General features: G+C 44.3%; 2 protein-coding genes across 5 annotated transcripts in view; one reads left to right on the forward strand and one right to left on the reverse strand.

Annotated features, from left to right (window-relative positions):
- Positions 1-20,068: 20,068 nt before the first annotated feature.
- Positions 20,069-34,553, forward strand: LOC141570609 (dehydrogenase/reductase SDR family member 2, mitochondrial-like). Of its 2 annotated transcripts, XM_074328029.1 has the most exons (9): positions 20,072-20,300; positions 24,746-24,935; positions 26,381-26,558; positions 27,072-27,173; positions 30,053-30,123; positions 31,122-31,173; positions 31,440-31,574; positions 31,824-31,879; positions 32,146-34,553. In XM_074328029.1, the coding sequence occupies exons 2-9, from the start codon at positions 24,787-24,789 to the stop codon at positions 32,255-32,257; spliced, it is 855 nt and encodes a 284-aa protein (XP_074184130.1). In that variant the 5' UTR covers positions 20,072-20,300; positions 24,746-24,786; the 3' UTR covers positions 32,258-34,553. The 2 variants fall into 2 exon arrangements, with proteins under 2 accessions (XP_074184129.1, XP_074184130.1); XM_074328028.1 differs by lacking the exons at positions 31,824-31,879; positions 32,146-34,553 and having other exon boundaries at positions 20,069-20,300; positions 24,728-24,935; positions 31,440-31,794.
- Positions 34,554-67,185: 32,632 nt separating this feature from the next.
- The window catches only part of LOC109458300 (dehydrogenase/reductase SDR family member 2, mitochondrial), a 79,115-nt gene continuing 74,452 nt past the window's right edge, over positions 67,186-71,848 (reverse strand). Inside the window, exons 6-10 of one of the 3 annotated variants that reach the window (XM_074328037.1) lie at positions 69,615-69,685; positions 68,567-68,618; positions 68,164-68,298; positions 67,860-67,915; positions 67,186-67,593 (exon numbers count right to left, since the gene is read on the reverse strand). In XM_074328037.1, the coding sequence (XP_074184138.1) occupies positions 67,482-67,593; positions 67,860-67,915; positions 68,164-68,298; positions 68,567-68,618; positions 69,615-69,685 (426 nt within the window). In that variant the 3' untranslated portion in view covers positions 67,186-67,481. The remainder of the gene's footprint in view (positions 67,594-67,859; positions 67,916-68,163; positions 68,299-68,566; positions 68,619-69,614; positions 69,686-71,848) is intronic. The other 2 variants (XM_074328038.1, XM_074328039.1) reach the window with 2 other exon arrangements.

Consider the following 71,848-nt stretch of genomic DNA (forward strand, 5'->3'; position numbering starts at 1 on the left):
TGGGAATAATCTTATATCACTTTAAGTCACAAATAACACCCTTAGTTTAGAAGTTAAAAGTTTCTAGTTTATCTTTCTGGGCACGAAGAAACCAAATATATGTACATCTTAGAGACAGTTATGGAAATCATATAAGTATCAGACACCAGGGTACTCCAAGGAATCACCATTAATCCCAATAGGTGTGACAGTGTTGCTATGGCATTCAAGAAAATGTCCCTGTTCTCTGAAAAGGCAGTCTGAAATATCCAAAAAAGTAAATGCCAGGTCTCTGCAGTTTATCCCAAAACATCTTAGGACATAAAAGATGAAGCAAACTTATAAACATTAACAATCCCTAAATCTAGGTGATAGATATCTTCTTATATGCTCAAAACCCCTCAAAATTAAAAACAGCAACAACAACAACAAACAAAAACAACAAATTGTCCAACCAAGATAATAATCAACACTTTACCCTTGATTCATAGTTTAGACTTCTCCTTCCTCTCCTCTTCCTCCCCCTCTTCCTCTGATTTCCGTTTCTTTGACTTCTGCCCCCTACCCTGCCCCAGCCCTGGTCTGGTGGTGACAACACACCAATAGTCAGAGCCTCTTCATTCTCCATGTGGGCCTCTCTTGGGAATAACTTAAAATGGCTCCAGCCTGGCTTGCTCGCTGCTGAGTCACAAACACTTGTTCCATGGAAAACCCTCAACCCTCCAACAAATCCTGGAAATGCAGGCTTCTGTCCTGTAGCCACAGACAGCTTCAGCTTTCTCAGGCCTGAGTTAGGCAGGAGTCAACGATCCTCCCTGCAACTGCAGAGAACACACACCAAGCTCCCCCATGTGCCCCGGAAGCCCCCCTCTCAATATTTATGGTTCATGTTGGAAAGTAACTTCCTGTTCTCTCCCTGGAGATGGGGGAGTGAGAAAATTATAAGCATTCCCCAAAGAAAGCTCGTAAATATCTCCTTGATAATATACTTCCCCCACCATTATACTAAATATGTCAATGTTATTAGACACTAACTTTCCATTCATTTAGAGTCTTGTGCATATTTACATGGTAGGTGTTACTTCATTAACTCCATTTGTTTATAATTGTGCTAGAAGAATGTTATTTTATTACATCTTGCTACAGTGGCTTAAAACAACATACGTTAATTATCTCACACAGTTTCTGAAGGTGAGGAATCCAGGACTGGCATCATTGGGTTGTTCTGCCTCAGGGTATTCCATGAGGTTGCAGTCAAGATGTTGGCCAGGATTCTGGTCAAGATGGCACAGTAGTAAATGTTGTGCTTGTCTCCTCTCATGACCACACCAAAATTGCAACTAAATTACAGAAGAGCCATCACTGAGAATCACATGAAGTCTAGCTGAACTGAAGCCTTACAACTATGGACATATAGAAGAAGCCACGTCGAGACTGGTAGGAAGGGCAGAGACAGAGAACTGGCTGGTCTTACACCATGTGAAACCACAAAAAATTGGGAGGGATATGTCAGCTGTCAGGTCCCCCTAAGGAGTGAAAGTTCCCAGCCCCAGACCAAACACCCCAGCCACGGGTTCCAATGCCAGGGAGAAAAGTCTCCATGACTTCTGGCTGTAAAATCCAGTGGAGATTGTGAATGAGTAAGACAAGGTTGGCTGCAGTCTCAGGTGCACCTCTTAAAGGGCTCACACATGGACTTACTTGGTGATGGACTTGCTTACACCGAGTTCTAGTGCTGGGGCAGCAGCTTGAAAGGAACCAGGGACATACAGGGAGGAACTGAGTTGTTTGCTTCAGGGAGTTGGCTGGAGAGGCTGCATTTTCCACCCCTGGACAAAGGAACTGACAGAAGCCATTGTTTTTTTGTTAAACCCTCTTACTTCCCAGCATGCAGACACAGGCAGCTGCCATATCTGAATCTCCATCAACCTGGCTAACACCCTTTGCTTGCCCGGGCCTGGTGATTCCCTGAGACCTCACCCCACCCAACTTTAGTGCACACCCAAGCCAGTTCCAGGCTTTTCTGTACAAATGGCCCATCTTAGCTCATGCTGCAGACTTTCCTAAACGCTCTCAAAAGTTCACAAAATCCAAACAAGAAACATCTGGCTTTGGCATGCTGAGTAGCCCTACCATCGCACTGGCCACAGCTGGCTTTTGTTCACTGCTGGGCCTCTCAAGGCACCTCCAATCCCAGCACAGGTGGCAGCCATTGTGGATTTCTTTGTGGCTCATGCCAAGTAGCCCCAGGCAAGACACAGGCTGCAGCAGAACTTGGCCTGCAGCATGGCCCCTCCCAGGAGGTCCTGGGGCTGGCATGCTCAGTGGCCAGTTTTGGACCGAGCCAGTGTATTACCTGGCTGCCTCCAAGGATGATACACCCAAAGGGCAGACTGGGCAGGCACCAAATCACTGCTAAAGCAAATCCTGCTCTGTAGGATCAGCTCCTGCACAACAACTCCTCCACTGTAGTCACAACCAGTCCTCACAATCAATCAGCCCAAGGGCCAATCTCTTTTATTGACATGCAAACAGCAAGCAAGGCTCAACTACAACAGGAGGGCACACACAACACATATAAGGGACACACCTGGAGCACTAGCACAGGTGACCAGGGAGACTGTGCCACTGGGCCCCACAAAACACCTACTACATAAGGCTACTCTACTGAGACCAGGAGGCATAGCAGCCCTACCTAATACATAGAAGCAAACACAGGGAGCTGGCCAAAATGGGGAGACAAAGAAACATGTCCCACATAAAAGAACAGAAGAAAGCTCCAGAAAATGAACTGAACAAAATGGACATAAGCAATCTAACAGACGCAGAGTTTCAAACAATGGTTACAAGGATGCTCAGTGATCTCAGGGAGAACTTCAACAAAGAGATAGGAAGCATAAAAATGTAGATAGAAAACATAAGAAAAGAACCAGCCAGAAATAAAGAATACAATAGCTGAAATGAAGAATGCATTAGAGGGCATCAACAGTAGATCAGATGAAACAGAGGACTAAAGAGCGATTTAGAAGATAAGGTAGCAGAAAACACCCAATCAGAACAGTAAATAGAACGATGAATCCAAAAAATGAGGACAATTTAAGGGGCCTCTGGTACAATAAGCGTACCAACATTCACATCATAGGGGTACCAGAAGGAGAAGAGAGAGAACAGGAGTTGAAAACCTATTTGAAGAAATAATGACTGAAAACTTTCCTAACCTGGCAAAGGAAATAGACATACAAGCCCAGAAAGCACAGAGACAAAGTTCACATCCTAACTGCTGAGCTAAATCGTCTCCCACGCTGCTAGAGATGGACTTTAATCAGTGCTTGTCATTTTCTTTACAGACCATTATCATTCTTCCTCGGCAATCCCTTTCAAGTTGCTACACTCTCTATTCAGAAAAGGAAGTGTGATCTGAATTGACTCACTCATTTTACGCATCATTCACATTTACTGCCCTGACCTCTACTAACACTGGGCTTGTTACTGTTAACTTGTTCCTGCAGGTCCTGGGGATGGCGTGGTTTCTAAAGGGGGTCATTCCCTGGGAGGTCACGGTTGAAGCCAAAATAATAAATGAGCTTTCTATTATCAAACTTTCTGAGACACTTTGTTTAAGGCATGTCTCTTCAAATAACATTTAGCTGTATTTTTTTTTTTTAAAAGCTGATCTGAGACACCCCATGTTCAAATAGGTGGGTTTAGTTTGTTTGCACTTTTTTTTTTTTTTTTTTTTTTTTTTGCAATTCCTGATGTATTTGGGCTTATTTCTTCTTTAGCCAGGTTTTCTCTCCCATTTCTGTTTTCCTTTTCACCTTTCATGACTTTGTTGGATTAATGAAATTTTCCTGGTTCTTTTGTTGGTCAGGAGTAATACATTCTATTTCTACATCTGTTTTTGTGGCTAAGTGAAACATTAAAAAAAATTAAAGTATAGGTGACATACAATATTATGTTAGTTTCAGATGTACAACATAGTGATTCTACACTTATATACCTTACAATGTGATCACCACGATATTTCTAATGATTATTTGTCACTGTACAATGTTATTACAATATTATTGACTTTATTCCCTGTGCTGTACATTACATCTGTGTCACTTATTTGTTTTATACCTGTAAGTTTGTTCCTCTTATTTCCCTGGTGAAACCTTTTTTAACATGCATACCTAACTATATTTTTCTATAAAAGTCAAAAATTGATTAAAATGGTGAGCTTTCTCTCCACTAAAGACATAGAATGCCTTAATTTCCTTTTGCAATACTCCCCCTAACTTCTACATTATAATTGTCTAGTGTTTTAATTCCCCTATGCTCTTAACCTCTCAATAGTTACGATTTACCATCAATAAAGGATTAGATCTGCCAACATGTTTTATCACTCTCTTGGCCCAATACTGCTTATTGCATCCCAGTCTTCCTTTCTAGTTCAGTTTCTCTTTTGGTGAAGTAATATTTTTGAAGTTCTTTCAAATCATTCTTTGTCTTTGATGTTCTATAATTGCACTCTGATGTCTCCAGCCAAGGTGAGGATTTGTCTTTAATTATGTTGCTTTATATTTGGTGTATTCCTGAAATTGAAATATAGTTTCAATTCTGGAAACTCTCAGTCATTATTTTGCAACAAGGCAATGTCACTGAGGTGGGGAAAAGATTACATAAGATGGTGAAAGACAGATCTCTAAGAAGGTGACGTGGGAGCTGAGATCTAAGTGATGAGAAAGAGCCAGCCCTGGTGAGAAGAGCATTGTAGGCAGAAGGAAGAGAAATTCAAGGGCTTGGTGGAATTCAGGCATTGAAGGTAGGCCCTTGAGACTAGATTAGATCAGGGAGGGAGGCAGACGCCAGCTTGTAAGGGTTCCTGGGCTCTTCAAAGAAGTTTCAGTTGAGAGACAAAGGAGTTCAGAAGATGAAGGAACTTGTGACAGAGATACCTAGCTAAATTCACTGATTGTTTTGTAGGCTCCAAGCAATACCATCTGCCTTGCAATTAGATGTGGTCATGAGACTGAGTTCTAAACAACGGAATGAGAGCAGAAGTGATGTGTGCTATTTCTAGTCCTGTCCTGTAGGACACCCCCACAAGTTCTCCTTCATGTTCTTTTTTTCCCTTCTGGTTGACTGGGATGGACATAACCATAACAATTGTGAAAGTCACATATCGAAGGTGGCAGAGTTGCTATCAGTTTGGGTACCAAAGTGACTTTAGGAAGCAGAACTCCCACACCCATCCTCAACCCCACGTCTTGACCTGGAACTGCCCTCGAGTGTTAAATGTGAAATGAATATCATGTCTCCAAACAACGGAATGTTTTTTTACTGCAGCACAGCTTAACTGATGCCACCAAGGGAATCTTTGCAAGGAAACCCAAAGTCCTGAGGGTCACATAAGGACAGGATAGAATGTCCAGGGTAATATTAAATTATAGAGACTAATAATGTCAGAAATGGAATGGCTTGCTGAGGGACGATTGCTATTTAACAGATGAAGCAATCATGGCCCAGATAAATTAGCTGCTCTTCCCAAAGACATTCAATGGCAAAGACCAGGTTATAAACCAGAACTCCCAATTTCTAGTCCAGGGTTCTTTCCTTGGGACTGTAGGAAGGGAGGTGGGGACACTTGGAGGACAAGTCTCCACTTAGGTTCGTTGGCCACCTGAGGACTATGCTTTTCATTGGTGTCTTTAGGACACCTCAACAAGAATTTTAATTAGCTGCCCCTTTAATGCTTTACACAAATTTGTTCTCCCTTCCTGTGGCTGAGTATACTTCAATCTTGGAAACAACGCTTTGGGCTTTGTATCAGTTTACAGTCTCAGCAGGAAATGGGTAACAACTCATACTGGGTAATTATAATAGTCCTTTTATTATACTCCCCTCAAATGTATGGTCGGTTTATGTAACCAACTAGGATGGTGCAGTGCCCTGGGGCCTGTAAATGGGAACAATTGTTACCTCTAAATCTAAAGGGGTAAAATCTAAAGGGTTTCCCATTGGTGCTGTAACAAATAACCACAACTCTAGTGGCTTAAAACAACACAGATTTATTATCTTATGGCTCCAGGTGGTCAAAAGTCTGAAATGGATCTCACTGGACCAAAATCAAGGTGCCAGCAGTGCCACATTCTTTTCTGGAGGCTCTAGGAGAGAATAGTTTCTTTGCATTTTGTAACCTCTAAAAGCGGCCTGCGTTTTTGGCCCATGGCCCTCTTGCAGCTTCAAAGTCAGCAGTGGCTTGTCAACTCTTTACAATGATGCCATTTCTCCACTTCTGACTCTTCTGCTTCCCTCTTCCATACTTAAAGGACACTTGTGATTACATTGATGAGGTAACCTGGAAAATCCAGGATAGTCGTCTTATTTTAAAGTCAGATGATTAGTAACCCCAATCCCATCTGCAATCTTAATTCTCCCCTTGCCATATAACCAACCTAACATATGCCCAGGTTCTGGGAATGTGGACATGGCATCCTTGAGAACCATTATCCTGCCTACCACAAAAGGGCAAAGACATGGAACAGTTACTGGAACCCAGAGGAGGTACTATGTTTCCCCAAAAATAAGACCTAACTGGAAAATAAACCCTAGCATGATTTTTCAGGATGACATCCCTGAACATAAGCCCTAATGCGTCTTTTGGAGCACAACTTAATATAAGACCTGGTCTTATTTTCAGAGAAACACGGTAGCTGTACAACATCATCTGACAGAGCTGTGAACTTTGGTAGAGAACTGAGTTCCTCAAATCAGGAGTGGTAGAAATCATCTGGCCACTTTTCAACTAGGCCACAGTGGATCAGAAAGCAAAGGAAGTACTTATTGTACTGACTGGATACAAACCTGACTAGCGTGAGGATCTACGGTTACTTCTATTATGTATAAGAAGGCAGTAAAGAGAATTTCCAGAACACTCTTTAAGGTGTCTCTTAGTACTTTGAGATGTCTCTTAGTACTTATATGTCCTGTAACAACCATGGGAATTACAGCAACTGCAGCCCATGAGGGGCAGGGAAATTAGGGCACCTGAAGTTCTGGGTTACTCTACCAGTAATCAACCTGGACCAGCCTAAATGCAGTCAGGAGACAGGGGAAATTTAGAATGGTTAGTGGAACAGAGAGAGGATGACTTGGGACCAGCTGTAACAGAGAGGACTCTTGTTTCTGACCCTCATACCTGAATTCTTCCAGGAGGTTATAGTGGGCCACCACTTAAAAGACTTTGGTTGATTAGACCTGCTTCTAGGGAAAGGAGTTAGAACATTTTGTACTCATTAAAAATGGAGTCCCTGCAATATAATTCGGGAGTCAAAATAATGGGAGATAACGTGTGGGTCGAAGAGGTATGAGAAGTGTGTTATATTTCATTGAAATCTATGTTCATGCTCAGATTTCCTCGGCACTCCCAGCCTTCTGTACTCTGCTGACACTAGCGGGGGTAACCATCACTTTCTCTGGGAACAGTAGTTCCTTCACCTTGACTACCACCATGCAGTTGGGCTGAACATCCATGAACCCAGAGTTTCTGGCTCCTCCCAATGCTTCCAGACTCAAAGGAACAGCCACACAGCCACACAGATTCTAACTGCAGAAAGGGCCACGTGACAACACCTGGAGGTGTTGGGGAGTTAACTTTCTGTGGACCGAAACTTCACTAATGAAAAATAAGAGATGGCAGTGAGATTGGCTGATAAATTCCCCTTTCTCCTCCTTCCTGTGGCCTACTCCAAAGTACCATTTCTTATTTTTAAGAAGTGATATCATTATATATCTAACAACTTAGAGATTGTACCCTCAAAAGAACATGAGCTAAGAGATAAACCAATACTTCACACACACACACAAATATATCAAAAAGTATAACAAAAGTTGGATATTTTTAGTATCAGCAGTAGAAGACTTGTTTTTCCTGTGCCTATTCCATAATTATTAGATCGATTTGTTGTTATATGGTCTGGTAGAGGATGAGGTTAACCTATTTTCTCACGTGGCTTTATTTATTTATTTATTTACTTATTTATTCATTCATTCATTCATTCAAAGATCATTGACATTCAATATTATTTAATATTAGCTTCAGATGTACAGAATAGTGGTTAGACATTTATATAACTTACAAAATGATCCCCCTGATTAGTCTAGTACCCACATGACACTATTCCATCATTTCTTTTTGAAGACTGTTTGGAGAAAAACCATATGCCAGTCAGACATGCTTGCTGAGTAACCTGCTGTGATCTTTGAGGCTTATCATGAAGTGTCAGCCAGAATGACAACATACAATTGCACATTTCCTTCTGCCTTCCTTTGCTTCACTTTTCCTTTTCTCATGCTTGCTGCCCTCTGTTTGTACTTCCCAAGTGTGATGGTTAATTTTATGTGTCAACTTAGCTGGGTATGGTGCCCAGATATGTGATCAAACATTATTCTGGATGTGTCTGTGAGGCTATTCTTTGGACTGAGATTAACATTTAAGTCAGTGGACATCAAAACAGTGGATTTGATCAGTAGACTATTTTCCATAATGTGGGCGAGCTTCATCCAACCAGTTGAAGGCCTGAATAGAGCAAATGGCCAATCCTCCAGCAAGAGAGAATTCTGCAGCAAATAGGCTTCAGATCTGAAATGCATCATCAACTCTTCCTAGGGCCTCCAGCCTGTTGGCCCACCCTACAGATTTTGGGCTTCTCAGCACCATAATTGCATGATCCATTTTCTTAAAATAAATCATTTTCTATATAAACACATATCCTATTGGTTGTGTTTCTCTGCAGAAACACAACTTCGACTAATACATCAAGTCAGGCATCAGCTCTGCCATCCTTTCTTTAATCTCCATTTTAGAGGGAGTTAATCTGACCAAAACTAGGTCCCTCCCTTTTACAGACCTGAGGTCTCATCTCCAACCGCATGTGGATATTAAAACCCCAGGTTCTAGACCATAAGGGCTTATCTCCAGGTCCACATTCCACTGAGTGCCCTAGTTGCATCTTCCTTACAAGGCTGGCTTTGGGTTCCCTATTTTTTTGTGGAACTTGAGAATTTCCTATTATTTATTATATATTTATTTTTTTATAATAAAACTTTATTTTATTAATTTCTTTTATTTCCTTACTCAACTATTTATTTTTAATATTCTTATACATTAAATATTCTTATACATTATTCAGTATTTCTATGTATTTGTAGCAGAAGGGTAACCCATCAGTGTACAATATGTTGACTAGAATTCCTTATGTAATTTGTATGTTGTCCTTATACACATAATATTGTTTGCGTGTGAGGTCCATGATTTCCATTATATGGGTATTTCATTTTCCTGACCATTGATTCCACTAGTGTTGCATATTTAGATTGATTTTCATTTTCACTATTATAAATTATTTTATGGTGAATATATTTGTGGACAAATCTTCTTAAGTATTTAGTATTATGTCCTTCCTAGGGATTTAGTATTATTTTCCCTAGTATAGATTCTAAAAAGTAGAATCACTGCATCAAACAATATAAACATCTTAAAGTCTAAATCATCCTCATCAATTATGTCTCCATGCGACTTCACTCCAGACATGATGATTGAAATTTGCCATCAATTTGTGTCTTACAACTTTGATCTGTTCCCTAAGGTGAGTTCTTTAGATAGATACTCTCATTCATTAAAGATTACTTTTTACTGGTTTAAGTCTCAGAGGGCAGGTGTCGGGGAAGAAATTTTCCTCTACCCCTATAGGTTCTTCTGGCTGGTCTAAAAATTAAATTGACAGGTCACAGATTACAGAAGAAAATCCAATTTAATTTCATACATATGGGGATTCTATAAGAATATGGGGTCCCCAAGGACAAATCGGGCAGTTGAGGCTTATATGCTATCTGGAGCTAAGGAAAAGAAGGTAGTGTTTGGAACTCACAGGGGCGGAAGGCAGTTCACATGGAGATGGAGAAGCACATGTTTGGTAAACCAATGTTTGCTGGCCATGCAGAGACAATGTGACACAGAGTGGACTCTGATCTCTAGGCCCTGCCAGTCTCCCCCACCACTAGCCCATATTCTTTGTAAATATCTCTGGTGATAGCTCTATTCTGGAACAGGCCCTTTATCTACACTCATTTGGGCAGTTAAGGGAGAGATAACAAGAAAAACTTTCTTAGTCTTCTGTTTCTTAAAAAAAATCAGTCTAAATTAATCCTTATGCCAAAGAGACACATTTTGGGGTGGAAAATTTTGGTCCCCTACACAAGCATCTGAAAGTTTTATCTTTCAGGATATAAGGACACAGTCATGTTAATGAACAAATATCTCACGGACTCTTCACATAGCTACTGATTTGGATTACATCTAATGCCATGGTAAGTGTGTGAGGATTTAACTCCAGTTTACTGGAAAACACACATTGCAGCAGTGGTTAAGAGTCTGAGTTCTAGGGTTGGACATAGCTGGATACAAATCGTAGCTCTACTGATTACTAGCTTTATCACTTTGGCAAATTATTTACCCTCTCTGAGCTTTAGATTTTTCATCTGTCAAAGGGGAATAAAAATAATACCTGATTGAAAAGGCTGCCATGAGAATTAAATGAGATAACATACCCCAAACCCTGGGTACACACAAAATAAGGCACACAATAAGTCCTCACAGAGGTAATTGTTTTTAATAAGCAGACTTCAGATTCCGACAGCTCTTCCCTGTAGTTCCTATATCCTGACAGCAGACAGTGGCCTTAAAGGGCGTGGCCCACCCCAGAGCACAGTTTGTCAATCCCTCTTTTCTGCTTCTAAATCACTTTATAGAGGAACTAAGTGTACCATAATTACCTTTTTTATTCTGTTTTCATTCTACTCTTTTAACATTTGTTTAATTAAAAAAAATAAAACATTTTAGGTGCCAGTAAGTACCTTTTTTCAATTTTTAATAATTGTGATATAATGTACATAACATAAAATTGACCATTGTAACCATTTGCTGTGTACAATTCAATGGTAATGAACACACTCATAATGTGCAACCATCAGCACCAACCATCTCCATAGCTTTCTTCATCTTGTAAAACTGAAAGTCTATATATACACTCCATTCAGAAACTCTCCATTTCTCCCTCTCTTCAGCCCCTGACAATCTCAGTTCTACTTGCTGTCTCTATGAATCTGACTACTCTAGGCACCTTGTATAAGCAGAATCACACGGTATTTGTCTTTTTGTGACTGGTTTGTTTTACTTAGCATAATGTAATCCAGATTCATCCATGTCGTAGCATGCATCAGAATTTCCTTCTTTTTCAGGCTGAATAACATTCCATTATATGTATATACTGCATTTAGCTTCTCCATGTACACAAAAACCCCTTTGAAAACACTTCTATTGTCCATACCTTCTCCCTTGAGTTAACCATGCTCATGAATTATATACATAACATGGAAGCATATACAGTATTAAAACTCCCATGTTATGTATATATTTCAGGTTTTATTTACCCATTTTCCTTTGATCTCCAGAATTTGAGCTCAGTAAATTATTTTTTTAACTTTTATTTATTCAGGTGTGATTTTCCAGGACCCATCAGCTCCAAGTCAAGTAGTTGTTTTCAATCTAGTTATGGAGGGCACAGCTCACAGTGGCCCATGTGGGGATCGAAACGGCAACCTTGTTTTTAAGAGCACCGTGCTCTAATCAACTGAGCTAACCAGCCACCCCAAGCCCAATAACTTTGATAGCATTCTGATGCTTTCAAAAACATGAAAAATATTTTGTCTAATTCTTCTAGTTCTTAGAGGAACAGTTGGTCTTCGTTTGGTTCACAGCTTTATTCTGTAAGCCAAATACACAAGAATATGCACCATAGAATTTTTTATAATACCAAGCCACAGAAATAAGTCAATAAATTTTCTGAGCGAGAAAGAGAAAATCAAATACATTCTCTGACTTTAATTAATCATAATTAGAAATAGAAATAAAAATAACTAACTTTATTAAACACTTAATAAGTGCCTGGCATAAATCTAGATGCTTTAAACATATTAAGACATTAAATTTCATTTAATCAGCACAATAATCCTGAGATGTCAGGATACTATTATTAACTATACTAATGAGGAATCCGAGGTGAAATAAGTTGCTCAAGTTCTCACAGGGTGTCATAGGTACCACAAGGATTCAAAACAGAAAACGGAGTATCAGTCTGATTCCGTGGTACTTAATCACCGCATTACACTATTTTATTGAAGGTATAATTAGAAAAATGAATAAATACTTTCAAATTAAAAGTGCAAGGCAGATAATTAAAAATATGTTTTTAAAAAAGTACAAGACAGAATAAGTGAATTGGAAGACAATACAGAAAATTCTGTAACAGAGAGGCAAAAAAGAAAAGAAAGGAAAAGAAAAAAGAAAAAAAGTATCGAAGGGCTCAAAATATGTTTACTGGAAAAATAAGATTAAATTACTGAAGTGAGAGGTAAGATGTAGGAAGCAAGAAATGATGGTAATTGTTGAGTTTTATAAAATATTTGGTAAATGTAATTTTGAATTGACACTAAATTCCTTGTTAATACATTTTGTGTGTTATTTTGAAAATGAAATAAAATCTCCAAACAAGTGGTATCCAAAATGAAGTGCAGGTACCCCAGAGGGTTAGTGAATGATCTCTTCATGTTCAGTAAAAAAAATTACAATTTTATTCTTTGTTTATATATATATTATATAATTTATATAATATGTTGATAAGTGATGTGTATCTATAATTAATAAATAAATGAATACACATATATTTCAGGTGGGTGCTCAAAGATTATTAATTGGGTATTTGAAATTTTTGGAGACCAACATTGTAGACAAAATAACACAAAAGATTGAGTTGGGAGTTATTCAATGGGAAATATAACAAAAGTATGCTTTTTTTGTAAAAGAATGAAAATAATGAAAAAATAGATTTTTATAAGAAAATTTTACCTGAAACTAAAAAAAAAAAGAAAGGAAGAAAGAAAGAAAGAAAGAAAGAAAGAAAGAAAGAAAGAAAGAAAGAAAGAAATATTTAAAAATGTAACAATGTTAAAAAAAAAAGTTTTATGGCTAAAAGTTATACATAGGTTAAAACTTAAGCGTGCCTGCTAAATTAATATATATCCATAGCTTCTGTAAAAGCAGAGGTTTTTGAGTAATGTTCTGACATTAGTTAAGAAATGAGAAAACAAAGGGTAAGAATAAGGAAGAAGGATGGTGTATAGTGGGTTCAATGATAGCCACCAAAACAATATGTCCACATACTAATCCCTGGAATCTGTGAATGTGACTTTATTTAGGAAAAAAAAAAGGTCTTTGCACATGTAGTTAAGTTATGAATCTCTAGGTGAGATCATCTTGGATTATCTGGGTGGGCCCTAAATCCAGTGACAAGTTTCAAGAGACACACAGTGAGAGGAGATGATGGTCATATGAAGACAGAGGCAGAAACTGGAGTAATGCAGCTACAAATCTAGAAATGCCAAATGCCACCAGAAGCTGCATGAGGCAAGGAACGCATTCTGCCATAGAGCTTCCAGAGGGAACCGACCCTACAAACACCTCATTTCAGACTTCTGGACTCCAGAATTTTAATCCTTTTAAATTGGGATTTTTTTTACAGCCCAGGAATAGTATGATCTATCATGATGAATATTCCGTGTGCTCTTGTTGAGTGGAGTATTCTATATCAGTTTGGTCAAGTTGTTCAGCTCTTCTATATCCTCACTCATTTTGTTCACTTCCTCGATCAATTGCTGAGAAAGAAGTGCTGAAATCATCAACTATAAGTGTAGATTATTCTATTTCTCCTTTTAATTCCTTCAGTTTTTCTTTATCTATTTTGAAGCTTTGTTTTTAGATGCATGCACATTTAGGATAGTTACATCTTCTTAATAATTTGATCTCTTTTTCATTCTGGAATGTTTCTCTTTATCCCTGGCATCTTCTTTGTTCTGAAGTCAACTTCTTGATACTAAAATAGCTCTTGCAGTTTTCTTTTCATTAATGTTTACATGATATCTCTTTTTTCCATCTTTTTGCCTTGAAACTATTTATCTCTTTGTATCAAAGTGAGTTTCTTGTAGAAACATATTAATTGGGCCATTTTTTGTATCTGATCTGACAGTCTCTGCTTTTTAATTTGGGGTTCTCTCTGCCACCCGTCTTTTTCATTAGCACTTGGTGGAGACTCATGAAAAAGAGCTTGTAAGTTCATACTTCCCTATGTATGGCTTTCCATTGTTCTAAGCCAGTGGTCCTCAGTCAGGGCCAATTTGCTCCCCAAGGGACATTTGATAATGTCTGGAGACATTTTTGGTTATCACAACTGGGTGCTACTGGCATCTAGTAGGGAGAAGCCAGGAATGCTGCTAAATGTTCTACAATGTGCGGAACAGCCTTTCACAACAAATAATTATCTTGCCCCAAATCTTAATAGACCAAAGATCTGTTCCAAACTTCATGCTATCCCATATTTGGCCTTAAAAAAATTCATTAAAATTTTAGCTGCTTCTTCCTACCCACTTTTATAGTTGCCACCTCTTTCTCCCCTGTTTTGACAAAAGTGAAACAGTTTATGTGTCCCATCTGTCTTCCAAAGGTCTTAAAGGCTTCAGAATTCAGTTCACATGGTTGCTTCAGCTCTCTGATGGAGTCAAGAAAATTTACGATTTGGTAGATTATCTATATTTTCCATCACTATGTAAGTGGGAGTGATATTCCCTTGTGGTCTTACATATCCTAAGTGGAAGCTAAACCTCCATCTCATTTTTAAGTAATCAATTGTAAACCAGGATTAGGACAATTATAGACCAATCTCAATGATAAACATAGATGCAATAATTATAAAGTTGTCGTAGTAGTATACGAGTATATACAAAATAAATAATGGTTCTGTAGAGTTTATCCCAAGGATACAAGGATAGTCACCAACAGAAAATGTATCACTATAATCCAGTGATAAAATAGATCAAAAGAATAATCTATATGATCATCTCAATAGAAGCAACATTTTCTTCTAAGGAATTTAAAATCTTAAAAACTCTTAGCAAACTAGAACTAGGAGGAAATTTTAATTCAATATAGAGTCCTATCCAACACCTGTGCATTTAAGATGAATCTTAATTATATTCCCATTGAAGTCAGGAGTAAGACAAAGAACTATTCAACTATTCAGCCTTATACTGGAGCTTCCAATCAATGTAATAAGATCAGAGAAGCTGGTAAGATATAAGAACTCATAAGGAGAGAAAAACTCAACAATTTGCCAATGCATAGTTTATGCCAGGATACTAGAACTAACAATTCAGCAGTTTGCTTCCCACTACAACAAGATCAACATGTGAAAATATAATGTTGCCGTACAACATAGTAACCAGTTAAAAATGTTAGAGGAGAAAAATGGAGAGGATGAGATGAGTATAAATGACCTTTTTGAAGAGCTGTTCTGTAGAGGGTAGACAGAACATGAGACAGTAGTTGAAGGGGACATGTATTAAGAGAGGTTTTTAAGGTAGGAGATAAACAGAGTGTACACTGAGAGAAGTGATCAGTAGAGAACAACATCTTTGAGGAGGTGAGAAGGAATGGGGCCCAGAGCAAAAGTGGAAGTGTTGGCTTTGCCTGGGAGCACTAACAGGTTCACCCTTGTAACAGAAGGAAAGGCTGAGAGCTGGGAACATATACGGGGTTGGTAATATTTTTCAGATTGCTTCTATATTCTCAGGGCAAACAGAGGCAAGGTCATCAGTGAAACGTGAGTAAGTTGGAGGTGTTGGGAACTTGAGGAAAGGGGAGAAGTTATGAAATAATGATCTATAAGAATATGAGCGAGTGGATTAACCAGGGAAGTGAAGTGGGATTGAAGGACGTCACTAACCTGATAAGGTTAGTAGCCATGAATTTAAAGAAAGACCCTTTACCATTGTTGGCCCATAAGAGACTATCACTCTCAAGTGTACGGACTTCAACTTTTTCTCCCACATGAATCACTTGCTGATGTGCTATTGGGAAGTGAATAGAAAGTTACAGTTATTCAGTGTCAACGTTTTTCCAGAAAAGTTCAAGAGAGGAGCAAGGGAATAATTATACATACAGAGAAGTGGCTGTAAGATAAAGGGTGGATTCTGAGCCCGATAAGGTAGGCAGTGAGAACCCGGAAGCCTAAGGGATATAAAAATTGGCAGGTCAATGGATAGTAGGTTCCATTAGGGCTGAAGAATGATCCAAGTCAGGCTATTGGAGGGAGTGTGCTGAAAGAGAAGCAGCGAAAGAGAGGGGTGCCAGTCATCAAGACAATGGAGGAAACGTTGTTGTTTGTCAGGCAAGGTCTCAGGCACGATGCTGGGAGTGGGTGGGTTGGAGGAGGGGGAAGGAGCATCAGTGGGAGTGAGGGGATCAGGAACTAAGAAGACCACCCTTGTGGATATTGAAATCCCTAATAATTAAGACAGGGCTAATACTGAGAATAGAGGTAAAGAACCAGGTGCTAAAATCTTCAGAAATAAGGAGTGATGACCTAGAGGTCAGATGACTACCAATAGTGGAAGTAGAGCAAGTGGTCTACCAAAACGGGTTAGCTTTTGGAAGATGCAAATAACTCCTAAACATCAGTAAGAAACAGACAGACCACCCAATAAACACCAGACAGAGCGTGAACAGGCAATTTACAGAAGAGGAACCCTGAATGGCCATCAAGCATGTAAAGAGAACCAACCTCACTGGCAATTAAGAAAATGCAGAATAAAACCAGATGCTTTTCACATGTATCAGAACGTCAAAAGTGGAAATGTCTGAGAGCACAAGCATTAGGAATGCTGTAAAGGAACACGAGCTCTCATGCGAGTGTAAATTGGTACAAGAACTTTGGAAAACAAGTGTGGCAATATATAGCATAGATATATTGGGTGTGCTCTTTGATCCAACTCCCCCCTTCCACTACAAACTCTAGGGAAAAGCTCACACATACATGGTGCAAGGAGATGTGCACGAGGGTATTTATGGCAGCATTATATGTAATAGATTAACAAACAGCCTAAATGTCTATCAACAGGAAACAGATAAGTAAATTGTACATATTCATCCAATGCTCTGTTCTATGTGGCGAAAGTGAATGGACTAGAGAAGCAGGGGTTGTGGTTCAACTTCAAAAACATAAAATTGACGAAAATGAGTAAGTTGCAGAATGACAGGTACAGTGTAGTAATACCTTTTTTTCGTAAAGCTGAAAAACAAGCAAAACAATATATTTTACTTATGAAGGCATACATAGTAAAAATGTAAAAACATGAACCAAAAGGATGCAGACAACTTTAGGACAATGGCCACCTGTGGGGAGGGTGGAGAGAGAGGAACAGGATCCTGGAGAAGCACAAAAGGGGGTTTCTTTTGATTTTTAATGTTTTCATTTTTTAAAACAACTTGACGCAAGCAGGAAAAATGTTAATCTTTGCGAAATATGGTGTTGGCTATATTACGCTATTCTTTCTTGTTTATTTGAAATATTTCACAATTGAAAAAGTCCCTGGCATATATAAGATGACAACACTTTCAGGAATCAGATAGACACATTTTTAAACTTCATGTAATTCCATTGCTCATGGCCAGTCTGTCAATTTGTAAACATTTCCGGAGCACCCCAAAACTGCGTAACAATGCTCTCGGTGTCAGGACACCTGTAGAGAATAAGCAGAATATCCAAACAGATGTGAGTAATATGAGCATGTCACTCAAAGAAAGCATAACAATGCTCTCGGTGTCAGGACACCTGTAGAGATTAAGCAGAATTTCCAAACAGATGTGAGAAATATGAACATGCCATTCAAAGAAACATAATTCATCGTGACAAACATTCATCAAAGTAGCCACAGATGGTATGGGTGGCTTGACCTACAATGGGTGGAATTTAACAAAAGCTACTGAAATATTTCCCTATGGCCCATAGCTTTTCAGTACTTCAACCAGTGACTCTGCTTTTTCCTAGGATCTCTCTAAGGAGATACATGCCTGTCCCTTTTCTGTGTGACATATAAACATTTATTTAACAAAGAGATACTGATGGATTCCCAAGTGTCAGGCAATGTGCACACACCCAACCCATGTAGTGTGCCCTCCCTTCTCACTCTTACTGCTGTCATCACCCCCTCTGTCTGCATTGTCCCTGGGAACGTGAAGAGCCATGATTGTTTTTTATCAGGACGTTGGACAGGTTTGGAGGCAGGATGTTGCTTTATGAGAGATTATTCAGGGACACTACAGGTGACTCTAAGGATGCCACATTTATCTTTGATGCTTTCATGATTCAAAAAAGGGCTTGGGAGTGTGGTGGGCAGGGAACAGGGTGGATTGAGGGGCGTGTCCCGAAAGACAAGAGGAAATAGGATGAAGCTCTTATATAGCAGAATACTCAGGTGATCAACTTCACAACTGTTGCAGCCCTAGGCTTCTGTTCAAGGATCAGAGAAAAGCACAGAGTCCATTGGTTCCAGGTAGGTGTCTATTTCCTTGAGGGGTCCCCCTGGGAACAGAGGGCTCTAGAGACTGGAGGGGCCAGAATCCTTTAGGAGACACATACTTCTTCTCAGCACAATCTCTACTCTTCAAGTCTCCACATTGATTCTGGGGGTGCCTCGTTGTCCGTGAACTACACTGCTCACAGTATGCACAAGGAGAGTTAAAATCAGAATTCAAGTCCTTAGTGGGGAAGTGTTAATTAACCTTCTTTTTACTTTTGTGCCCAGAAGTATCAGGTGAAATCCCTTTCCCTGCTGTGATAGCAAGTACTCACCACTCACCAGAGGCACCATTGGGCCAACGGGTCCATCCTCAGAGACGCAGGCCAGGAGGGCTCCTGCAGGGCCAGGCAGGGGGGGGGGGGGCGGAGGAGAGGGCTCCATCTGAGCCCTCCTATGAATCGCTCTGATGCAGAAATGTGTCCAGAAGTTTCCACCGTGAAATTGGAAATACTATTTTGGAAATTTTAGGAACAGCCCGATTTTCACACAAGTTAACTAACATCTATAAGTGTGCAGATAATTTAAAGGTGTGAAAATATTTATAACAGATTTTACTATTCAAAACTTTAATAATCATTGCCAAATTCTACCTTCAAAATGTAAAAACATGAACCAAAAGGATGCAGACAACTTTAGGACAATGGCCACCTGTGGGGAGGGTGGAGAGAGAGGAACAGGATCCTGGAGAAGCACAAAAGGGGGTTTCTTTTGATTTTTAATGTTTTCATTTTTTAAAACAACTTGACGCAAGCAGGAAAAATGTTAATCTTTGCGAAATATGGTGTTGGCTATATTACGCTATTCTTTCTTGTTTATTTGAAATATTTCACAATTGAAAAAGTCCCTGGCATATATAAGATGACAACACTTTCAGGAATCAGATAGACACATTTTTAAACTTCATGTAATTCCATTGCTCATGGCCAGTCTGTCAATTTGTAAACATTTCCGGAGCACCCCAAAACTGCGTAACAATGCTCTCGGTGTCAGGACACCTGTAGAGAATAAGCAGAATATCCAAACAGATGTGAGTAATATGAGCATGTCACTCAAAGAAAGCATAACAATGCTCTCGGTGTCAGGACACCTGTAGAGATTAAGCAGAATTTCCAAACAGATGTGAGAAATATGAACATGCCATTCAAAGAAACATAATTCATCGTGACAAACATTCATCAAAGTAGCCACAGATGGTATGGGTGGCTTGACCTACAATGGGTGGAATTTAACAAAAGCTACTGAAATATTTCCCTATGGCCCATAGCTTTTCAGTACTTCAACCAGTGACTCTGCTTTTTCCTAGGATCTCTCTAAGGAGATACATGCCTGTCCCTTTTCTGTGTGACATATAAACATTTATTTAACAAAGAGATACTGATGGATTCCCAAGTGTCAGGCAATGTGCACACACCCAACCCATGTAGTGTGCCCTCCCTTCTCACTCTTACTGCTGTCATCACCCCCTCTGTCTGCATTGTCCCTGGGAACGTGAAGAGCCATGATTGTTTTTTATCAGGACGTTGGACAGGTTTGGAGGCAGGATGTTGCTTTATGAGAGATTATTCAGGGACACTACAGGTGACTCTAAGGATGCCACATTTATCTTTGATGCTTTCATGATTCAAAAAAGGGCTTGGGAGTGTGGTGGGCAGGGAACAGGGTGGATTGAGGGGCGTGTCCCGAAAGACAAGAGGAAATAGGATGAAGCTCTTATATAGCAGAATACTCAGGTGATCAACTTCACAACTGTTGCAGCCCTAGGCTTCTGTTCAAGGATCAGAGAAAAGCACAGAGTCCATTGGTTCCAGGTAGGTGTCTATTTCCTTGAGGGGTCCCCCTGGGAACAGAGAGCTCTAGAGATTGGAGGGGCCAGAATCCTCTAGGAGACACATACTTCTTCTCAGCACAATCTCTACTCTTCAAGTCTTCACATTGGTTCTGGGGGTGCTCAGTGGTCTGTGACATACACTGCTCACAGTATGCACAAGGAGAGTTAAAATTGGGACTCCAGTCCTTAGTGGGGAGGAGTGTTAATTAACCTTCTTCTTACTTTTGTGCCCAGAACTATCAGGTGAAATCCCTTTCCCTGCTGTGATAGCAGGTATTCACCACTCATCAGAGGCATCATTGGGCCAACGGGTCCATCCTCAGAGACCCAGGCCAGGAGGGCTCCTGCAGGGCCTGGCACCGGGGGGGGGAGGAGAGGGCTCCATCTGAGCCCTCCTATGAATCGCTCTGATGCAGAAATGTGTCCAGAAGTTTCCACCGTGAAATTGGAAATACTATTTTGGAAATTTTAGGAACAGCCCGATTTTCACACAAGTTAACTAACATCTATAAGTGTGCAGATAATTTAAAGGTGTGAAAATATTTATAACAGATTTTACTATTCAAAACTTTAATAATCATTGCCAAATTCTACCTTCAAAATTTAAAAAACAGTCTCTCAAAATCCGCTAAGGTATGTAGGATTAATTTAAAAAATTAACTTTTTATTGAGGGATAATTTTAGAGTTACTGAAAGGTTGCAACGATAGTACACAGAGTTCCTGTATCCCCTTCACACAGCTTCCGCTAATGTTAACGTCTTGTATGAAATGATGGCACATTCATCAAATCTAAGAAATTAACACTGGCACCATGTGACAACTAACCTACCTACTTTATTCATATCTCACCAATTTTTGTCCTCACTAATGTCCTTTCCCTGTTCAGAATCCAATCCGGGATACCTCACTGTATTTAATCCTCATGTCTCCTTAGTCTCCTCCTATCCGTCATAGTTTCTGTCTTGTTTTCATGACCTTAACAGTTTCGAAGAGTATTGGTCTTGATGTTGTGGAATGAACCTTAATTTGGAATTGTCTGATGTTTTCCTCATATTTAGACTGAGATGATGAGTTTGGGAGAAGAACAGCACAGAAGTGAAATGCCTTCTTATCATATCAGGGAGTACATGATAACACCATGGCCTATGTGGGGATGTTAACATTGATCATGGTTAGGGAAGTGTCTGCTGGGTTTCTCCACTGTGAATTCTTGTTGTTCCCTTTCTAAGCTCTTGATTCTTTGGAATCAAGACTCTGAGTCCAGCCCACACTCAAGGTGGGGTAGGAAGGATTAACCTCCTCCTCTTGAGAGGAAAAACATCTACACACGAGTCTGTTTTGGACTATGTCTTTGAAAACTAAGATTTCAATCAACTCTATGACAGGCATAGTCCAAGAGTGGGAATGTGAAATGTTGTATCACATGACTGTGTGCGGATGAAGGCCAGCTGCTCCTTGCAGCATCGTTCTCCCTGGGAGGGAGAGACACAACATTTTCTGGACCAAAAATGGGAACACGTATTTTGTTTTATGGTCAGTCTCAGAATATCAGGGATGGAGTATGAAACCATACATATAGTTGTTTTTTTACCTCCTCTTGCCGTGAAGCCGACTTTCTGATGTTATTACCACACTGTAGAAGCACAGTCTATTTCGCTTGTATCGCTAGAGGCTCTTTGAATGTGAATCTGAGTCTCAGGATATCCTTTCTATTCTCTATTTCCTGGGATTCTTTCTGCTGGTCTGAAATCCTTGGCACACATTTTCTGTTGAAAGGAAGGTTGAGGAGGATTAACAGGTAATAATGTAAACTGTTAAGAAATATTATTGAGGTTTCTTCTTATATTCGTTTGCTAAGGCTGCCATAACAAAATACCATAGACCAGGTGGCTTAAACAACAGAAGTTTAATTCTCACCACTCTGGAACTCCAAGGTCAAGGTGTTGGCAGGTTTGGACTCTCTGAAGGTCTCTCTCCTTGGCTTGTAGATGTCCACCTTCCTACTGTGTCCTCACATGGCCTTCTCTTTGTTTGCACCCATCACTGGCATCTGACTACTTTGTGTGTCCCAATGTTCTCTTTATGAGAATGACAGTCAGACTGGATTAAGGCCTATTCCAACAGGTTTATTTGAAATTATTCATGTCCTTAAAGGTCCTATCTCCAATGACAATCACTCTCAGAGGTTGTAGACGTTAGGACCTCAACATATGAATCCGTGCGCAGGCGGACACAATTCAGGGCATAACACTCCTTGAGATCAACAAGATTGAACTTGCTTTGAAACCCAAAGATTCAGGTGGTAAATCATGGTTGTTTCAAGCTTTCATGTTGAGTGTAGACGTGAACTTCTCTATTTTCAGAGCTCTATGATTTTCTTCCCTGGGAAGCATTACGTTAGCGTGTGCAGGGGCTCAATAGTGGTAGAAAGACTGGGGTAGACCACTCAGAAAGTGGAATAAGAATTAAGAGAAAAATACGAACATGGGGGCCGGCCCGGTGGCTCAGGTGGTTAGACCTCCATGCTCCTAATTCCGAAGGCTGCTGGTTCGATTCCCACATGGGCCAGTGGGCTCTCAACCACAGGGTTGCCAGTTCAATTACTCGAGTCCCGCAAGGGATGGTGGGCAGTGCCCCCTGCAACTAAGATTGAACACAGCACCTTGACCTGAGCTGCCGCTGAGCTCCCGAATGGCTTAGTTGGTTGGAGTGCATCCTCACAAAGTTGCCGGTTCGACTTTCGCAAGGGATGGTGGGCTCTGCCCGCTGCAACTAGCAACAGGCAACTGGACCTGGAGCTGAGCTGCGCCCTCCACAACTAAGATTGAAAGGACAACAACTTGAAGCTGAACAGCACCTTCTACAACTAAGATTGAAAGGACAACAACTTGACTTGGAAAAAAGTCCTGGAAGTACACACTGTTCATCAATAAAGTCCTGTTCCCCTTCCCCAATAAAATCTTAAAAAAACAAACAAACAAAAAACCCCAAACAACCCCCCCAAAAAAAGGACATGAGAGCCCCAGTGATCAGGTATTATAGTCATTAGGTCTAGAATGAAGTTTATTTTCCCCTAAGTGTGATCATCATGGATTTATGTAAAGATTATCAATGTGCAAAAAGCTCCACGAGCTTCTTTTTGTCCATAAGAGAAAGTCCAAAATCCCATGGCCTTACCACACATCCCAACTTACCAACGTCCTCTGCTCTCTCTCTCTCTCTGCTGGTCACCTCCGTGTTCCACAGGATCAGTCCTCACCCAATGATTGACAGGAGTAGGAGGTATGCCCTTATGAGGGTACAAACTCTTCTGGTTTGCCTACGACTGAGCACTTTCCTGGAATATCGGTCTTTCAGTGTCAAAACTTGCAGTCCTGGGAAACAGGGATTCTTGGTCACTCTGAGCCCAGTGTCCTTGCCATTTGACTGGGATAACTCTGAAACTCAAATTATTGCTCACAATTCCTCAGCAGGATTGACCTCAGGTTTCTGTAGAGATAACCCACTTGATAATGTACCTTTTATAAGTTATCTTCCCTTCTGTCCCACCCCTCCCACACCCCTAACATTGCTTCCCAGGACCATCTCCAAAGAAACTGTTTTTTGAGTGTACTTCTGAAGTAGCCAACCTAAGACAGTTATTGTTCCTTGATCTGATAGACGAGGGGCCTTGAAATAAAAGACATGGGTTGAGAGAAAGTTGTTGCATATAAGAGGTGCTGCTGATACAGTTACAATGACACAGCTGCTGTGGGATCGTTGCACAGGTGGGCCTGGACAGTATGGCCTGGGGGGCAGGAGGGGTGAGGATAGAGACCCTATGAAAGTTTTGGAACAAAGGGGGTAATGACTGGACATTTATCTACTGTTGGATGAGTCATTTTTGCTTAGGGAAAGCAACTTGCATGTCAGAAATGCTGACAAGTTTAGTATCTCTGATGAAGGGGCAACGGCTGTTGCTTCAGGTGGGGAGCTTCAGAGGAGGGCACAGGGGGTGGCAGCAGATCAGGGAGGTGACAAGAGCTTGGGGCCAGGGTGGTTGCAACAGGCTGGGGAAAGGTGAGAAGAAAGTTCAATGTTGTTCCTTTGTGGAAGAATGGATTTGTGGAGGGAAGTACAAAGGTGACCCTCAGAATAATACAGTGATATTTCTTGTTTGGGGATGTGGGGGTGAGTCAGGCAAGTATCACTCAGGCATCTAGCAGGGGCCCAGCAACGTTGCATCCATGTCTGCTGTGGCGGTGTGGTTCACGGTGACGGGGAAGCCCACAGGGACTAGCTCATGCTAAGGATATGAGTAGCTCTATACTGTATATGTCTGAAGGCTAGCGGGACATCTATCAGAGACTTCAGTGGAACCCTCCCATAAAGGAGGCATGGAGACCCAGACCCTAACATGTTTCAAGATGTGATTGTCTTCCCAGGTTCTTCCCCAGCTCTGGGTCCAGGAGGAAAGAGATCAGACATGACTGCCACTCTCAGGGCTGCGTCGTGGGCATTTAGAGGTCTTCATTGCTCCTCGGTCCCTCTCTCAGCCAGAATGAGCAGCCAAAGAGCAGATGGGCGCTGTGCCCTGGCTGAGAAAGTGGCTGTGACCACTGGGTCCACAAAAGGGTGAGTGAATGGGAGTCCCTGCTGGCTCATGATGAGGAGATGTTAGTGTCCCCATCCCAGAGCAGGGGATGCCATTCTCACACATCCCTGCCTGACACCCCCACCTCATTACACAGCTCTGGCATTTACAAAGAACTCCACATCCTAGAATCGCTCTCTAACACACCTGGTGTCTAAGTTCCAAGAATGATGTTGTTGGAAAACCAGGTGCTTCTGAATTGGTCGGGTAGTGTTTGATCTAGTCTCTGCACTAACTGGCTGGGTAACACCAAGCTATTTAACTTTATCACAAATTATTATTAAAATACAGCTAACATACAATATTATATTAGTTTCAGGTATATACCGTAGTTATTCAACATTAAGCTATTTAACTTGTTACCGTCATCGGTACAGCCCTCTTTCCCATCTGTCATGGGCACTCGGCCATCAGTCTTTTAAGGTTCTGGTCTAATAGGGAGGAGAAGCCTGAGACCTATTTGTGTCTCAGACTCAGGGCTCTCGTTGACTGCAGAGTGCCAGTGGCACAAGGACATGTCTTGAGACCAGCTCAGAGAGCTTTCATTGATGAACCTCTCCTGATCACATCTCTGCCTATGTCCCTTTAATTCCACTGATCCTCTAACTACCACAGTGGCCACGATCTGTAATGAGTGTTTACCGCTGGCTGGAGGAGGGGTGAATTCTGGGGTCCATTGCTTCCGGGGCTCTGTCTTCCTTTTGACCTTTCATGATCTCTAAGATCATTGATTTACACCCCTGTATTGTAGAACTGGTTAATCACTCCAGACTTCTGAGAGCCCCATGATGTTTGAAAACTTTGTGTGTATTCCATTATCAAGCCTTCATAGCAAATGAATACATTAAAAGTTCCAAGCTGCCCAGATAGTCTATACAAGAGGGGAACTACGCCTTCTGTCCTTTATCACAGGGGCTCAACCTGCCCCAGTCAAGAGTGCCTCAGACCTCCTTACGCAAGGAGAGGGAGAGGGGGGCTGTACACGTTCTCTGGCATAACAGTTTTAAAGGACAGAGAAGAGGAAAGCTGTTAGGCTTAGGGAAAGTGCAATTTATACCAGAGGTTTTGGCTAGAACAATGGGAGAAAACGTTGGGCAGTGAACAAGTCTCCAAATTTAGGCTGTGTGCCCAGCAAGTTTACAAATGTTCTGACAGAACATTACTTTTTAAAAACTCCCTTTATCTAAATTGATGTGAAGCCTTCTTGTCTGTAACATATTATTATTCTACTTGTAGTTGTGAGGATTCAATGGGGTAGTCTTGTGAAGGCCTGATGTATAGTAAGCGTTCAATAGTCCTCTTTCCCACTCCAAGGATTTGGAGGCAGCTCTTGGGCCACACTATGGAACTCACTTTGTGTTTCATGATCAAGGTCCTGGGAGGGGGCTGGGAATGGCAGAGCCGTCACAGCTCTGTCTGCCCACAGGATCGGCTTCGCCATCGCCAGGCGTCTGGCCCAGGACGGGGCCCACGTGGTGGTCAGCAGCCGGAAGCAGCAGAACGTGGACCGGGCTGTGGCAGCACTGCAGGGGGAGGGGCTGAGTGTGACGGGCACCGTGTGCCACGTGGAGAAAGTTGACGACCGGAGGCGGCTGGTGGCCACGGTGAGGGGTCAAGGGGTGCAAGGACACAGGCAGGAGGACACACAGAACCTTTTCCTCACCACTCAGCCCTACAGGAGCAGGGACCGGGATGGGGGTCCAGAAGCCCTAGAACACATCCTGAGACCATGACTGTTCACCGTATCCCTGAGCAGACACTGGTCTCTGGAAAGTGGCCAGTTGATGAGAGGACCCTCACCCCTACACCCCCTCACCACACATCCTGAGAGAACTATGGTTGAGGAGGGGTCTAAAGGAATTTCCGCATCCCAAGTTCCCAGAGGGATTCCTAGAGAAGACCTTCCTCCCCTGAGGCCCTCAGCACTGAGAGCCTGCCCGTGACCTATCCAGGGCACTTACCTTCACCAAGAGTTTGGTTCTCACAGGAGCCTTGTGACTGACCATTCTTGGTGGAGACACTAACCAGCAAGCTCTGCCTCAGTGGCCGTGCACCTGGGCTCTCTCCTCAGACCGTCTCCACGCTCACCTGGCCCTTCATGTCTCCCGTCCCCCCAGGCCCTGGAGCACAGTGGAGGTGTGGACTTCCTGGTGTGCAATGCTGCTGTCAACCCCCTGGTGGGGAGCACCATGGGGACCAGTGAGCAAGTGTGGGACAAGGTGAGGGGCTGCTGGGAGCTGGCGGGAGCTGATGTGCTGGCTCTGCATGGGCTCCAGCAGGGCCTGCCCCCACCGAGCCTCTCCTCCCCCCTCCCCATGTTATTGTCAACACACGCACTGTGCCCTGATGCTCCTTTCTGGCTTGTGTGTTTTTAAGGCTAGTTCCTCACTCTTTCTGCGTTCTTTTCTCTTCCCATTCTTTTCGCATTTATTCAGCAAATATTGAGGGCTTGCTGTGTGCCAGGCACTATTCCAGGCTGTGGGAGCAGAACTGTGGGAGTAAGTCTCTGCTCTTGGCAGGACTCAAGAATCGTAAGGTCTCTGCTCTCTGTCAACAGTTTATGTTCTTATCTCCATTGACGGGGTCATATGTTGGTGGTGGTGCTCGATTGTGGTGATCCGTATGTGCCGCTAAAATTCTCTGCCTTTCATAGACAAGGGTTTCTCACTGTCCCTCCAATGAACCTGCTGCACCCATCAGGCCTGCACCCACCCATCAGCTTTCTGTGGGCTCGGAGGTTCCAACTCGTTATGAGTCCACTTAGCCATCCTCCCAGCTGGTGTTCAAAGGTCCAGGAGAGACTTTGTAAAAGGCTTTGAGGTCCATCTCGGGCTTCATTACTCTCCTATGTCTCCTCTTCTGTTCACTCCTGTGTTTTGTTCCCTTACCCTACTTATGGGCAAGATGGATGGATGGAGTCACGTACTTCCTGTCATTGTCAGCGTTCCCTTGTGCCCCAAGCACTGGGCCAGAGCATTTCCTTCTGCCCTCCCTAGTTCTCCTTGCTCTGCTCAGATGTCTGTAGGCAGCCCCTCCTGCTATCTGCCCTTGGCTGGGTCCCCTTCCCACCCTACTCAGGAATGACCTGAAATCGGAGCTTGCTGCAGCTGCTGCCAGCAGACTCCAGATTCTCTTGCTTCCTTAATGTCTCTGACGGATCATTGGCGATTAGGTAGCTGGGATTTCATTGCTGACAGTCTCCCAACCCCCCTGATTCATTTTCCCTCTTAGTGTCTCTGGTCGTGGGATCCTGACTCTTTTTTTGTCAGAGCTGTTTGAAATCTTCCCTCCTGAAGCTGGGCGCACTTGCCGACAGCCAGCCTTACTTTCTCTGCTGCTCACCTATCCTCCAAGGACGTGCTATTCCACATGCAGTTCTGCACCACTAGACAGAAATCATCCTCTAATTACATCTGCCACCATCTTGGAGGTGAAATACACAGCCAAATCAAGTTCAGAATTTACTCGATGCTCTGCTTTTACCTGAACCTAATTTTCGGTATGTGTCCTGTGAGGGGAATTCCCTCTCACTCATCTTATCCTTGGGCCATCTTAGCACCTCTTCAGGGAGACCCCATTCTCCCCAGCAGGATGGGATCTCTCATCTACCGCCCCAACATGTCTCCTCCCTCCCTTCTCCATGATTCCAGCATGCACCTGACTCAGGCTCACGGTCCCTGCCCAGGACTTGGTGGCACTGAGCTGATCTTCCTTCTTTGCTAACATAGGGCACGTCTCCTGAACAAAGGACAGATTCTCCATTTCTCCTTGGCTCACATTTGGCTCCTGAGTCTAGGAGGGGCCTTGTCACAGCCTATCGTCCGGGGAACCAACACTCATGGAGCTTAGGGTAGGCATCTCATGGGCTAGCAGGCTCTGTCTGAGCAGAGTGATCAGGAAACCCTTAGCCTAAGCTCAATTTCTTCTTATTGGGGACCGCATGAATCCAAGCCACTTCTAGCATTCCTGGGGGTCATCTCAACACTGGTTCCCTGCCAACAGATGGGCCTCAGCAGAACTCAATTGAAGCACTTCCCTGCCCACATCTAAGGGGATGAGTGGTGTGGGATGAGCAGTGGGGAAAACAGTGGACAGTTACAGACTGTAACTTTAGTGACTCATTCTTTAGAGACGCAGAACACAGCTGACCTCACTAAACACAGCGCCCCACAGGAGGGATCCCTGGTCGACTTTATTCCTGACTGGCATTTGGTCCAAGCCCTGAGCTCAGCGTCTGCATCTTTTATTGTCTTTCCTCCATACTTCTCCCCTGTCCCCAGACACACCGGGCAGAGTTGCCGGACAGAAGGTCGGGGACCCTGATGTCGGAGCCCAGGTCCAGGTTTTAGTCACAGAGAGGATCAGCGTGGGCACTTCACTACCAGAATGGCAGTTGTCTGTTGTGTCTCCCTCTTCGTGTTGGCCCCAGGAAACCTCAGAGCCAAGTTTGCAATAACCTGGCGTGTGGGTTGGCCCTGACAGCATGTGTTCTTGTGAACATAGAATAGAATAATACTCAGTCCTTACCACGTGCTGTGAACTGTGGGCACCAACCACACTCTAGTTTTTTCTACAATTATTTTCCCTAGTCTCCATGCTTCACACATAATGCCTTCTGATTTGCTTTATGCTCTTGCATTCTGAGTATGCCTTACATTCTGTGGGGACAAGGCGAGAGCATCAACAATAAAAACAGAGAAACAAAGACAACTCTTCCAAAAATCTCCCTTGCTCTCAGCACCTAGTACTTTCCCTCCTTATGTTCTTCAATCTTTTTCCAGTGTCTTCTGCTTATATAACTGTTTCTATTGGCACGACCAGTTTTTTTCTAAACGCCTGAACAAATGCTTCCTTCGCCCCAGTCCCGAACAGTTCACATATTCAGGGCTGTGCTCCCAGGCCTGTCCCTTAACCTGCCTGCCTATTAAACAATGAGAAGTCAGAAACACCTCTTGCCCAGGTCAGAAGGGGGATTATTAGTCTGTCCGATCTGCACACATCAGGATTTGCTGCTCAAATTGAAGGACTTTAGGTGTCATATGAAAACAAAGCTGGGCTGACGGTGTCTGTCTCCACCCTCCACCTGCTCTGATTTCAGATCCTGAGTGTCAACGTGAAGGCCCCAGCCTTGCTGCTGAGCCAGCTGCTGCCCCACATGGAGAAGAGAGGGTAGGCTACAGGGCAGGGTGGGGACTGGTGGGAGTTGGGGAGACTGAGGCACAAGAATTGACTCTGGAGAGCTTGGGGTACAGCCGGGAGTGGGCGTGGACAGCACAGGTCTTTCTGAAATCTCCACGTCCCTCCTCCCTCTGCCCCGCCTCACCCCACATTCAGCTATAGTTTCTCATTCTAGTGGCTGCGGGTGAGGTTCCAGGGGTCAAGGCACGTTCTCCTTGGCCTTGAAATCACCACGCTTAGGAAGAGGCTGTGCTTTAGCTCCCTGACCTCGTGGGCTGTTCATCCACACCCTCACCTACTTTGGTTGAGGAGCTGGACAATCCCTTTTCACCAATTACAACCTATGACAGGGTTTGCCCCATTTCTGCCCATAGGGAGGGAGAAGCCACCCCAGGCCCTCCTCATTCCTTGCTTCTTGGTCTCTAGGGACTCTGCCTCTGGTCCAGATCCTGCATATCTGACCACCCTTTACACATGTTCCCAGGGGTCTCATGACAGGAACTTGGGCTACCACCTCCCTTGGGACACTCTGCTCCTCTGACCCCTTCACACAGGCATACCCCGTAGGAAGTAGCTGAGGACTGTCTGGAGAGAAGAGAAAGTTGCGATCGTTTCCTGTCTCCTCCTGCCCCATCTGCTCTCAGATGTGGCCCGTTGATAAGCATTCCCCTTGGGCCATGTTGCCTCTTCACCAAGCCCACTCAGCTCCTTTCCCCACACCTGGCTTGGCTATTGTTCCCCAATGGAGAAGCAGAAGAATACAGTGGTTCTGAGCTTGGACATGGGGTCAGAGAGATAGGGTTCGAATTCCAGCTCTGCCACTCATTGGCTGGGTTACTAAACCTCTCTGAGTCTCGGTGTCTTTAGCTGAAATGGGAATAACAGTAGGACTGTGAGGATTGCATTATTCAGCGACTGCATTATAGCCCTTCAATCAATGCTGACTCATGAGCTTCCTCTCTCCTTTTGTGTTGTCTGTGTCCTCTCAGGAGGGGTGCTGTCATCCTGGTCTCTTCCGTTTCAGCTTATATACCACATGTGGTGAGTGCTTGCTCCGTGTGTCCTGGTTGGGAAAGGGTGTGGTGGTTCCCCAAGCCTGGGGCAGACCCCCTCTTAGTCCTGCTGTCCTGGGCAGAACTGGTGCCCATGTGGGTGTGGGTCACTCACACCAGCTTCTGTTCTCAGACCAGGCTGAGGAGTGCGTCTGAGCTCTGGGCTGGGCAGGTGTGATCCCCTGTAGGTGAGAAATCCAACTGACACTTCCTTTCACCCCCATCACCTCCTAATCACTCTTAATCCCGTGTCAGGAGCTGGGTGCCTACAATGTCAGTAAGACAGCCCTGCTGGGCCTCACCCGGACACTGGCGTTGGAGCTGGCCCCCAGGGGCATCCGGGTGAACTGCCTGGTTCCAGGAATAATCGAGACTGACTTCAGCAAAGTGGTGAGCACTGGGCATGTCCCCTGTTCCCTAGGCTGGCTGTGTGGAGACACTGTCCGAGGACTAAGGGGGAAAGGGGACACATCCTTACAGCTGAGGTCCTCACCATCCTCTGAACTCAGCTGTGACCCAGTCCATCAACACTGAGAAGGGCAAAGCTGTCATGTGTGTTTTGTCAGGTCACTACCTCGGGGGCCCTCTCATTTCCTTGTTTTAGCAGCACTGACTCTTTCATCTCTACCTTTTGCTCAGGCGTATGAGAATGAGGCTTTCTGGAACAAGTTCAAAGAAAACCACCAGCTGCAGAGGCAAGTGGGGTTTGGTGCTTTGGTGGTCTGTGTACAGTTGTGGAAGGTCGGCTGAGCCTGACCCAAGAGCAGACCACTTTTTGTGTATCGGCCATTCCTTTTTCTGAATTCTGGGTTCCACACAGGCCTGAAGGGTGCTGGTAGTCCTGCTGTATCCACCCTGCCCCTCCCTGGAGCCCAGTCCCACCTGAGAGGCCTGTTAGTCCCAGTGCACAGAACCAGAATGTGAGATCACTGATGCTATGTTCTGTGCTCCTTCCATCCAGGATAGGGCAGCCTGAGGACTGTGCAGGCCTCGTGTCCTTCCTGTGCTCTCCAGATGCCAGCTACATCACCGGCGAGAATATCGTGGTGGCTGGATTCTCCCCTCGGCTCTGATGGGGCTCAGGGGCTACAGAGCTGTGGGTCTGGGCCTCGGAGCCTGAGGGTGGGTGGGCTATGGGATCATTGCGGTCTGGGGACAGAATCCAAAGCTCTTCCAGTCTAGCAATGTGGAGGTTCGCTCATGCCAGGTTTGAGGAAGAACCTCCAATAGTCTCATCCTTGGGACCCTCTGCGTCTCTTCCATGTTGAAATATTAAATGTACAATACTGCTTTCTAGCCACAAATCCTGTTCTTCCATTTTTTCTGTTCTGTTTCTTCTTACATGATACATTCCTGTTCCCTGACCCTCCATTTTGTCCTAATATATCAATCCCCCCATCTTTATTTCGTCCTATAAATAGTCTAGATTGCACAATATAGCACTTAAATCACTGTTTTATAAGTGCCTTTAGTTTTTCCCCTCACTGCTTCCCTGCAGTACCCCTTTGGGAGAACACTTGTGCTTAATCAATCCAAATGTCTTTTTATTTTTTTAAACTATACCTCGGTTGTTGCGGAAAACTGGAGAAATTAAGGATTCCAATATAATTTTGACTTTTAATATCACTCGGCAGTCTTTTTACAGGGTCCTACTTGGGATCATCTACCTTTCCCCTAAACTTGTATTTAAAAGTTTACCAGTTGTATTAGTGTGGTAACAAAGTACCACCTATTAGTGGCTGAAAAAACAGATGCTTATTTCCTTACAGTTCTGGAGGTTAGACGTCCAAGAGCAAGGTGTCAGCAGGGTTGATTTCTCTTGAGGCCTCTTTCCTCGTCTTGAAGATGGCTGCCTTTTTCCTCTGTCTTCACATGGTCTTTCCTCTGTGCATGTCTGTGTCTTAACCCCCTGTTTTATAAGGACACCAGACATATTGGATTAGGGCCCACCCCAATGACATAATATAACCTTAATTACCTCTTTAAAAACCCTATCTTAAATACAACCACACTCTTAGGTACTATGTGTTAGGAGTTCATCATATGAATTTGAGGGAGAGGACACAGTTCAGCCTGTAACATCGATATTTTCAAGCCCACTTCCTCACCACCCCAACCTCCATCTTCAAAGAGGAGGCAGGAACAATAATCTGATAACTCCAACTCCTTGCCTCTCCCACCACCTTATGAATCTGTCTGTGAGGGGTTCTCTTTTCCTCACTCTTTCACATCAGTGAGGGGTGTCCTTCCCATCCCACCACAAGCCAAGGCGGTTCCCACCTCTGCTCTAACTGGACTTCTCAACTCTTTGGGGTCCTTGAGCTCAGTTATCCCTTATTTGTTTCTTCAATCCCTCCAGTGGCAAAGTGAAGCCAGAGCAATTGCTCTACCACATCTGGCCCCACAGATCTCAAACAGCCTGTGCAGCCAGGAGAGATCCTTTTTATGTTATTTTGTTTGGGATTCTGCTTTTGGATTGGGGCACCTTGCCTGGAGCAGGTGTTCCATGCAATTATTTCCTCCAGTGCCTGCGAGAGGAAGGAGGCTCACCTGATGGCTTCTCCCTCTTAGCGCCTATATTCCTCCATTCCCTTTGGAGATCGGAGCAGGTAGGAAGGCCGTGTGGGGAGTTCTGTGCGTACTGTCTCAGTCTTGGTTTGGGAGGCTGCTGGCAGAGTCACTTCTCTTCCTGAGTCAGGAGGAGGAGTTGGTGAGCTCTCGGCACTGTTTTCTGACTTTTTGGCACCCTCGTTTCCAGAGCCACGGGTACTCCCTGCTCCCTTACAAAATTGCGTTCACTTTATGTCCAAAAAAAAATCAAAAAAAAAATCACTTGACACTTGGAAGTGGGCAGAAGAGCTGGGAGAACATTTTCAGTGCATTGTTGCAGTGTGGGGATTGACTTTCTATTATGTCTGAGCAAAGATTAATGTGTAGATTTTTATCTGTTAGAGATGCAAATAATTCTGTTAGAAGAGATTGTCCCAAAGGTTATGGTTTATTTTCCTCTTGGACATTAACCAGTTTTGTGTCTAACCCTAAAATTTCATTCTAACATTTCTTATAAATACCTAGCTTCTCAAATGTTCTTTGAATTGGTCATAACACCTGATTGGTTCTCTCATTAATTAATGAGTTGAGTAACATTTTGACACTTGTTCATTTTTTCATTTGTACGACAGTCACAATTTTTTTTTGGAAAATTATATTTTAACACTGATTTATTGTGTGTAGGAGTAAACAGAAACGAGAGGCTGTTAGACTTTGCAGTAGAACCATTTTTATTAATTATGCTGCTGAACTTCTTTCTATTATTTGTTTACCATTCACGTAAAAATTATTTAAATTCTCTCATTTATAAAGAGAAAGCTCCCCAGTAATCCTTTATCATTCCGTAGCTACCATGTAATACTCTTTTTCTTTAACAAAATGTTTTTATAAGGTTGTCCAAAAAGTTGTCTCACGCCAAATGTCTAAGGCAATACATGAAAAATATCATTGAGTATGTAAAGTTAACGTTAAAAGAGTGTGAAAGTTTCATGCCTATTCAAGGTAATTGCAATGACAAGAAAGTTGTTTATGCGTTCCTCCTGACTTAACTTTCCCGTGAAGTTGTGACCTCTTCTGGGCACTTTCCAAATCTCCACTGACTCCTCACCTCAATCAGCTTTTCTAGCTCTCAAAGTGAAAGCTTCCAGTGCAACGCCTCTACACAGACTTTCTCTTGCATCACCATAGAAACAAGAATCTCACTGTGGAAAAAAATCCCATTATAATGAGGAAGACCACTGTAAAATATGTTCTAATGAGTTGAACAGCAAACAGAGTAGAACTTGTATTAGAAAGGGACTGAGTGACAACAAGGGCAGTTGAAGGAAGGAGATAGGATATATTTCTGGCTTCAGATGGGAAGAGACAAAATGTAGAGTCTAATTCTTGTCCTATATGCCTGAGTTCCTACATTCCACAGTACCTGGCTGGAGGTTCCCACTGGGGTGCAGGAGCACCAATGATAACAACCAGAGTGCTCATGACCTTGAGTTTCTCCTACATATTATTTTGGGAGAAGCAGCAAAAATGACCTGTGAGATTTAATTAGTATTATGGATTGAATGTTTGTGTTCCTCCAAAATTCATATCTTGAAATCTAAGCCCCAATGTGATAGTATTTGGAGGTGGGCCTTTGGGAGGTAATTAGGTCATGAGGGTGGAGCTCCCAAGATGGGATTAGTGCTCGCTAAGAGAGACCAGAAAGCAATCTTTCCACCCTGTGAGGATACAATGAGAAGTCAGTCTGCAACCCCAAAGAGGGTTTTCACCAGACCTTGACCAAGCTGGCACCCTGATCTCAGACTTTCAGCATCCAGAAATGTGAGAAATAAATTTCTGTTGTTTATTTATCAAAGTACCAGTCTATGGTACTTTGTTAGAGCAGTCCAAACAAAGAGATTGTGCAAATTGATAAGAAAAATACTAATGCCTAAGTAGGTAGATGGGCAAAGTTATGAAAAATAGTACATAACAAGGAAATCTACTGGTTGATAAACGTATGAAAAAGTTCAACTTAATTAGTAACCAAGAAACTATAAATAAAAACAACAATGACTTACTATTGTTGCCCATCAAAATGACAAGATTCTAAAGGCACAATTCTTACAATGGTGATGAGGGATGAGATGAGTGATGAGACAAGTGAAGAGTTAACAGGAGCGAGCTTGTGAGTTAGCAGGAATGAGCTAAACATCAACTGCTTGGCTCGCACTTCACTTGCAGGCTGACTCCCCTGGCTCGCACTTCACTTGCAGGCTGACAAGCACCTTACATCCATCATAGGTGGGAAGAGAACATCTCCCAATCGCAATGGCAACCCCCTGCACGTCATAGATGGGAACAGAATCGTTCCCAGGAGAAGACACTTGTAATGGCAGACCCCCTGCAAGCTGACATCCTACATCCTGCATGGAAAAACATAAACCCCAGCATCTTTCTCACTGGTGCAGCTCACGCTATCAGGTTCTGCCCTGGCACAGCTCCGTTTGCCAGGATCTCTCTAAACCCTCTGTCTCGTCAGCTGTTTCCATCAGACTCTGCCCTGGCAAACTTCTGCCAGTATCTCTCTCACCCCTCTGTCTGGGCAGCTGTCCCTATCAGGCTCTGTCCTGGCAGAACTTCCCTTTGCCAGAACTCTCTCTCTCTCTCTCTCTCTCTCTCTCTCTCTCTCTCTCTCTCTCTCTGCCTGACTTTCAATAAAGCTTTCTTGCTCTCCCACTTTGTGAATTCTTTTCATGTTTTGCGAATGACCAGGGGTTAATTCTATGCCAATACAATGAGTACATTCATATATTTTTGGTGGAAGTGGAAACTACAACTTTTCAGGAAATCAACTTGGCATTATGAATTAAGAACTTCATTTAACCCAAGATGTCCACTTATAAGGGTCTATATGACAGAAATAATTTATGAAATATTGAGTGAGTGCAAAATTATTTATAAAATCAAAATATTGGAAATATAATAGCATGAATGCCCCCAAAGAAGGAAATTGTTAATGATGTGTATCCTGCCAATGTCCCCTTGCTCATTTCACTTCAATCATACTGTCCTCTGCGCTGTTACCTGAGTGGGCCAGGCTTTCTTCCGCATTAGGATAATTGGACTTACTCTTTCCTCTGCTTGGAATACTCTCCCCCTAGATACCTGCATGGTTTGCAACCAGACCTCATCCAAGTCTTTATTCAAGTGTCACCTTCTTAGTGACACCTTTTCAGAAATTGCACCCCTCTAACATATTGCTTTTCCTGGCTTCATTTTTCTTCTTAGCCCTTATCACCATCTAACATTCTATGCAGGACCTCGATTAGAAGTCAATCTATCTACAAAGTTCATCATTGTCTAGTTGCCTTGATAAAGGTTTTAAATTTTAAAGCCCAATTAAATTATTCCTTTCATCGCACTGCAAGTTATTGCATGTTTCTAAAAATAAGCATAATGTGAAATTGGCTAAGTGAGAAGCCCACTTTCCTTACTACGTGATAGTGACGTAGCTGGTTAAACTCTTCCTACTGCAGCTTAGCTGTCTCAGACCAAATGTCTCTTGAAGCTGGAGCTTTAGGAAATGTGGTAGAAAAATACCAGAATGTTAGAAGAAAAATATTGGATGTTTCTTGAAGCTGTTGGTAAAGTCTTACAAAACAGAGACACACTTCGATGAGCTGACCTGACTGAAAGCAGAAAGGGGACAGGACACTGCATTTACAGGGGCCTTGATCACAATTCCATTCACCCTGAGGTCTAGGGATTGGCACTCCTACAGCCAGGCAATGCCCGACAGTGGCAGTGCTGCAGGGGAGGGGCCGAGTGTGACCGGCACTATGTGCCATGTGGAAGGACCTGGAGAGGCTGGTGGCTATGGTGAGGGGGCAGAGATGAGAACACACAGACCCAGGCCAGGGAGGTGGGGCTCTAAGTCAAAATGCTCGTTTCCTTAACCTATTTTTGGATATCTCCTATGTGCCAGACATATGCTAATGCCCTAGCACATTACTAGGTGAGCCATTCAATGTTGTTGTAACACCTTTATGGTGGGAAACAGACCTAGGGAGGTTAAAGGCAGGGATGATTTTGAACCAAGATCTGCCCAACTCCAAACCCACATTCTTAACCATTTAATTCTGGGCCTGGCAGGACCCTGCAGGGAACAGATGCCCCAGAGCTCGATAAAGCCAGGACAATGCCGTGGCCGGGGCAGCGCTATGGCCTGGAGCAGGGGCCATGCCAGGTTGGGGAGCTCATTATGGTCACTGTGGAAGTAAGCACTGTTCAAGGGGCTCTCTGGGAACAGGTCATTTTTGGCAGCTTTATTTGGTTTTTTTTTCTTTTTCTTTTTTTTTTTGGAGGGTACAGCTCACAATGGCCCATGTGGAGATCAAACCAGCACCCTTGGTGTTACTAGCACCACACTCTAACCAACTGAGCTAACCAGCCACCCTGGGAAATGGTCATTTTTGAAGAAAGTCTTGAAGGGGAGTGGGAATCTGCCAACTATGTTTTCCAGAAAAGAGACTCCAGGTATACGGGACTTAAGAGTGAAGACTCCCAGAAATGAGGGAGCACTAAGAAGGGGGTTCTGCCTAGAAGTTTAAGGGGGGAAAGAAAGCGCAAGCCCAGCAGGGCTGGAAGCTGTGAGTCCAGGTGAAGTGCAGGCTGTAACAGGCCGCTGCCCAGTTTTCTGCAGTGTGTCTTAGGGTCAGAGGACCAAGCACGCGGCCCCAGTGAAGCCAGCAGGAAGTGCCCTCAGTGTTCCAGGGCCCACCCGGCAGGGATCTCTGATCAGCTAAGCACCCCCGATGACGGTGAAGGGAGGGAGGATGTTTCTGGGCCACAGTTTCATCTCTTCCTCACTCTGTGCTGCCTCTATCTTCCCCCAACCCCCAGGGCCTGGAGCATTGTGGGTACGTTGACTTCCTAATGAGGAACACTGAGGTGAACCCCCTGGCGGGAGCACCTTGGGGATCAATAAGCAGGTGTAAGACAAGGTGAGGCCCCAGGAGTACGGAACTGTGGGGTTCTCTCAGTCCCCCATCTCTCCTCACACACCTGAGTGTGTTCCCAGCTGAGAGAAGGGAACTCCACCCAGGCTCACCATCCAGCTGGAATCCACCAGGCATTACAGGGGCTCCTGCGGCCACTGCTGTTCTGAGAGCCCCTCTGAGACAGGTCAGCAATCCTGACCCTTCCCCTTTTCACTGTGGGTCCTATGATCAGCGTGAGCCATTCCTTCCTTATGGGGCTTTCTTCTGTTGACCATCCACCAACCTCCTCCCCTCCTGGAAGACCCTGCTCCACTTTCTCTTTCGGTTCTCACTTTTCCTGGCCTTCCCAGCCCAGCTCTGCCCCAATCATCCCCTGCCCAGCCTCCAACTTTGACAGAACACTCAAGTTTCAGCATCTGCCTCTGAACAGTGCCCCACATAGCGCTGGGGTTTATAGTGCCATGTAAATTCTCGCCTCTGCTCATTAACGCAGACACTAACACATTAGCTTTCCTAATGTCCTTTTCCGATACTATTTTCCCTGACCTGCTTTTCTGGAGGGAAGTGTGCCCTGCAGAGAGTCTGCGCAGTGAAGGACAGTAAGGGGGTTCTTAAGCCATGTGTTCCTGGCGGACAGGGTATGTCCCTCAGATCCTGTCTCCTCCACAACTCTGGGCCACACTCTGGGAGAAGAGCAGCGCAGACTCCCCGCTCCTCCCTACAGCACTTCAGGTAAACCAAGGACTTTCCAGCTCCCTTCCCCTCCTTGCTCTGATTTCAGATCATGTCCGTCAATTGAAGACCCAGCCCTGCTGCTGAGCCAGCTGTTGCCCCCCACGGAGGAGCAGGTGGGAGAGGGCTGGGAGGGCTATGGATTTGGGGGTGACTCTGCCTTGTTCTCCTCTATGGAAATGGGACACTCAGGGAAGGAGCCTTGAAGTGGAATATCCCAAGGAGGTGCAGGCGGGAGTGTGCTCTGGACACCAGGACCTCTCTCTTGTTACTTCCTGAACCATATCTTCAGCCACTTGGTACCTGGGGATGTAACCAACCCAGGGAAATGGAACATTTGGAGAGACTGTGGCTAGCAGATTCCAAAACCACAGAGGAGCTTCGATCACCTCTGATGTGGTCAGTGCTCCAGAATGGCAGGGTAGCTACAAGGGATGGGCCAAGGTGTAACCCGGAGGGCCTAACCCTCCAAAGAGGCCAGAGGAGGCCCCTGCAGTCCATCCACTGCATGCCTGTAGGGGACAGAGCCCCAGAGACCAGTTTCCAGGCTCTCAGCCTCACGTGGAAAGGTGCTGGCTCAGATAGTAAATGGCCATCAACTGTGACTGGATGGCATCAGCTGTGGCTAGTTGGCCGTCAGCTGTAACCAGTGAGCCATTGGCCACTAATATAACTGCTGTGTCTACACTAACAGAAATGTGGACTAGCAAGAAGATGGTGGCTGGCAAGTGCCTATTGCAGTTAGCAAGGGGTTGGTTGGTTGGCAGAGAAGCGGACAGCAGGTTGCAGATCGTGTGGCTTCTGCTTCCTGCGTCTCCAACCCAGCTGCCAGCGAGACTATAGTGGTATGACTCCCCTATTTATGGTTCCATGGGTGCTCCTTTTTGGTCTCACCATGTCCTGCATTCTTATTTGGGGAAGGGGACTGGAGACCCCGCATGACAATGCCTCTGAAGTCTGGCGTGACAGAGCTTCTCCAGCTTTTGCTCTTATTCCGTCTGAGTCAGCAACCAGTTCCTGCTCCTGTTCTAGAGTTAGATTTGGAACTCAGGTGATTCTAAATGCATTTCCCTGCCAAGGGAGTAGCCTTCCCCGGGGCGGGTGTCCGCTGCTTCACCTGCACACTGATTGCTCCACAGTCTGTTCTCCAGAGATCAAGATGCTGCTTGGCCCTGCCCGTGTGACTGGTTCCAGGAGCTCCTGGGGTTTCCCAGCAGGGGAGGCTATATCAGCACACTCCCAGGAGTCCAGCATCCCCAAAAAATTCACTTCTCCCCAGAGACCCTGGCACCATCCCCACTTTCCCCTCCTTTCCTTATGGTTCAGTTCTGTCTCCTTGACAGAACTTGGAGAAGCCCATTTTCTGGACGCACCTGGCTTCTGGGTTGTGCTCACTTTCCACCTCGTCACACCTGTTGTCTCCTGACAGGGGAGACTCTGTCGTGCTGATTGCCACTGTTCAAATAGTGAGTGGGGAGCCTCCGAATGGGGCAGTGGAGTGGAGACCAGGGTGCAGGGAAGTGACTATTAATCCCATGTGATAATAAAATCCAAGTACACAGCACTGTACACCTGTCCTGTCCACATTAAAAATTACACTCGTTGCCATTGTCTCTCAGTCCCCACAACTCCAGGACTGCTGTGTACAGTTGTACAGGTTGTTCACTGAACCAGGTACCCAGTCTAGGGATAAGTGGGAGCTCTAATCACCCTATACTCTGCTTGTCAAGTCATGCATCCTGGTGCGGTGCTAATATTCTCCTGAGAAAGGGGGTGGCGTTAACATTTGCATTCACCAAGCCAGACACCAGGGGGGCTGTATCAGCTCAGAGGGGAGTTCTTTTTAAAATTCACTCCAGGGGACAGTACAGGCTATCAGCATCCCTACATGACAGTCCTGTGACTATCACCAGACAGAGCTTATAAAAACTCCATGTGGCAGATGAAGCAATTGAAACCTGGAGATCTTAACTGATTGGCCCAAGGTCAACTGGTTGGTGGTACAGCAGGGATCTGGCCTTGAGTCTCGTCAGTCCAGTTCCCCAGTCTTACACCTAAGCTCTTCTCTGTGAGTCAAACAGAGGGTAACATAACCTCTTCCTTCCTGACTTTTCTTTAAGCCCAGCTCCAGCCTATTCCAACTCAGATGTTGTTCCTTGGTAATTCCCAGGGGTGGAGAGAGAGAAATGTCTGAAACGCTTAAGAGCAAGCATGTCCATCCTCCATAGCCCTGGAGGTCTAGCCAGAGCCCCTCCTTTCACCTGCAGTGGACTCGTTCTGTTTCATTTCCTTCTCCAATGCTGGGGCCTCCACCACCAGCAAAACTGCCTGCTGGGACTTACCACGCCCCTGGCTGTGGAGCAGGCACTAAAGGGCATCTGGGTGAACTGCCTGTGCCAGGACTCGTCAAGACTGACTTCAGGCAAGCGGTGAGGATTCAGCAGCTCCTGGCTGCTCCCATGCCAACCACCCCGTGCTTTCCGCAGCCCAACCAAGCCACCCCTTACACCTGCACGCTCAGGCACCTCACTCTGAGGCCCAGCCCTGCAGCCTCTGACACCAGCAGCCTCTCATTTCTCTGCTTCAGAATCAGGGCCCCGTCCTCTGCGGGGAGAGTCCAGTGGATCCCTCAGCCCTGGCACTTATCAGGGTCAACTTCCCACAAAGGCACACGTCTGCCAAGTGCAGCCTCTTTGCCCCTTCACAATCTTATCTAGCACTGACCTGCATTTTTTCAGGTTGAAGATAATCTGGCCCTGCAAAATTCTCTTAAAATTTTCCATGATGGCAGTGGTAGGTGGTGTTCCCAGAGGAGACAGGATTCTGACTGTATCCTCACTTATCAGCCCTTCCTCTCATCGAGTCTGGGTCGCATAGCTCAGGACCTGGGATCTGGAGGGCAGGAGAAGCTCCACCACCACCTTTGAGGGGTCTGGGAGGTAGGGTTCGTGGTGGAGCTGTGCCGGGCCCTCTGGTAGGTCACCACGGCCAGAGGTCAGAGTTCACTAGTGCTGAGACCTCAGTTCTATCCTCACTTCCATGCAGGGCAGGGAAGCCAGAGGACCGTGTGGGACTCAGGTCCTTTCTGTGCCCCCACATCCAGCTACCTCACGAGGACATTGTGGTAGCTGCTTCTCCTTGAAGCTCTGACGTCCGCCACCAGGACTGGGGGCTGCCTCTGGGTGTAGATAGCGCGTTTTACCCTGCGAACCAGATGGGATGGGATAGGAGAACGAAGGCCAGGCCCTGCGGAGGTGTCACACGTTCCAGGCGCTGGTTGACAGATAGAACTCTAAGGCAGATCTAGTGCAGGGCATGACAGGTGATGGGACAGAGTTGTTGCTGAGCAGGTACTGAGCTGAAATTTGTGTTTGATTTGTTTTTACTGGCAATAAACTTGCTGTGAAACTCATAACCTTGGCTTCCTTGTGAAGAAGGCAAATACGAGCATGCGCTTTACATTATAAAACACTTGCTGAGGTTTTAGTTTTCTGCCTTTGGGATGTTTCAGAACATAACATGCTGATCCCTGCTGCTCTCCACGTTATCAAATACTCAGTTGGGTCTTCGAAAATTCTTCCCCAGTCACAGAGGTAAGCCTCTAAGCCTATTGCAATCTTATTGTTTTAGTTTTTTCTTTTCTGTCTTAGAAATTGGCCATTTCTGCACTAGTTCTACAATGTGGCTGCCATCATGGGCTTCATTACCTACCAGTCCTGCTCCAAGGACGTTTTTTCTAGGCCTTTGGGAGGTAAGGTGGGGGGCATCTGACATGGATTTTCTTTCAGTTTCTGAAAACAAGTTAGTGTCCATATGCCTTCCAAATGAGCTTCCAGAACATACTCATGACCCTTCTCAAGAGAGTGTAAAGTGTCCTGTCCCCTTGGACACCTCACAAAGGAATTGGGCAGGGTCTCACTGCCTGACAATTTGGGGCTTTGGTGGTCCATCCCAGGGCTCTAACCAAGCAAAGAAGGTTCCCCCTCTTCCCTGGTTGGTATCTCAAGGCTCATGAAGGGGCAGTCTGTGAGGGTCAAGGGCAGAGATGCAAAACTGATCAAGCAGGAGAAGGACACAGACTGCATGACCTAAGAAAGGCAGGGAACCACTAGAGGAATAAAATCAAATACGTATGAGTTGGGAAAAGTTTCTGGGGGAGAGGAAGAGGAAAGAGGAAGAAAGAGAATAACCATAGGTTGTGTATATGTGAGAAAATACGGATATGTGGATCTTGAAGTTTACTGGGGACCAGAGAATGAGCAAATTTGCATAAGGAGCCCAGGAGCATTTTGAGAGGAGAAATAAGACCCACATCCCTTCTTGATGGAATTAAAAAATCAGGTTACTTGGGGTAACTTGACCAAGGACCAATAAAGCTTCTAGCATATAATATAGGAGAATATATTCATGATCTCCTGATACAAAAAGATTTCTTTAACAAGATGCAAGAATACCATCCATACAGAAAAGATTAATCCATTTATTACATTAAAATTAAAAACGTCTTTTTATCAAAAGCCACTAGTAAGAGGATAAAAAAGTAAGCCACAATGTGGGGAAAAATACAACCAATGAACAAAAGAAAATAGGCAAGAAACTCCAACTGATACTTAATAAACTAGGATTTTCCGAATGACCTTAACCATATAAAAAATGCTCAGCTACATCAGTAATCAGGGAAATTCAAATAAAAAACACAATGAGATACACAAGAAAATTAGAACATAAAAACCTGATAATGTCAAATGTTGATGAAGAGGTGGAGCAACAGGAGTAGAAATGCACTTCCAGAGAAGTTTAAATGGATGTCACACTATGGAAAGCAATGTGGCATTGTCTATAAAGTTGAACATTCTTCATGGAACAGCAATTCCACTTCTAGATACATAAACAACGGAAATGGGTGGACTTGTGTTGCTTCATTTGTAATAAACTGACACAACCCAATGTCCATCAACGATAAACAATATAAATAAATTGTGGTCTAGTCACACGATGGCATACTCTACCGATGTGAAAAGGAAAAAAATGAACATGGACTGTTCCTGAACAAGGAATGAACGAACAGTAACACAGAATATATAATTTATATATATAATATTGAGTGAAATTAGCCAGTCACAAAAGAGTACTAGTTTCATGATTCCATTTATGTGAATTTAAAAGAAAAGATGCAGAACTAAACCATAGTGTTTAGGGATACACTGAGTGCTTAGGTGGTAGAAATATAAAGAGAAGCAAGGCAGTGATTGCCATAACGGTCAGAATATTGAGGCAGAGGTAGTGGAGAGAAGGGGTGCATGGTGTTTGGGGAAGATGAAAGGTTTTGGGGGTGCTGGCAATGTCTGTTTGCAGGTCTGGTTGGAGGTTGTGTGGATATTTATCTTGAGATAATCCTTGTGTATGTTGCACATTTTTGTTTGGGGCTCTCCTTTGTATGTGTGCTTACTTCACAATTTAAAAGCAAAAAGAACTACTTTAGTTTCATAGCAAAGAAGATACAGATGATTGGAGTGGACCTGCTTGCAAAACTCTGGTAGTTGTAATTGTGTGTGTGTGTGTGTGTGTGTGTGTGAGTGTTGGTGGGACAAAGTGGTGGCACATTGTATTGCAGTTGGAGACACTTTTTCCTCCTTTATCTTTCTGTGGGGGTTCTTTAGCATCCGTTTTGCAGCTAATGCTGGGAAATTTGGCTATAAAAGACAATTCAAGTACCTGGTTATCCATCTAGGAAAAATCATCAAGTCTGATCAAGTTCAGAGTATATATCAAGGAATCAGATTCTCTAGATGTGGCATTATAATCTGTAAATGCTGCTCCAAAGAGTCTGTAAAGAAATGAAAGCTGTCCTGGCAGAGCCCTAGAGCAGCAGTGTGTAGACATGGAAGTTGTGCTGTTACAGCATGGCTGCAAACGTTGATTCAGTGGGTACAGATCATAGCTCAGATTCAGCGCTCTGAGACAATTGACTTTGTAATCAAAATGGCTAAAGATGAAGACAGTAAGCCATTTTTAAAGGTTGCATGTTTTAGGATTCTTGGAAGTAGGAGCTATCTCTCTTGTTTGTCCTGCATAATGAATTGTAAAAATTAGATATGAAAAGAGAGTGAATTGATTGGGTATAATACTTACCATATATCATTAGGAACCACTGACCAAATGAAATTCCTTTATGTCTTTATTCTGGTCATGTCATGTTTATACACTCTTTCGGGGAAACTCCATAAGAGAGGACTGTGGTCAATTGTTTATACATTTTAAATAATGTCCTGGAATACTTCCTATATTTCAGTTTGGGAGAAAGTGATAAATAGTAACTGTGAGTCCATGGGGGACAGATTAGACCAAGTAAGTTTATAAACTATCATATTTTTGAGCTACTTTACAAAACCCTAAGATGTACTCATGGAGTATTTAAAAACAAAATAGCCCATTTATACGTAAGTAGTATATACAATTTTGTACGGTTCAATTTCTAACAGTTCTGTTGTGTTCTGTTAAAGACTTTACTATAAATGTTGATGCAAGAGCAGGTTAGAAATAAGGTGTGACATGGGTTGGCTGTCACCAGTGCTGATATTGCTACCATAGACTTCCACTCATCTTGTTCCTTCGTCCTCGATCTTCCTCAGACCATCCTTTCCTATTAGAAAGAGGAAATGCCTCAAAATATGCCTCAAAAAGCTGATGTAGTGTTAAAATATTGTAACTGATCAGTACATACCTAACTCACTACTTCTGTTCCTCTGTCACTATCTGTTTTTATATCTATCTAGCTGTACATGTTTCTATTTATTAGTTGTATCTATGTTTCTATCTATTTATCCATCTAGATAACTGGCAACTTCATATGGTCCAACTAAATATCTATCATTTCACCCACCTGCTGTCTGTTCAGGTAAGGACGGACCTGTTCTTATCACCTACCTGCTCCAAACGATCTTCCTGAAAGGGGCTGAGGAGGGTGGATGGTGAAGGCCCATCTGAGTTTAACTCCAGGGCTGCTCCACCCACCCAGCTTACACCTCATCCTGCTAAGCATGTATTTGTCACTGAGGGTGACAAGTGGGCCACCAGAAGTGCCCAGAACAAGCAGGAAGGGGTTCACAGACTGGATGGCTTTAGAAAGAGGAAGTGAGGGTGTGTGTGAAAGGAAAAAGGGTGAATGGAAGTGTCTCCAAACTTCAATTCTGTTCCTCATCCTTATCAGAGGCTCTCTCTGCTTTGGGGGTGGGGATGCCTACCACTCTTGCTAAAAGTGAGGTCAAGGTTTCCATTATGATTTTGGGTCAGAGGCAAAAGACTAGCCCAATTTATGCCAAATTGGCCAAAATGCATAGCCCCTAATTTAAGGAAGGCATTTTATTCATTTTTACTAGTACAACTTTAACAATTGCAATCAAATCTTACATGTAATCAAATGGAGATATAGACTTAACCAATTTTTAGGTGCTGTAACATTTCTAATTTTTTTCATAAGGAATAAATTTTAAAAATGTTTTTAGGTCAGGTGTTTGGTTAAATATAAGGCTGCTTATCATGAATTTAACAGACTATTCAGGGTTGGAATTGAATATTTAACAACTATCTTATTTTCTTAAACAGAACAGAAACATATGGTTTGAAAAATGTATGCTATTTGTGGGGAAAATGGAACAAACATTTAAAGGGGAACTGTTTTGGAAAATCTGGGTCACATAGTTGTGTATTTCTTAAAGGATCCATTTGTCACCTGCAGAACCCAAACTGTTTAAGAATTGAGCATTTCCACTTTGCTCTGTGGTGGGCAGTCCAGAGTGCCGCCCCTCCTCTGGGCTAAGGTGCAACTGAGGATGGTTTGGCTGCAGAGGCAAAAGGAACGGTTGTTCTTTACCAGCTATTGGAAATGCAACTCTAATATAAATTATTATGCTATAGATTGTTTTCAGTTGGTAGTGTTTTTGAATGAATATCTTTAAATGTGAAGAGTAATACAACACTTCAACATACATAGTTGCCGCTGTGCTCATTCGGCTTGGATTCTTATTAATTCGCTGATTCATTCACCAGTTTCTATTGAGAACCAAATAAGTGCCAAGTACTGCCATAAGGTTTAGGGGTATGGAATACAGACTGGTCCCTGACCTCAAGGTGCACCCAATCTAGTAGGTAACAGACACATTGACACGTCAGCATATGATAAGTGCTATAATTGTGTCCATATGCAGGATAAACACACAGGAGGAATACTGCCTCCTAGTCTGGGTGGGACAAGAAGAGTTGGAGGCTAAAATGACAGGGAAATGAGAAAGAGACTGGCATTCCCAACAGAGGAAATGGCATGTGTGAAATCACAGTGTATTTAGGGAACTTGGTTTGGTATGCCTGGGGCTCAGACACGAAGAAGAAGGAACAGTAGGAAATTAGGATGGAGATATGAGCAGAAGCCAGAGCAAGAAATCCCTCAATGTCAAGCCAAAGATGTTTGATCCAGTCTTGAGGACAATGGGAAGCCAATGGAGGGAGTTTTTCTTATCCTTGTGAGACAACCTTTTGTGGCTCCCAGCTTTATGCAAGCTTACATTGATTTTCTGGCCATGGTCAGGCCTGAGGCACGATCTACTGTTCCATACAGTTGTTAAAACTCCAGCCTGTTTGTTTCAAGGCTCTTTGTTCATTCATCATTAAGTCCCTACTCTATGCCTGCCATCATACTGGGTAATATTGATACAAGATTGAATAAGAAAAGTGAATTGATTTATGTAGTGTTCTGCTGTAACTGATAAACTCCAAAATTGTAGTGGCTTAATACAGGGGTCAGCAAACTACCACTCATAGGCCGAATCCAGCCTGCTGTCTGTTTTTGTAAATAAAGTTTTATTGGAATACAGCTATGCATACTCATCTAGGTATTATCTGTGGCTGCTTTCACATGACAATGGCAGAGTTGAGTAGTTGCAACAGAAACCATGTAGCCTGTAAAACCTAAATATTTACTATCTGGCCCTTTACAGAAAAAGTTTGCTGACCCTTGACTTAATATAGTAGAAGTTTATGTCTTTTTTGTTTAAAGTCCCATTGGGGGTGGAGTGTAGTTCTGCTCCACAGAATCATTCAGAGATTCAGGTTAATGGAGGCTCTGCCACCTTCAGCGTGTGACTTCCAAGCTAACCCTTACACCAACACCTGGGAAGCCAAGAGGCAAGAGAGGGCACAGAGGATTATGTGTGAAGGTTTTATGGGTCAGGCTTGGAAGTGTCAATCAACAATTCTACTTACAGTCCATTGGCCAGAACTCAGTCACATGGTCCCATCCAGACACAAAGGACTCTAGGAAATGTTGACCTTGGCTAGGCAGCAGCTCTCTAAGCAGCAACTCCACACTATGGAAGGGGAATCTGAGTCTTTGGTGGAAAGCCTGTGCTTCCACTAAGATGACCACAGACAATCAGAGTATAATCTTTTAAGAGGCTTAAATCATGACGACTTCATCAGTAGCCCAGTAACTACTGAGCTTGAGAGGATAACCATAATAAAATATGTAACTGTAGCGCAAAGACCAGGCATAGTCTCTCTTCTTATTACTGTTCAACAGAGGGGAAACATCAAATAGACACCTAATGAAAATAAATACAAATATCTATGAGCACCTGCCATATGTTGTTGTAGACCTTTTGAATATAAAATCTCTTTAAACACATGCCATGGCCAGAGGAAGCCAACATCAGAGTGACCTGTGCTGGCTATGTGAGTGTTTTCCCACCTCTGCCTCTTGCTCCTGCTCACTTTAATTCTGGAGAAGCAGAGGCAGCCTGGAGGAGAAGCCCTAGTTGGGGGAGAGAGAGAAGAAGGCAACTTCTCCTCTCCTGATAAGTACTTCTGGGGTGTAGCCGACTTAAACTGGAAAGGGAAGAAGCTTTCATATATTTTTTATTATTATATTGCAATGGACCAATTACTTACCAAAGTGAGACTATTCTTGTGACTGAATGGGACTGGAGGGCTTTTATTGTCTAGGAAGATTTTCATCCAGCACAGCCCTCTGTCAGGAACCTAACCTGGAGACCTCCAGAGCCTCCGAAAGTCAGTTGTCTCTGCAGCCACAGTAGCAGCAAAATGAAGAACATTGGGCAGTATTTCATTTCTTTCTGAATCGAGGTCTTGTATAGGGGTCCTCTGGCTAGTGCAGCCAATGTCTGCGTCCTGTGCAGATGAAGAAGAGAAGCCATTTTTTAGCTAGAGAGACTGGGGTGGGGGGAGGGGACTCATTAGTCATAAATTCTCCAAACATTAAAAAAGTTTTCAAAAGATGCCAGGCAGCCAGAAGACATTCAATGGTTCAAGTTTTAGCATGGGTTTAAAAAATAAGTGTATATGTTGGAGGCAGTTGGTATAGCACAAAGATCAGTGGTTTAGACTCAACAAGTAGTGACCTTGAGCTGGTTGTTGAACTTCTTTGTGCCTCCTTCTTTTACTCTATCAAATGAAAAACTAGGCTAAGTAACTTCTAAGGAAACAGTTGCATTTGCACTTGTTAAAACTTTCAAGCCAGTTAGACACTGAAGACAGGTTGTGCCCTTCCACAAATTTTGAGCATGGGTAGGTGACTTGGGGACAGATGCGGAAATGGGGACAACTTCATCAAAGAACAGTGTAATCCCAGATAATACCATAGAACACTGAATTATAAGGACTCACTGAATTCTGATTTGCACTTTGGGATGGCATTTCATTTGCATTTGGGCATACTTTTGCTGTACTGTCTCTTCTATTCAATGCTGGTGAAGATGGCAGTGTCTGATACACTGAAAACAGAAGCAAACTGAGGCTTTCTGAGCTTGGTCTGCTCCTGTTTTATCCTCCATCCCACTTCCCAGTTTCCCTTACCCTCACCCACTCCCCAGAAGACCTTTGTTACCTTGTTAATTTTAGCTGTTGATTGCTAGAAACTCACTTATATGACATAGTCACCTTCAAAGGTTATCTTAAAGTAGTACAGCAGAATTCCTCAGAAATAGGGGACAAGTGCTCCCATAAATGCCAGTGATATCCAAGAAAAGCTAAAGCGTTGCTTTTGGTTTTGGTTTTTCAATTATCCTTCATCTTTCTGGTTCTAGGACAGTTCCTTTGGTCAACATAGGTGACACCTGATGATCTCTGAGTCTCTAGATAGAAAGGAGCAAGCCTCGGACTGATGTGGTAAATGAGTTTCTAACATGCAGTCCCTATCTCTTGTGTGCTTTCAATTTCAAACTTTAACTATGGGTCTCGAGAAGAAAGTACAATGAGTATATAAGGGCAAGACCCAAATGACTAAGACCCACTTTTTGTGGTTAGGAGGAAATGAAATGTTCTAATTAAGGATAAGATGTCAAAATAATTTTCCCATCAAATCAGTTACCTAGCTGTTGTGGAAAGCAGCGGAAAAGTAATGACAGGATATGTAAAAGCCTCTCAGGGAGTTGAAAGCCCACTTAAAAATAAGGGAATATGAATAACTTAGTGGCAAGTGAGGACCTCAGAATTAGAGAAGTACATGGAGAAGAACTTAGCTAACTGTATTTCTTGATGAAAATAACTTAAGTAACTTATGTTCAAAGTATTTTGAAGGGATAGAAATGTAGAAATACCACTTAAGAACATGTCCATAGGAAAGTCGTAGGAACTGGAAATCCAAGGCTCCATAATTAATTGAGTTCAAGTTATTTCACTTTTACTGTGCTTCCAAGGAGAGGATCTTAAATAAGAAAGAGGAGCTTAGTGGATTTGGGGTTTTGCAAAGAATGAACAGATTTATGTGTTGGGAGCATCAGTAAATGCAAGGTAAACAGGACCATAAAGGGCTGGTACATTCCCTGAAGGCATACTTTTCTTTGAAAGAATTTCTAATACGACTCTAACTAATGGAAAAACATATATCATTGACAATGTCCTCAAGAAGGTCCCTACAATAAATATAGTATTTGTTTTATAACCTCTAGTCTGCCGATTGATCATATAAGAAAAGCCAGATCTGAAGCCTAGACAAAGAAAAGACATATAATTACTAAAGACAATTGTCAAATAACTCTGATAGGGAGACAAAACAGGGAAAAGGTGTAGTAAGTCCTTCCACATTCATAAAAATGGTCACTGTTCTTCCAAAGACTTCTCCAGCTCCTGGTGGCCAGGGCCACAGATTTCTTATCTACAGTCTTTGTCCCACTTTTGTTTCAGTGTCAGTTTCCACTGAGGCAAGTGCTACATTCATATTTCAGTCCTAATTCATCTTCCTAAGCCCAGCCTTGACCACTCCTATTTTATTTCCCACATCTTCGTCCTTACCAGTCCATGGGGGCATGTGGCCAGCCCTCCCACCACCCTTCCTCCCCTTCAGGTTGGCACAGCCCATCAGCCAGGGTCTCTGTTGGTTCCCAGGCCTAGGTTCTGAACAGATCACTGATCTAGGATCTAGATCTAGGGCTCACCTTGAATCCCAAATAGGTAGATGAAATTCTGCTGCATGTGGATAGACAGCCTAGGTCACAATCATCTGCCCCAGGGAATCTCTGGTCTTGAAAATAACAACGAGGCTAATCTTCACGGATGAACCTCTCCCTCTCCCCAGAAATGCCATTGCAAGCCATGGCCCGACTCACATCTTCATTTCCCATGTTTTTTATACACTTCACTTGCCACACTGAGCTGAACTTCCAGAGTCCTCTTTGGATGGTCTCCTTATATCAAGAACTTACCCACTGTTGTTTTCTAATTACATCTGACATACTCTGCAGGTTACATGAAGAATTCTTTGAAGACTCTAGAGAAGTGAGATCTGTAACAGATTCCATCTCTTCTATGATTAGCTGTAGTTGCTCATCACCGTCACCAACAGGGAAACTGTACATCCTCTGCTCTGTTTGAAAATGGACAAAATGGTCCAGCTGCCCATGTAATTCCTGATTCAGCCAAACAGGTCTCAACTGGTAGTCTTTAAAATAAGGCCTCCTTGTTTGACAATTGTCTTTCTGTGTGGTTTCTATATATTAAAAAATCTGTCCACCCCCCTTACTTCTTATTCATAATTACAATGAAATTAAAAAGGAATGTAAAAAGTAAGAAAATAATTCAAGATAAGTTGTTAAATTTGGAGATCTAATTTCCAAATAAAAAGGATTTCCAAAGGTGAAAAAACAGACAAAAGGATCAAAATCAATGCTCAACGAAAACAAGTGAAAATATACCATATTTGAAAAAAGTTGCAAAAAGTATATCCAAAGTCCCAGGCATATTCAATAACAAAAGCAACACCATGACATACTTTCATAAAAATGTAAAACTATAAGGGGGGGGAAGGGGAAGAATTCTGCAAGTTTCCAAGCAGAAAAAGTGGGTCATTTTCAAAGAGAAAAATATCAGACTAGCTTTGGCTTTTCCCATTGCAATAAGCAATGCCAGATGACAATGTGATGACATCTTCTATGGAAGAGATAAGCTGCAACTCTGAAATAATGCACCATTTGTACAGGGAGGCAACAGAGGGACAGTCTCAAACATTCCCAATCTCAAAAACATGTGGCAGACTGGGGCCTCTTTTGAAAAGATTGCTCAAAGCTTATATAATATATATATATATATATATATATATATATATATATATATATATATATATATATATATGAAATGAAATGCAAAGCTAAGATTAGAGGAAGAAATTTGAATGGGTAATGGCTACAAAATAAACCCATGAAAATTATTGATACCAACTATTGTTGAAGTAAGGATAACTGTGGAAGAGTTATTTCTGATACTAGTGTAATTATTTGAAGAAAAGTAAGGCACAGAAAGCATAAAAGAAACATGGAAGAGAAAAAAGTGAGAAATAGCAACTTGAATTATGAGTGGGATATTACCATAGACAAAAAGAGTAGTATAATATCCTTTGTCTTCCGTAAAGGGGAGTACAGCATAATTTTGATTAACGAAAGAGGGAGTTAGAATCCTTACAGAGTGTTTTAAGATATTCACCTGTGGCTTTAAAATAGTTTTGTTTTGTTTTTGTCTTCCAAAACATTTTAAAAGATAAAGGGGAAAATATAGCCCATATAACAAAAGAGACAAATAAAGATGCCTATTATACATTGAAAGAATTAAGACCAAATGTAGCAAATACTAGATTTAATATAAGTAATCTAAACCCACCATTAAAAAGCTGTTTCTGCCTAAATTAATAAGCAAAATTTATTCCAAAATGTTAAAGTTAGTAAGATTAGTCTGAGATAGGTCATTTAAAACCTTAAAAAACTTAAGTTTATAAAAATTAATTTTGTTGGAAACAAAATTGATTAAGCATGATATAAAGTTTCAATAATAAAACTACCAATATTTGATTAAATGAAACAGTAAAATAGACATTAGAAATATAAGAAATTTTCCATTGCTACATTCTCTTTCATTTTACAGAGACCTAAACTAAGTACAACAAGATTATTTTTTATTCTCATTGATCTATCATAGACCTTTTTTGTGACTCTGTGGGCAGAAACTGATTATATAACAAGACGCACATTCTTAGCTATTAATATTTCTGTAAACTTGTATGTTTACTTAATACTACTGCAAGGGTCAGGAGGCAGACATATATAAAGCTTACAATTGGGTGACATTAACCAGAGATGGTTAATCTTGATATAAACTATTAAAACATCCTTGGATTATGCTCACCAGGCCTTTGGGGATCTTGATAAGTATTTCCATGAACTCTCATTTAGTTTAGTGTAATAGTGAAGGTGAATATTCAGGCTGGAAATAGGTCTTCCTTATGCATCATTATTAGGTCCTCATTTTCTCATTTGGATTAGTATTGATACTGGAAAAACAGTATCGTTCATAATAATTTTTTTGACAGGAGACTAATATATCCTCATAGGAACAACCCCATTCCATTTATAGAACTTACCAGAGAATAGAGATTCTGCAAAAGAATGTGACCCGGCTCCACAATAAGATACTAGACTTATTGGGGTTATCGCTTCATAAGTTATATAAATGTCTAATCGCTATGTTGGACACCTAAACCTAATATAACATTATATGTCAATGGCAATTAAAAAATAAAAAAGATTTTTTAAAAGAGAAGCTTTAATTTGAAGGAGTAGTTGTCCCTGAAACTCATGATTTATCAAGCCCTAAGGCGTGTTCTGTAAGAAGTGTGAAGAAAGGAGTCATCCTGGGCTCTACATGACAAAGGGCCAGGTCTGTGGGGGGCTGGTGCTGAGGAGCTGATGCTGCAATCAGGAAAACGTTTCTGCTTACGAATATTAATTTAGGCTCTAAAGTCTCTGAGATTCCATGTTTGTCTTTGGGAGGTATGAGTGTGTGGTCAAAAGTTACCCATCGAATGATTAGTATTAGTGAGAAGACATACAGTCCTCCAGGAGGCTCCAGGACTTGCAGCTGAATGCTCACCCAGACATTTCTACTAGACTTCCTGCTGAAGTCCTTGCCGTTATTTAGGCGGTATAACCCATTCACTATGTCTCACTGATATGGGGAGAAAAGGAGTTAGACCTTAGAGCCAGCTTTCCAACTAAGATTCAAAATCTAGAGGTAGTAAAAGAAACCAATAAAATAAACCAGGGCTCCTAGGAGAAATGGTTGCGTCCAGGACTGGGATAGGGAAAGTATAAAATGTGCCTAGAATGTCTTGTGGGGACAGTAAGTAGAAAGTACCCCATGTTAAGATATATTCTTCCTAAAATGCATAAGCTCAATCTAATCATGAGAAAGCATCAAGCAAACCCAAATTGATAGGTATTCTACAAAATCACTGAAGTGCTCTTCAAAAATATCAAGGTGAAAGACCAAGAAAGACTGAGGAATTATTACAGATTGGATCTACAAAATGCAATGTGGGATCCTTGATTGGATCTTGGGTCAGAAAAATCAGGTGGAATTTGAATAAGCTGTGCAATTTAGTTAATAGTATTGCATTAATGTCTATGTCTTGGTCTTGATCATTATACTATGGCTCTGTAAGATGTTAACATCAGGGAAAGCTAGTGTAAACTCCGCACTACTTTTGCAATTTTTCTGAAAATTTAAAATAATTTTAAAACAAAAAGTTAAAAGAAAGCTAAAAAAATAAATTCTTCTTCTAACTGACTTCAAAACACAACATTAAGGGGCGGCTGGGTGGCTCAGTTGGTTGGAGCGCGAGCTCTGAACAACAGGGTTGCCCGTTCGATTCCCACATGGGCCAGTGAGCTGTACCCTCCACAACTAGATTGAAGACAACCAGCTGCAGCTGAGCTTCCAGAGGGGTGGCTGGATGGCTCAGTTGGTTAGAGCACGACCTCTCAACAACAAGGTTGAGGGTTCAATCCCCCATGGGATGGTGGGCTGTGCCCCCTGCAACTAAAGATTGAAAACGGCGACTGGACTTGGAGCTGAGCTGTGTCCTCCACAACTAAATTGAAGGACAATGACTTGGAGCTGATGGTCCCTGTAGAAACACACCGTTCCCCAATATTCCCCAATAAAATTAAAAAAAAAATTTCTTAAAAAAAAAAGTTAGTGTCTTGGTTATTAGTCTTGATTATTATGTTATAAGAAGTAAATGTCTTATGAATAACTTTAAAGTTTTAGTATTGGCTGTATAATAACACAAGAAAAGAGAGCATGTGATATTTATAATTAAGATGTCTCTTTAGACAAATTAAACTGACAACAATTTTAATTTAAAAGCAACTCTATAGCTTCTCCCTGAGTTCCACCATGTAAAAATATTTATATAACATTCCAGGTTATGAAAGTCTTGAGTTTATTTTCTCATGAAATGCTTAATTAATTTGAATTTTCTAAAATTCCTCTACTGATTTTGTTGGTCAAATAAATTAATACCACTTTAAGTTTATAAAATGGCAAAATTAGGTATTTAATTACATTAATTGATATGTAATGTATTTATAAAAGATTAATTTTTGTGATTCTATAAATGACATAATGTGTCGACTTAAGTTGCAGTTTCTAGATCCAGTTAGTTTTCATACCTTAGGCCAATATAAATTTGAGTTAACTAATAAATAATCTTTGAGCAACATAATTTTAATATCCCTATGCTCTTATTTAATTCTTTACACTATAGCATCAATTACCAGATTTAAAAGAGTGTACAAATATCCTTGCATTAAAAATAGATATTTATTTTTGTAATGGACATTTTATATCTCTCCAAGTTAGTCCTTGAGAGTAGACTTTGTCTACCTGGAATATAAAATAGTCTATGTAACTTGAGAATTTGATGTGTAAAAGCTGGGTTTTGGGAGGACACATGGGTATCTAAAATAGTACATGATGGTAGGAAGCCTGCACTAATTGATTGGAGATATTTGGGAACAAAATCAATTTTGTCCGTATTTTACTTCATTAGAGTATCAAAGAAGAGAGAAGGTAGGTGAACACCAAATGCCTCTCTTCCTGAGAGCAGGTACTGCACACCTTAGTGGTGAGGGAGGAAGTTGGTATAGACATTTATGAGGAGACATTTGTCAACACTTATTCAAACTGGTTTATTGAATGTGCTGGTCTTAGTGGGGTGCAAGCTGCAGGGAAAGAACACAATATTTATTCATAGCACTACCATTCTTCCATGCTAAGCTGAATCTCCATTTTCTACACTCTGATGAAATCTTGGTTAGATCCAATAGCTTTCCTGGTCACTTCCAGTCATGAGTGAATAGTCTCATTTTCCAGGTATTAACAAGTTTAGTCCAGTTTCATATCAAAGTTTTAATCTCAATCAATTTAAATCTTCTCCCTAACCCCTGGCTCAGTCGTGACTCAGGCTCAGAAACCTGAAGCCCAGAAAGGGGATTCTGGTTGGCTTTGCCCTATTTCCCCCTTGTTCTTTTCCTCTATCTCTCCCTTAGTCGTTCTATGACCTGAGGCTCCCGGATGGCTGGCTCAGCAGGAGAAGGACAGGTGCAGAGTGGAAAAGTTCTTTGGGGACTGGGATAGTCGTAATCTGGCTTTGGTGCCTTCTGGGTGGGGCTGAGCTGGGAATTCATTACACACAATGATAGAAACAAAACACCCAGGGCCACACCATACCACTGTCACACTCAGGCTGCGCTGGGGTATTTAAGTTTCACAGTGTGTTTCACAGTGTCCACAGCCCTTCTCTCCTACAGGGCACACACTCTGGGAAGATGTCAGCTTCTTCTGAGTCCCAGTGTCACCTGCTACTCTCCTCCCACACCCAGCCCTTGATCTGAGACACCAATACTGACCCTGGGTCTCTGTGCCGGACTCTGTCCCATACAGTGAGTTCTCTTCTGGGTTACTTGGTATCTGTCCCTGCAATCTGCCTCCTTCGAGGCTCCTCTAGTCATCAGATATTTCTCTATATGTCTGAATCAATATGGAATAGACAGAAGTGTCATTCATTCTCCCTCACCTGCAACATCTGAGCTCCAGGTGTTGCCAGGACAGGATTCTGTATGTATTCAATATGACAATGCATTTATCTAAGCCGAAGCCCTGCTTAAAACTTAGGAACTTCCAAAAGTATCATTCAAGACCCTCCACATTCTGGCAAGGGTCTATCTTTACAACCTTTCATCCACTGCACACCACCTGTTGTCCATCAACACCAAATCACATTCAGTCCCTAACGCGTCTCCCACTCTCCTGTTGTGTCTTCAGTCATGGCCAGCATCGTCCTCCCATGTCTGTTCCTCCAAGTCTGAAACATGACATCCATACATAGAATGAAAATTCTCTCATTCCATAGGCCTGTAGCACTTTGCTTGAACTTTTGTGTAACCTTCTGTCACGCGGGGACTCATGCGGGGTCTCTTATCCCACTCCCCACATAAGAACGCAGGATATGGTGAGGCCAAAAAGGAACACCCACGGAGCCATAGATAGAGGAGTCATACCACTATATTCTCGCTGGCGGCATGGAACAGCATAGGTGTTGGTTCCAACAACCTATCCCATCCAGGGGTGGGTCTGTACGTGGACACAGGGACCCAAAATGGGGGTGGCACAGACCACCACCTTCGCCAAGTGGGGTGCTTACTTAGAGCAATGTTGGAAGTGATGGAGGCCCAGGTGGAGACGAGGCACCTGTTGGGTTCAGGCGGGCCTGGGCCCTGGGGCGGGGGGGGGCGGTCTACTGCGGGCACCTCAGTGCGAAGAGGGCACAGGCGCAAGCTGCCGCTGCTTGCCAGTTCAGATCATCCATTCTTTTTTTTTTTTTTTTTAAATTGGAGAAGGGGAACAGGACTTTATTGGGGAACAGTGGGCACTTCCAGGACTTTTTCTCCAAGTCAAGTTGTTGTCCTTTCAATCTTAGTTGTGGAGGGTTCTGTTCAGCTTCAAGTTGTTCTTTCAGTCTTAGTTGTGGAGGGCGCAGCTCAGCTCCAGGTCCAGTTGCCGTTGCTAGTTGCAGGGGGCACAGCCCACCATCCCTTGCGGGAGTCGAACCGGCAACCTTGTGATTGAGAGCCCACGCTCCAACCAACAACTGAGCCATCCGGGAGGCAGCTCAACTCAAGGTGCCATGTTCAATCTTAGTTGCAGGGGGCAGAGCCCACCATCCCTGGCGGGACTCGAGTAATTGAACTGGCAACCTTGTGGTTGAGGGCCCACTGGCCCATGTGGGAATTGAACCGGTAGCCTTCGGAGTTGGGAGCACGGAGCTCTAACCGCCTGAGCCACCGGGCCGGCCCCAGATCATCCATTCTTAACACAGAATTATTTCCATGGCTCTTAGGTGGGGAAGGAGACAATTGGATGAATCTCCTCTTAGAGCCACTGGCCTTAGAAGGACCGGCACTTGGCCGTGCTGCTGGGCGATTGGGCATGACATTTAATCACTACCTCCCTAACTCCCAAGGCAAAGACTTTCTCTTCTCCTGCCTCTCAGGATGCTCAAGTACTCGTGGCAAATGTGGAGGAAGGCTCTCCCGAGGACGGGATAGTGGTAAGGGAATAGACCACTGATGGAGGGATGGTGTTTGTAGGCAAAGCGCATGCTTGTATTTGCCTTCTTCACAAGGCAGCCAAGGTTACGAGTTTCACAGCAAGTTTATTGCCAGTAAAAACAGATCAAACACAAATTTCAGCTCAGTACCTGCTCGGCAACAACTCTGTCCCATCACCTGTCATGCCCTGCACTAGATTTGTCTTAGAGTTCTATCTGTCAACTTGCGCCTGGAACGTGTGACACCTCCGCAGGGCCTGGCCTTCATTCTCCTATCCCATCCCATCTGGTTCGCAGGGTAAAACGCGCTATCTACACCCAGAGGCAGCCCCCAGTCCTGGTGGCGGACGTCAGAGCTTCAAGGAGAAGCAGCTATCACGTCCTCCTCATGAGGTAGCTGGATGTGGGGGCAGAGAAAGGACCCAAGTCCCACACGGTCCTCTGGCTTCCCTGCCCTGCATGGAAGCGAGGATAGAACTGAGGTCTCAGCACTAGTGAACTCTGACCTCTGGCCGTGGTGACCTACCAGAGGGCCCAGCACAGCTCCACCCCGAATCCTACCTCCCAGGCCCCTCAAAGGTTGTGGTGGAGCTTCTCCTGCCCTCCAGATCCCAGGTCCTGAGCTATGCGACCCAGACTCGATGAGAGGAAGGGCTGATATGTGAGGATACAGTCAGAATCCTGTCTCCTCTGGGAACACCACCTACCACTGCCATCCATGGAAAATTTTAAGAGAATTTTGCAGGGCCAGATTATCTTCAACCTGAAAAAATGAAGAAGGTCAGTGCTAGATAAGATTGTGAAGGGGCAAAGAGGCTGCACTTGGCAGACGTGTGCCTTTGTGGGAAGTTGACCCTGATAAGTGCCAGGGCTGAGGGATCCACTGGGCTCTACCCGCAGAGGACAGGGCCCTGATTCTGAAGCAGAGAAATGAGAGGCTGCTGGTGTCAGAGGCTGCAGGGCTGGGCCTCAGAGTGAGGTGCCTGAGCGTGCAGGTGTAAGGGGTGGCTTGGTTGGGCTGCGGAAAGCACGGGGTGGTTGGCATGGGAGCAGCCAGGAGCTGCTGAATCCTCACCACTTGCCTGAAGTCAGTCTTGACGAGTCCTGGCACAGGCAGTTCACCCAGATGCCCTTTAGTGCCTGCTCCACAGCCAGGGGCGTGGTAAGTCCCAGCAGGCAGTTTTGCTGGTGGTGGAGGCCCCAGCATTGGAGAAGGAAATGAAACAGAACAAGTCCACTGCAGGTGAAAGGAGGGGCTCTGGCTAGACCTCCAGGGCTACGGAGGATGGACATTCTTGCTCTTAAGCGTTTCAGACATTTCTCTCTCTCCACCCCTGGGAATTACCAAGGAACAACATCTGAGTTGGAATAGGCTGGAGCTGGGCTTAAAGAAAAGTCAGGAAGGAAGAGGTTACGTTACCCTCTGTTTGACTCACAGAGAAGAGCTTAGGTGTAAGATTGGGGAACTGGACTGACGAGACTCAAGGCCAGATCCCTGCTGTACCACCAACCAGTTGACCTTGGGCCAATCAGTTAAGATCTCCAGGTTTCAATTGCTTCATCTGCCACATGGAGTTTTTATAAGCTCTGTCTGGTGATAGTCACAGGACTGTCATGTAGGGATGCTGATAGCCTGTACTGTCCCCTGGAGTGAATTTTAAAAAGAACTCCCCTCTGAGCTGATACAGCCCCCCTGGTGTCTGGCTTGGTGAATGCAAATGTTAACGCCACCCCCTTTCTCAGGAGAATATTAGCACCGCACCAGGATGCATGACTTGACAAGCAGAGTATAGGGTGATTAGAGCTCCCACTTATCCCTAGACTGGGTACCTGGTTCAGTGAACAACCTGTACAACCGTACACAGCAGTCCTGGAGTTGTGGGGACTGAGAGACAATGGCAACGAGTGTAATTTTTAATGTGGACAGGACAGGTGTACAGTGCTGTGTACTTGGATTTTATTATCACATGGGATTAATAGTCACTTCCCTGCACCCTGGTCTCCACTCCACTGCCCCATTCGGAGGCTCCCCACTCACTATTTGAACAGTGGCAATCAGCACGACAGAGTCTCCCCTGTCAGGAGACAACAGGTGTGACGAGGTGGAAAGTGAGCACAACCCAGAAGCCAGGTGCGTCCAGAAAATGGGCTTCTCCAAGTTCTGTCAAGGAGACAGAACTGAACCATAAGGAAAGGAGGGGAAAGTGGGGATGGTGCCAGAGTCTCTGGGGAGAAGTGAATTTTTTGGGGATGCTGGACTCCTGGGAGTGTGCTGACATAGCCTCCCCTGCTGGGAAACCCCAGGAGCTCCAGGAACCAGTCACACGGGCAGGGCCAATCAGCAGCTTGATCTCTGGAGAACAGACTGTGAAGCAATCAGTGTGCAGGTGAAGCAGCGGACACCCGCCCCGGGGAAGGCTACTTCCTTGGCAGGGAAATGCACTTAGAATCACCTGAGTTCCAAATCTAACTCTAGAGCAGGAGCAGGAACTGGTTGCTGACTCAGACGGAATAAGAGCAAAAGCGGGAGAAGCTCTGTCACGCCAGACTTCAGAGGCATGCAGGGGAGGGACTCAGGGGGCCTCCTCTGGCCTCTTTGGAGGGTTAGGCCCTCTGGGTTACACCAGGGCCCATCCCTTGTAGCTACCCTGCCATTCTGGAGCACTGACCACATCGGAGGTGATCGAAGCTCCTCTGTGGTTTTGGAATCTGCTACCCACGTTTCCTCCAAATTCGATTTAACTGGTTTGGTTACATCCCCGGGGACCAAATGGCTGAAGATATGGTTCAGGAAGTAACAAGAGAGAGGTCCTGGTGTCCAGAGCACACTCCTGCCTGCACCTCCTTGGGATATTCCACTTCAAGGCTCCTTCCCTGAGTGTCCCATTGCCATAGAGGAGAACAAGACAGAGTCACCCCCAAATCCATAGCCCTCCCAGCCCTCTCCCACCCTCTCCTCCGTGGGGGGCAGCAGCTGGCTCAGCAGCAGGGCTGGGCCTTCACATTGACGCTCAAGATCTGAAATCAGAGCACGGAGGGGAAGGGAGCTGGAAGGTCCTTGGTTTGCCTGAAGTGCTGTGGGGAGGAGCGGGGGGTCTGCGCTGCTCTTCTCCCAGAGTGTGGCCCAGAGTCGTGGAGGAGACAGGATCTGAGGGACATACCCTGTCTGCCAGGAACACGTGGCTTAAGAACCCCCTTACTGTCCTTCGCTGCGCAGACTCTCTGCAGGGCACACTTCCCTCCAGAAAAGCAGGTCAGGGAAAATAGTATCGGAAAAGGACACTAGGGAAGCTGATGTGTTAGTGTCTGAGTTAATGGGCAGAGGTGAGAATTTACATGGCACTGTAAACACCAGCGCTATGTGGGGCACTGTTCAGAGGCAGATGCTGAAACTTGAGTGTCCTATCAAAGTTGGAGGCTGGGCAGGGGACGATTGGGGCAGAGCTGGGCTGGGAAGGCCAGGAAATGTGAGAACCGAACAGAGAAAGTGGAGCAGGGTCTTCCAGGAGGGAACGAGGTTGGGGGATGGTCAACAGAAGAAAACTCCATTAGGAAGGAATGGCTCACGATGATCATAGGACCCACAGTGAAAAGGGAAAGGGTCAGGATTGCTGGCCTGTCTCAGAGGGGCTCTCAGAACAGCAGTGGCCGCAGGAGCCCCTGTAATGCCTGGTGGATTCCAGCTGGATGGTGAGCCTGGGTGGAGTTCCCTTCTCTCAGCTGGGAACACACTCAGGTGTGTGAGGAGAGATGAGGGACTGAGAGAACCCCACAGTTCCGTACTCCTGGGGCCTCACCTTGTCTTACACCTGCTTATTGATCCCCAAGGTGCTCCCGCCAGGGGGCTGACCTCAGTGTTGCTCATTAAGAAGTCAACGTACCCACAATGCTCTAGGCCCTGGGGTTTGGGGAAAGATAGAGGCAGCACAGAGTGAGGAAGAGATGAAACTGTGGCCCAGAAACATCCTCCCTCCCTTCACCGTCATCGGGGGTGCTTAGCTGATCAGAGATCCCTGCCGGGTGGGCCCTGGAACACTGAGGGCACTTCCTGCTGGCTTCACTGGGGCCGCGTGCTTGGTCCTCTGACCCTAAGACACACTGGAGAAAACTGGGCAGCGGCCTGTTACAGCCTGCACTTCACCTGGACTCACAGCTTCCAGCCCTGCTGGGCTTGCACTTTCTTTCCCCCCTTAAACTTCCAGGCAGAACCCCCTTCTTAGTGCTCCCTCATTTCTGGGAGTCTTCACTCTTAAGTCCCGTATACTTGGAGTCTCTTCTCTGGAAAACGTAACTGGCAGATTCCCACTCCCCTTCAAGACTCTCATCAAAAATGACCATTTCCCAGGGTGGCTGGTTAGCTCAGTTGGTTAGAGTGTGGTGCTAGTAACACCAAGGGTGCTGGTTTGATTCCCACATGGCCCATTGTGAGCTGCACCCTCCTAAAAAAAAAAAAGAAAAAGAAAAAAATCCCAAATAAATCTGCCAAAAATGACCTGTTCCCAGAGAGCCCCTTGAACAGTGCTTACTCCCACAGTGACCATAATGAGCTCCCCAACCTGGCATGGCCCCTGCTCCAGGCCATAGCGCTGCCCCTGCCACGGCATTGTCCTGGCTTTACCAAGCTCTGGGGCATCTGTTCCCTGCAGGGTCCTGCCAGGCCCAGAATTAAATGGTTAGAATGTGGGTTTGGAGTCGGGCAGACCTTGGTTCAAAATCATCCCTGCCACTTAACCTCCCTAGGTCTGTTTCCCACCATAAAGGTGTTATAACAACATTGAATGGCTCACTTAGTAATGTGCTAGGGCATTAGCATATGTCTGGCACATAGGAGATATCCAAAAATAAGTTAAGGAAACGAGCATTTTGACTTAGAGCCCCACCTCCCTGGCCTGGGTCTGTGTGTTCTCATCTCTGCCCCCTCACCATAGCCACCAGCCTCTCCAGGTCCTTCCTTCCACGTGGCACATAGTGCCGGTCACACTCGGCCCCTCGCCTGCAGCACTGCCACTGTCGGGCATTGCCTGGCTGTAGGAGTGCCAATCCCTAGACCTCAGGGTGAATGGAATTGTGATCAAGGCCCCTGTAAATGCAGTGTCCTGTCCCCTTTCTGCTTTCAGCCAGGTCAGCTTATCAAAGTGTGTCTCTGTTTTGTAAGACTTTACCAACAGCTTCAAGAAACATCCAATATTTTTCTTCTAACATTCTGGTATTTTTCTACCACATTTCCTAAAGCTCCAGCTTCAAGAGACATTTGGTCTGAGACAGCTAAGCTGCAGTAGGAAGAGTTTAACCAGCTACGTCACTATCACACAATAAGGAAAGTGGGCTTCTCACTTAGCCAATTTCACATTATGGAGTCTCTACCGTTTTAAATCTTGATTTGACTTAAAAGTCCTTCTTTCTGTCTTATTTTTAGAAACACGCAATAACTTGCAGTGCAATGAAAGGAATAATTTAATTGGGCTTTAAAATTTAAAACCTTTATCAAGGCAACTAGACAATGATGAACTTTATAGATAGATTGACTTCTAATCGAGGTCCTGCATAGAATGTTAGATGGTGATAAGGGCTAGGAAGAAAAATGAAGCCAGGAAAAGGAATATGTTAGAGGGGTGCAATTTCTGAAAAGGTGTCACTAAGAAGGTGACACTTGAATAAAGACTTGGATGAGGTCTGATTGCAAACCATGCAGGTATCTAGGGGGAGAGTATTCCAAGCAGAGGAAAGAGTAAGTCCAATTATTCTAATGCGGAAGAAAGTCTGGCCCACTCAGGTAACAGTGCAGAGGACAGTATGATTGAAGTGAAATGAGCAAGGGGACATTGGCAGGATACACATCATTAACAATTTCCTACTTGGGGACATTCATGCTATTATATTTCCAATATTTTGATTTTATAAATAATTTTGCACTCACTCAATATTTCATAAATTATTTCTGTCATATAGACCCTTATAAGTGGACATCTTGGGTTAAATGAAGTTCTTAATTCATAATGCCAAATTGGTTTCCTGAAAAGTTGTAGTTTCCACTTCCACCAAAAATATATGAATGTACTCATTGTATTGGCATAGAATTAACCCCTGGTCGTTCGCAAAACATGAAAAGAATTCACAAAGTGGGAGAGCAAGAAAGCTTTATTGAGAGTCAGGCAGAGAGAGAGAGAGAGAGAGAGAGAGAGAGAGAGAGAGAGAGAGAGAGAGAGTTCTGGCAAAGGGAAGTTTTGCCAGGACAGAGCCCGATAGGGACAGCTGCCCAGACAGAGGGGTGAGAGAGATACTGGCAGAAGTTTACCAGGGCAGAGTCTGATGGAAACAGCTGACGAGACAGAGGGTTTAGAGAGATACTGGCAAACGGAGCTGTGCCAGGGCAGAACCTGATAGCGTGAGCTGCACCAGTGAGAAAGATGCTGGGGTTTATGTTTTTCCATGCAGGTTGTAGGATGTCAGCTTGCAGGGGGGCTGCCATTACAAGTGTCTTCTCCTGGGAACGATTCTGTTCCCATCTATGACGTGCAGGGGGTTGCCATTGCGATTGGGAGATGTTCTCTTCCCACCTATGATGGATGTAAGGTGCTTGTCAGCCTGCAAGTGAAGTGCGAGCCAGGGGAGTCAGCCTGCAAGTGAAGTGCGAGCCAAGCAGTTGATGTTTAGCTCATTCCTGCTAACTCACAAGCTCGCTCCTGTGAACTCTTCACTTGTCTCATCACTCATCTCATCCCTCATCACCATTGTAAGAATTGTGCCTTTAGAATCTTGTCATTTTGATGGGCAACAATAGTAAGTCATTGTTTTTTTTATTTATAGTTTCTTGGTTACTAATTAAGTTGAACTTTTTCATATGTTTATCAACCAGTTAGATTTCCTTGTTATGTACTATTTTTCATAACTTTGCCCATCTACCTACTTAGGCATTAGTATTTTTCTTATCAATTTGCACAATCTCTTTGTTTGGACTGCTCTAACAAAGTACCATAGACTGGTACTTTGATAAATAAACAACAGAAATTTATTTCTCACATTTCTGGATGCTGAAAGTCTGAGATCAGGGTGCCAGCTTGGTCAAGGTCTGATGAGAACCCTCGTTGGGGTTGCAGACTGACTTCTCATTGAACTCACAGGGTGGAAAGAGAGCTTTCTGGTCTCTCTTAGCGAGCACTAATCCCATCTTAGGAGCTCCACCCTCATGACCTAATTACCTCCCAGAGGCCCATCTCCAACTACTATCACATTGGGGCTTAGATTTCAAGATATGAATTTTGGAGGAACACAATCATTCAATCCATAACACTAATTAAATCACACAGGTCATTTTTGCTGCTTCTCCCAAAATAATATGTAGGAGAAACTCAAGGTTATGAGCACTCTGCTTGTTATCATTGCTGCTCCTTCACCCCAGTGGGAACCTCCAGCCAGGTACTGTGGAATGTAGGAACTCAGGCATATAGGACAAGAATTAGACTCTACATTTTGTCTCTTCCCATCTGAAGCCAGAAATATATCCTATCTCCTTCCTTCAACTGTCCTTGTTGTCACTCAGTCCCTTTCTAATACAAGTTCTACTCTACTGCAAAGTCTAATAGCCTCTCGTTTCTGTTTACTCCTACACACAATAAATCAGTGTTAAAATATAATTTTCAAAAAGAATGCTGTGACTGTCGTACAAATAAAAAATGAACAAGTGTCAAAATGTTACTCAACTCATTAATTAATGAGAGAACCAATCAGGTGTTATGACCAATTCAAAGAACATTTGAGAAGCTAGGTATTGATATATTAGGACAAAATGGAGGGTCAGGGAACAGGAATTTATCATGTAAGAGGAAACAAACGGAAAGAAATGGAAGAACAGGATTTGTGGCTAGAAAGTATGGTTGTACTTTTAATATTTCAACAAATAACAGACTCACAAGGTCCCAAGGATGAGACTATTGGAGGTTCTTCCTCAAACCTGGCATGAGCACACCTCCACATTGCTAGACTGGAAGAGCTTTGGATTCTGTCCCCAGACCGCAATGATCCCCTCGCCCACCCACCCTCAGGCTCTGAGGCCCAGACCCACAGCTCTGTAGCCCCCGAGCCCCGTCAGAGCCGAGGGGAGAATCCAGCCACCACGATATTCTCGCCGGTGATGTAGCTGGCATCTGGAGAGCACAGGAAGGACACGAGGCCTGCACAGTCCTCAGGCTGCCCTAACCTGGATGGAAGGAGCACAGAACATAGCGTCAGCGATCTCACATTCGGTTTCTGCGCACTGGGGCTAACAGGCCTCTCAGGTGGGACTGGGCTCCAGGGAGGGGCAGGGTGGATACAGCAGGACTACCAGCACCCTCCAGGCCTGTGTGGAACCCAGAATTCAGAAAAAGGAATGGCCGATACACAGAAAGAGGTCTGCTCTTGGGTAAGACTCAGTCTACCCTCCCCAGTTGTACCCAGACCACCAGAGCACCAAACCTCACTTGCCTCTGCAGCTGATAGTTTTCCCTGATTTTGTTCCAGTAACTTTCATTCTTATAGAACTGAGCAAAAGGAAGAAGTGAAAGAGTCAGTGCTGCTAAACCAGGAAATGAGAGGGCCCCCGAGGTAGTGACCTGACAAAACACGCATGACAGCTTTGCCCTTCTCAGTGTTGATGGACTAGGTCACGGCTGAGTTCAGAAGATGGTGAGGACCTCAGCTATAAGGATGTGTCCCCTTTCCCCCTCAGTCCTCGGACAGTGTCTCCACACAGCCAGCCTAGGGAACAGGGGACATGCCCAGTGCTCACCACTTTGCTGAAGTCAGTCTCGATTATTCCTGGAACCAGGCAGTTCACCCGGATGCCCCTGGGGGCCAGCTCCAATGCCAGTGTCCGGGTGAGGCCCAGCAGGGCTGTCTTACTGACATTGTAGGCACCCAGCTCCTGGCAGGGGATTAAGAGTGATTAGGAGGTGATGGGGGTGAAAGGAAGTGTCAGTTGGATTTCTCACCTACAGGGGATCACACCTGCCCAGCCCAGAGCTCAGACACACTCCTCACCCTGGTCTGAGAACAGAAGCTGGTGTGAGTGACCTACACCCACATGGGCACCAGTTCTGCCCAGAACAACAGGAGTAAGAGGGTGGGTCTGCCCCAGGCTTGGGGAACCACCACACCCTTTCCCAACCAGGACACACGGAGCAAGCACTCACCACTTGTGGTATATAAGCTGAAAAGGAAGAGACCAGGATGACAGCACCCCTCCTGAGAGGACACAGACAACACAAAAGGAGAGAGGAAGCTCATGAGTCAGCATTGATTGAAGGGCTATAATGCAGTCGCTGAATAATGCAATCCTCACAGTCCTACTGTTATTCCCATTTCACAGCTAAAGACACCGAGACTCAGAGAGGTTTAGTAACCCAGCCAGTGAGTGGCAGAGCTGGAATTCGAACCCTATCTCTCTGACCCCATGTCCAAGCTCAGAACCACTGTATTCTTCTGCTTCTCCATGGGGGAACAACAGCCAAGCCAGGTGTGGGGAAAGGAGCTGAGTGGGCTTGGTGAAGAGGCAACATGGCCCAAGGGGAATGCTTATCAACGGGCCACATCTGAGAGCAGATGGGGCAGGAGGAGACAGGAAACGATCTCAACTTTCTCTTCTCTCCAGACAGTCCTCAGCTACTTCCTACGGGTTATGCCTGTGTGAAGGGGTCAGAGGAGCAGTGTCCCAAGGGAGGTGGTGGCCCAAGTTCCTGTCATGAGACCCCTGGGAACATGTGTAAAGGGTGGTCAGATATGCAGGATCTGGACCAGAGGCAGAGTCCCTAGAGACCAAGAAGCAAGGAATGAGGAGGGCCTGGGGTGGCTTCTCCCTATGGGCAGAAATGGGGCAAATCCTGTCATAGGTTGTAAGTTGGTGAAAAGGGATTGTCCAGCTCTGACAAAACCAAAGTAGGTGAGGGTGTGGATGAACAGCCCACGAGGTCAAGGAGCTAAAGCACAGCCTCTTCCTAAGCCTGGTGATTTCAAGGCCAAGGAGAACGTGCCTGGGCCCCTGGAACCTCACCCGCAGCCACTGGAATGAGAAACTATAGCTGAATGTGGGGTGAGGCGGGGCAGAGGGAGGAGGGACGTAGAGATTTCAGAAAGAACTGTGCTGTCCACGCCCACTCCGGCTGTGCCCCAAGCTCTCCAGAGTCAGTTGTTGTGCTCAGTCTCCCCAACTCCCACCAGTCCCCACCCTGCCCTGTAGCCTACCCTCTCTTCTCCATGTGGGGCAGCAGCTGGCTCAGCAGCAGGGCTGGGGCCTTCACGTTGATGCTCAGGATCTGAAATCAGAGCAGGTGGAGGGTGGAGACAGACACCGTCAGCCCAGCTTTGTTTTCATACGACACCTAAAGTCCTTACAATTTGAGCAGCAAATCCTGATTGTGCAGATCGGACAGACTAATCTCCCTTCTGACCTGGGCAAGAGGTGTTTCTGACTTCTCATTGTTTAATAGGCAGGCAGGTTAAGGGACAGGCCTTGGACCACAGCCCTGAATTTGTGAACTGTTCGGGACTGGGGCGAAGGAAGGATTTGTTCAGGCGTTTAAAAAAACTGGCCATGCCAGTAGAAATAATTATATAAGCAGAAGACACTGGAAAAAGATTGAAGAACATAAGGAGGGAAAGTACTAGGTGCTGAGAGCAAGGGAGATTTCTGGAAGAGTTGTCTTTGTCGCTCTGTTTTTATTGTTGATGCTCTCGCCTTGTCCCCACAGAATGTAAGGCATACTCAGAATGCAAGAGCATAAAGCAAATCAGAAGGCATTATGCGTGAAGCATGGAGACTAGGGAAAATAATTGTAGAAAAAACTAGAGTGAGGTTGGTGCCCATGGTTCACAGCACGTGGTAAGGACTGAGTATTATTCTATTCTATATTCACAAGAACACATGCTGTTAGGGCCAACCTACACGCCAGGTTATTGCAAACTTGTTTCTGAGCTTTCCTGGGGCCAACACGAAGAGGGAGACACAACAGACAACTGCCATTCTGGGCAATAAAAGATGAGCCCAGGGCTTGAACCAAATGCCAGCCAGGACTAAAGTCAACCAAGATCCCTCCTGTGGGGCGCTGTGTTTAGTGAGGTCAGCTGTGTTCTGTGTCTCTAAAGAATGAGTCACTAAAGTTACATGTCTGTAACTGTCCACTGTTTTCCCCACTGCTCATCCCACACCACTCATCCCCTTAGATGTGGGCAGGGAAGTGCTTCAATTGAGTTCTGCTGAGGCCCATCTGTTGGCAGGGAACCAGTGTTGAGATGACCCCCAGGAATGCTAGAGGTGGCTCGGATTCTAAAGGGGGAACATCATGCGGTCCCCAATAAGAAGAAATTGAGGTTAGGCTAAGGGTTTCCTGATCACTCTGCTCAGACAGAGCCCGCTAGCCCATGAGATGCCTACCCTAAGCTCCATGAGTGTCGGCTCCCCGGACGATAGGTGGTGACAAGGCCCCTCCTAGACTCAGGAGCCAAATGTGAGCCAAGGAGAAATGGAGAGTCTGTCCTTTCTTCAGGAGAAGTGCCCTATGTTAGCAAAGAAGGAAGACCAGCTCAGTGCCACCAAGTCCTGGGCAGGGAGCGTGAGCCTGAGTCAGGTGCATGCTGGAATCATGGAGAAGGGAGGGAGGAGACATGGTGGGGCGGTAGATGAGAGATCCCATCCTGCTGGGGAGAATGGGGTCCCCCTGAAGAGGTGCTAAGATGGCCCAAGGATAAGATGAGTGAGAAGGAATTCCCCTCACAGGACACATACCGAAAATTAGGTTCAGGTAAAAGCAGAGCATCGAGTAAATTCTGAACTTGATTTGACTGTGTATTTCACCTCCAAGATGGTGGAGGTAATTAGAGGATGATTTCTGTCTAGTGGTGCAGAACTGCATGTGGAATAGCACGTCCTTGGAGGATAGGTGAGCAGCAGAGAAAGTAAGGCTGGCTGTCGGCAATTGTGCCCAGCTTCAGGAGGGAAGATTTCAAACAGCTCTGACAAAAAAAAAGAGTCAGGATCCCATGAACTGAGACACTAACAGGGAAAATGAATCAGGGGGGTTGGGAGACTGTCATCAACGAAATCCCAGCTACCTAATCACTAATGATCCTTCAGAGGCTTTAAGGAAGCAAGAGAATCTGGAGTCTGCTGGCAGCAGCTGCAGCAAGCTCAGATTTCAGGTCATCCCTGAGGTGGGCTGGAAGGGCACCCAGCCTGGGTACATAGCAAGAACAGCAGCCCTGAAGACACTGAGCAGAGCGAGGAGGACTAGGGAGGGCAGAAGGAAATGCTCTGGCCCAGTGCTCGGGGCAGAAGGAAACGCTGACAATGACAGGAAGTACGTGACTCCATCCATCCATCTTGCCCATCAGTAGGGTAAGGGAACAAAACACAGGAGTGAACAGAAGAAGAGACATAGGAGAGTAATGAAGCCCGAGATGGACCTCAAAGCCTTTTACAA

This window comes from Rhinolophus sinicus, linkage group LG03, assembly GCF_036562045.2.
Source record: "Rhinolophus sinicus isolate RSC01 linkage group LG03, ASM3656204v1, whole genome shotgun sequence".
In the NCBI taxonomy this organism is placed as follows: Eukaryota; Metazoa; Chordata; class Mammalia; order Chiroptera; family Rhinolophidae; genus Rhinolophus; species Rhinolophus sinicus.

Coding starts and splice junctions, on each gene's coding strand:
- LOC141570609 (XM_074328029.1), top strand. CDS start 24,787: ATGACTGCCACTCTCAGGGCTGCGTCGTGGGCATTTAGAGGTCTTCAT. Junction 24,936..26,380: donor ACCACTGGGTCCACAAAAGG/GTGAGTGAATGG, acceptor GTCTGCCCACAG/GATCGGCTTCGCCATCGCCA. Junction 31,880..32,145: donor GAAAACCACCAGCTGCAGAG/GCAAGTGGGGTT, acceptor CCTTCCATCCAG/GATAGGGCAGCCTGAGGACT.